This window comes from Ovis canadensis, chromosome 5, assembly GCF_042477335.2.
Source record: "Ovis canadensis isolate MfBH-ARS-UI-01 breed Bighorn chromosome 5, ARS-UI_OviCan_v2, whole genome shotgun sequence".
NCBI lineage: Eukaryota > Metazoa > Chordata > Mammalia > Artiodactyla > Bovidae > Ovis > Ovis canadensis.
Window position 1 is genome coordinate 29,147,503 of NC_091249.1, and position 66,371 is coordinate 29,213,873.

At 55.1% G+C, this 66,371-nt stretch overlaps 5 protein-coding genes and 2 long non-coding RNA genes across 18 annotated transcripts; 4 read left to right on the top strand and 3 right to left on the bottom strand.

Moving 5' to 3' along the window:
- Window positions 1-4,791: 4,791 nt before the first annotated feature.
- CAMSAP3 (calmodulin regulated spectrin associated protein family member 3) lies at window positions 4,792-21,319 on the top strand. Of its 6 annotated transcripts, none has more exons than XM_069589303.1 (19): window positions 4,816-5,102; window positions 11,825-12,078; window positions 12,435-12,557; window positions 12,646-12,741; window positions 12,925-12,957; window positions 13,842-13,889; window positions 14,156-14,294; window positions 15,106-15,245; window positions 15,321-15,414; window positions 15,508-15,562; window positions 15,720-15,793; window positions 16,121-16,190; window positions 16,287-17,760; window positions 19,071-19,210; window positions 19,293-19,600; window positions 19,925-20,024; window positions 20,349-20,461; window positions 20,542-20,660; window positions 20,748-21,319. In XM_069589303.1, exons 1-19 carry the CDS (start codon window positions 4,955-4,957, stop codon window positions 21,051-21,053), a joined length of 3,834 nt encoding a protein of 1,277 aa, XP_069445404.1. In that variant the 5' UTR covers window positions 4,816-4,954; the 3' UTR covers window positions 21,054-21,319. The 6 variants fall into 6 exon arrangements, with proteins under 6 accessions (XP_069445399.1, XP_069445403.1, XP_069445401.1 ...); XM_069589299.1 differs by having other exon boundaries at window positions 4,834-5,102; window positions 16,338-17,760; XM_069589298.1 differs by lacking the exon at window positions 12,925-12,957 and having other exon boundaries at window positions 4,792-5,102.
- On the bottom strand, window positions 20,653-22,465 carry LOC138440207 (uncharacterized). Its single transcript, XR_011256967.1, has 3 exons — window positions 22,259-22,465; window positions 21,889-21,970; window positions 20,653-20,816 (listed from the first exon to the last, which is right to left on the bottom strand). It is a non-coding gene; the product is annotated as an uncharacterized lncRNA (long non-coding RNA).
- Window positions 22,466-22,512: 47 nt separating this feature from the next.
- Window positions 22,513-31,351, bottom strand: XAB2 (XPA binding protein 2). Its single transcript, XM_069589304.1, has 19 exons — window positions 31,103-31,351; window positions 29,859-30,007; window positions 29,465-29,588; window positions 29,037-29,234; window positions 28,212-28,346; window positions 27,973-28,137; window positions 26,575-26,719; window positions 26,009-26,160; window positions 25,782-25,901; window positions 25,537-25,668; window positions 25,273-25,404; window positions 25,016-25,129; window positions 24,108-24,270; window positions 23,825-24,015; window positions 23,515-23,637; window positions 23,253-23,424; window positions 22,946-23,075; window positions 22,720-22,829; window positions 22,513-22,625 (listed from the first exon to the last, which is right to left on the bottom strand). The coding sequence occupies exons 1-19, from the start codon at window positions 31,151-31,153 to the stop codon at window positions 22,564-22,566; spliced, it is 2,568 nt and encodes an 855-aa protein (XP_069445405.1). The 5' UTR covers window positions 31,154-31,351; the 3' UTR covers window positions 22,513-22,563.
- A 9-nt stretch (window positions 31,352-31,360) lies between these two features.
- Window positions 31,361-33,202, top strand: PET100 (PET100 cytochrome c oxidase chaperone). Its single transcript, XM_069589315.1, has 4 exons — window positions 31,361-31,488; window positions 32,185-32,271; window positions 32,409-32,441; window positions 33,053-33,202. The coding sequence occupies exons 1-4, from the start codon at window positions 31,462-31,464 to the stop codon at window positions 33,134-33,136; spliced, it is 231 nt and encodes a 76-aa protein (XP_069445416.1). The 5' UTR covers window positions 31,361-31,461; the 3' UTR covers window positions 33,137-33,202.
- Window positions 33,189-43,884, bottom strand: PCP2 (Purkinje cell protein 2). 5 transcript variants are annotated; one of them, XM_069589312.1, is made up of 5 exons: window positions 43,203-43,884; window positions 35,084-35,174; window positions 34,415-34,529; window positions 34,038-34,162; window positions 33,189-33,381 (listed from the first exon to the last, which is right to left on the bottom strand). In XM_069589312.1, exons 2-5 carry the CDS (start codon window positions 35,123-35,125, stop codon window positions 33,262-33,264), a joined length of 402 nt encoding a protein of 133 aa, XP_069445413.1. In that variant the 5' UTR covers window positions 35,126-35,174; window positions 43,203-43,884; the 3' UTR covers window positions 33,189-33,261. The 5 variants fall into 5 exon arrangements, with proteins under 5 accessions (XP_069445413.1, XP_069445412.1, XP_069445414.1 ...); XM_069589311.1 differs by having other exon boundaries at window positions 34,397-34,529; window positions 43,203-43,283; XM_069589313.1 differs by lacking the exon at window positions 35,084-35,174 and having other exon boundaries at window positions 34,397-34,529; window positions 43,203-43,291.
- On the top strand, window positions 39,324-48,150 carry STXBP2 (syntaxin binding protein 2). 3 transcript variants are annotated; one of them, XM_069589306.1, is made up of 19 exons: window positions 39,324-39,474; window positions 40,754-40,803; window positions 41,063-41,144; window positions 41,631-41,707; window positions 41,862-41,940; window positions 42,038-42,141; window positions 42,529-42,677; window positions 42,877-42,961; window positions 43,050-43,180; window positions 43,278-43,385; window positions 43,662-43,719; window positions 43,858-43,923; window positions 44,023-44,103; window positions 45,119-45,257; window positions 45,732-45,841; window positions 46,553-46,648; window positions 47,346-47,431; window positions 47,529-47,686; window positions 48,008-48,150. In XM_069589306.1, the coding sequence occupies exons 1-19, from the start codon at window positions 39,438-39,440 to the stop codon at window positions 48,091-48,093; spliced, it is 1,782 nt and encodes a 593-aa protein (XP_069445407.1). In that variant the 5' UTR covers window positions 39,324-39,437; the 3' UTR covers window positions 48,094-48,150. The 3 variants fall into 3 exon arrangements, with proteins under 3 accessions (XP_069445407.1, XP_069445408.1, XP_069445409.1); XM_069589307.1 differs by lacking the exon at window positions 39,324-39,474 and adding an exon at window positions 39,497-39,852; XM_069589308.1 differs by lacking the exon at window positions 39,324-39,474 and adding an exon at window positions 39,515-39,688.
- A 5,163-nt stretch (window positions 48,151-53,313) lies between these two features.
- Window positions 53,314-56,820, top strand: LOC138440211 (uncharacterized). Its single transcript, XR_011256968.1, has 2 exons — window positions 53,314-53,406; window positions 55,717-56,820. It is a non-coding gene; the product is annotated as an uncharacterized lncRNA (long non-coding RNA).
- The last annotated feature ends 9,551 nt before the right edge of the window (window positions 56,821-66,371 follow it).

Consider the following 66,371-nt stretch of genomic DNA (forward strand, 5'->3'; position numbering starts at 1 on the left):
AGACCAGGGATCGGCAGGCGGATTCTTATCCGTTGCGCCACTAGGGAAATCGTCTTCCTAGGGTTATAATCCAACACTATACATATATATATTTTAATATTTATTTTATTTGGCTGTGCTGGGTCTTAGCTGTGGTATGTGGGATCTAGTTCTGTCACCAGGGATCAAACCCAGGCCCCTTGCATTGGGAGCTTGGAGTCTTAGCCACTGGACCACCACAGAAGTCCCCCAATACTTGATTAATTTTGTTGTCCAGATAGCTCTGGCTTTGTCCTCTGGAAACTTTTTTAGTTGACTCCTGTGGATGATACCCTCTCATCCTTGATCCTTGTCAGCTCTTCCTTGCTTTCTGGCTCTAAGCACCTTTTTCTTTCTTTCTGGCCATATGCCACATGGCTTGTGGGATCTTAGTTCCTGGATCAGGGATTGAACACATGCCCCTTGCAATGAAAGCTCGGAAGTCCTAACTGCCTGGGGATTCCCATGCATGTCTTTTTCAATCTCATTTTCAATCTTATTTTCCTAGAAATTAATTTCTATTGCATTTTAGGGATTGCAAAAAAAAAAAAGGTCTGCGTTTCAGAGAATTTAAGGAGCACTCCAAAACCTTCTAACATCTTCCTCTGCCTGCCTCACTCACACCAGCTCCAGGGACCTGTCCTGAGCACCAAGCTTTTACCTGCCTCCCCACCCCTCCTTGCCCTTTGCCCAGGCAACTCTCTCTGTCTGGAATGCTCTGGGTCATCAGTCCTGTCTCAGCTCCATCTTCCTCTCCTCAAAAAAGTCTCCCAGTCTCAAACTGAAGAAGCCCCCACCCTGGCTATTTCCAGGTCCCCCCCCTCCTTTGTTTCATTCCTGCCTCACTATTGTGTCCGTTGCTGAAATGATCTCTTTGATGGATTTGTTTATTGCCTCTGCATGGAAGTGTCATGAGGACAGGGACAACCCTGGGCAATGCACTATCGTGTTTTAGTTTTAAAAGACGTTAGTTTGAAATATTTTAGAAATGTCTCCTGGAGGCCCCTGGAGGTCTGATAATAATCTCCCTCTACTCTGGCCAAACTTCAGAGGTACCACCATGGGAATACTGTGGGGATGTGGAGGACAGAATCACTGACCATACCTGAATCCCATCACCACAACTTGCTATATAGGCTGCAGGTACAAAAAAGGGACCTCAAACTTCTTCCTCCACTCTGAGATCCCCAAAACTAGAGGCCTCACCCAACTCTATTTGAAGGTTCATAGGTATGTGGAGAATGTGCACCAGCCTTGGAATGGAAGGGCAGCATAATTGTTAGGCAGATGCAACTTGGATCCTGGTGGTTGGGCTCAAAGGCTCCTTACATTCTCCTTGCCACCTGACTTCATGGTGCTCTGCTTCAGTTTTCCTGTTTGTGAAATGGGTATGCTACTATGCTAGGGTGGTTGTGAGGATTAAATGAGACTGTGCTGGGCATATCGTTCTCTCAGAAATTGTTATCTGTTAGCACAATCCCCGAAAGTGCACTGCACATACATAATTTTGCAGATGGCTTTTTCGGGATTCATCAGTGTCCTAAACTTAGTTCGGAACCCTTGACCTACAAAGCCTCTAAGTCATCCCCACCCCACCCCCGTTTAATAACCAGGGCCCATCGAATGAGTTAAGAGGTTTGAGAGCCAGGCCTGCAGGTGAGCGAGGAGGCTGGCGGCAAAGAAGCCGGCAGGGCGGGAGGGGGCTGCTAAGATGGGGCGCCTGGTGCACACTGGAGAGTCAGTATGTCTGGAGCAGCCCGGGCCCCAGGAACAAGCCCCCAGGGGGGAAGGTGGGACGTGGTTTCCAGCAGGCGTGGGTGGGGCGGTCCAGCCCAGCCAGGCATTCCAGTCCGCCCAGTGTGGGGGCTGGGCGCCAGGAGGCCACTGGCTCCGGCTCACTACACCACCGGAAGCCCCCTGCCTTTCCCACCCCGGGCGGTTGAAGGCTAGCGGAGGCGCCTCCCAAGGCGGGAAAGCCTTTGGCTGCCTGGTCACAATGTGTCCCCCGGGAGAGTGCCCACAAGCGGGAGGCACCGGCTTCACCCGTGTTTGCCCTTGGGGTCCACAAAGGTCATGAGAACCTCCCCAAGGAAAGCACAGACACGTGTGCCCCGGCAGGACACGCCACGCTCCCAGGAGGGGCAGGGCACGCAGGCACGCCCGTCCCCGCCAGGTCACCTCCCTAGCCCCGGAGCCTGGGATCCCCTGACTGTGTTGCGGATGGGGACACCGAAGCCAAGGGAAAAAGGACTGAAGCCCAAGGGAAAAAGGACTCATCCATGTCTTTCAGGCGGGAGGAGCAGGGGGCTGGGATAGGGGCCAGGGCACGTGCGCCACACACATCCCACACGTGTGTTCAGACACATCCACACTGGCCCCTTTGTGAGTGCGCCCACACCCACTCCTGCACGGGCACATCCAGACAGGAGGGCCCACGCCCCAGCTCTCCTCCCTTGGGCACACCCACCTCCTGCCCCCCAACAGGCTCTGGACCAGGAGACCCACTCCTCAAGCACCCCTGTACCTTGTATGTTAAGCGGATGGGCAATTTCTACAAAGGATGGGGCTCAGGGACCCCTATGGGGGGCGGTTGTCAAGAGACTGACTTGCTGTAGTCAGTTTCATCTCACAGAATTTTACACAGTCAAGAAAACACTGTTCTGTGTGTGTGTTTATAGATTGAAACCCCTCTGTAGTTGCAAATGCACAGACTCACTTACGTTCCCTTACACGGAATTCACCCACCCAGTCTTATTTATATATGACACCCAAGTGCATCTAGATGCACAAATACTTACCCTTAGTCACCCACAAAGCCATTCAAAGTATGACTTCTTACACACATACACCTACACACACACTACAGCCATATGTTCACAACTAGGCACCCACAAAAGCACTTATACATAAAGAGATATGTTCAGGCACTCAGTTTACATTCAGAAACCAGATACACACACTCTTCCAGGTGCAATATCCACAAACCCACAGAGGTAAACACCAGCTCCACACACACAAATACACACACAATCCACTCAGTGATACAGGTCAATGCTCATATAAACAGATAATATAAACCCAAGCATATACGTACATTTACTATACACACAAAACTGCACTCTGATATACACATCTAGATCTACACAAATACCTAACATTCACAAACACGCCTGTGCTCACAATTACACACAGTTAAGAGGCCCACAGTTGACATTAAAAAAAAAGACACTATGGAACACACAAGCAAATATTAAACAAATATCCACCAATAGGCGCTCAGACATTTACAAGTACACCCAGTAACATCCACACAATTGCATCATGTACACAAATACCTGAGCTCACACACATATAGTCACACATACAGACACACCTCCATGCCAACATACACAATCAGGCTCATACCACACACAGATTTGCTCACACATATCTGCAGTTCCTACAGAAATAGGCACAAACACTCATAAAGGGCTTCCCAGGTGGCGCTAGCTAGTGGTAAAGAACCTGCCTGCCAATGCAGGAGACACAAGAGACATGGGTTCAATCCCTGGGTCAGGAAGATCCCCTAGAGGAGGGAATGGCAACCTATTCTCGCCTGGAGAACTCCATGAACAGAGGAGCCTGGTGTGCTATAGTCCATGGAGTCTCAAAGCATTAGACACAACTGAAAGGACTTAACATGCACGCACACTCATAAATGCATCCAAGAAATGGACATTCTTACACAATTACATCCCCTTCCACGGTTTACACACCCTGTCACACCACCTTGATTCACACCGTATACCCAAATGCAGTCACCCACAATACACTTACATGTCAATATACATGTATGCGCAAGGCACATTCTGCCATGTCTCCCCCCATAGACATCCACTGCACACAATCACACTCATAGACTCATATACAAATGCACTTGGATACAAATATATAATCCCCATCTACACACAGGTGAAGCCCCGCCCCCAACCAATACTGTTGACATCACAAATCCACACAGGAATGTAAATATATTTGCAGATATACCCAGTAACAGCCACTCAAACACACTCACAGCTACAAGCCGTCACACTCTATAAATACACAAACTCAATTTTTCACATATCCTCCTTCATTGACATTCATCACACTCTGATACATATACAAGTACATTTAAATGCTCACAAATAGGCACACTCGCAAGCACAATGACAAAACACAGATACTCCTGTATTCTAAGGACACGGGCACCTACACAATATAGATCCTTGAAAACACAACACTCATGAAAATCAAGGACATACACACGCGTTGTCACACACTCACACAGATACGCACATGCAGACACCCTCAAACACACTCGTGCACCACCCAAACTTGCAGAGACCACACACTGGTGCGGACACAGACACCCATTCTTGGACGCTCCCAAGACACAATGAGAAACAGGTGCACCCACGCGCGCGCTGCCTCCAGGGCCGGAATGACAAGCTCACATCCTCATCTAAGGGAACAACACTTGTGCCGGCTCCCACGCCGCAAGCCGAGGGTCCCTCATCCTCCCCAGGGCGCGCACACAGACAAGCGCGCGCGGGCGCGCACACACACAGACACTCCTCCGCAGCCTCCCCCGCCGCCACCGCAGTCTGGGCCCGCCCCACCCTGCGGCGGCGAGGGGCCGGGCGAGGCGAGGGGACCTGGCGAGGCGAGGGGACCGGGTCAGGCGAGGGGACCGGGTAGGGGGCCAGGGCCGGGGGCGGGGCGCACCTGGGCTCCGCCCCGGGGCGGGGCCGACGCAGCGTCGCGAGCGCGAGCGGCCGCACCTGGCTCGCCTGCGGTGGTGGTGGTGGTGGCGGCGGCGGCTGTGGTGGCGGCCGCGGGCCCGGCCCCGGGTGCGAGCGCGGCGAAGCCCAGCCCGAGCGAGCGCGGAGCCGGTGCCCGCAGCCCCCGCGCCGCCATGGTGGAGGCGGCGCCCCCGGGGCCCGGGCCGCTGCGGAGGACCTTCCTGGTGCCCGAGATCAAGTCGCTGGACCAGTACGATTTCTCGCGGGCCAAGGCGGCGGCCAGCCTGGCGTGGGTGCTGCGGGCCGCGTTCGGGGGCGCAGGTACCGGGGCCGGGGGAAGAGGGGGGCGGCAGGTGCGGGGGGCGGGGCGCCGCGCTGGGGAGGCCGGGGCCGTGGGAACAATAGCGCCGGCCGCCGGGGGCGGGGGGGTCCCCGGGCCTGGGCTCCTCGGCGCCGGGCCTCTGGGCTTCCTGCTCGGCCCGGGCGGTGGACTTTGCCCGCGCGGCTGCGGGAGCGCGGTGGGGGTGGGGCCGGCTGCCCAGCTCCGCGCCACGACCGGGGCGTCCGGGTCCCCAGGTGAGCCGGGCAGGGTCTGTGGGCCGAGTGGGGTCCCCAGGGCGAGCCTCGCTTCTGGCACGTCCTCCCCCCACCCTTTACACCCTCATATCACGCGCCCGCGAGGACCCCCGCCCCTGTCCAGGCCGGACACACACACCCCGCGTCGGCCCTGCCTGCGCTGCGGGCGGCGAAGGGAGCTCCAGGAAGCCCCTCTCTCGCCTCCATGGCCCCGGCCGGCGGCTGGCAGCTGTGACTTATTGCCCCATTTTACTCAGGAGGCGGGCGAGCCCGGCAGAAGGGAAATGGCTTATCCATGATCGCCGGGAGTGGGGGCCCAGGTGTGGGGCCTTGTCCCACTTCCTCCCCAAGACCCACATGGTGGAGACCTCGGGCCACCCCATGGGGGAGGAGGATGCGGGTGCATCCCTAGGATTTGAGGCCCAAGGCAGTTTCAGTCATGGCCTTATGCCAGAGCCAGGAGTCAGGGCCTGGCCATGGGGAAGAGGAGTTAATTAAGGTCTGGGCCTTCTGGGGGGACGCCCTGCCCGCCTACGGGTCCTGCCCACTGGTGTTGGCACCAGCTGAGCGCAGCCCATCCCCCCTTCAGTGGCCTTCCCAGATCAACCTGTTCTGGGTGTGGGTCTTGGTGACAGCTGTCCGTCTGTCTCCTGGTTCTGCCTGAGCCTGTCTTTTTCTCCCAGTCTCTTTCCCTGCAGTCTCCCAGGCAGGGCCCACTCGAGGGCCCACCCACCCCCAAATACCTGCTTGAGGAAGAGAGGAAGGATTGGCGGGGAGAGAGCCCAGCCTGCCCCAGTCCCCGGCATCCCAAGTTAGGAGGCCGCAGAGGACTCAGCTTTGGGAATCAGCTGGGTTGAGTGCCACGCTCCCCCAGAATGTGGCCGAATTAACCCAATTCTCTAAGCTTCTGTTGAGTCCTCTGTAAAAGAAAGCATGTATTCACTTTGTTATCCACTTCACAATTGTCCACTAAGCCCCAGGGCAGTGCTGGGGTGAGTGGGGTCCCAGTTCCATCTTTCACAAGGTGAGACAGACAGACCATGGGATTCTTCTGTGTCTGGCCCCACTGTACACACTAAGTGGATGTCGCTGTTTCTGCTGCCATGACTGGTGGTATTTTTATTAAAGATAATATTATTTGTCCTCTGGCCAGGGGACCAAAGAGAAATTACTATTCCATTTTGCAGAAAGAAAAGTCAGGTCTCTGGGAGGATGCCCTGACTCACCCGGTTCTGTTTTCACTGACTCAGCTCCCCCAAATTGTGTGATATGGTCCCGGAGGGTCAAGTTCAGTCTGTCCCCTCACCCATGTTCTCTGAACAGAGGGGGACTGAGGAAGGGGGGACCCCAGGCTCTAAGCAGGAAGTGGTGAGCAGAGCCCTGCTTGATCCATGAACTCTGGAACTCTTTACTGATGCCTGTTGGGTGCCAGGCCAGTGCTGGGCTCTCAGGACAGAAAAGATGGGGATGAACTCTGGAGAGAGGATGATGGGCCCTGAAACCAGACGGTTGCTTCTTCTGGTGATAAAGCCGGTGATGTCCAAGCAGTGTTGAAGAGGGCTGCCAGCCCTGCAGAGGGGCTGGGGGAGGAAATCCTAGAAGTCTTCCAGGGAAGGGGGTAGAAAGGACAGACAGCTCACTAGAGGGAGCATTTGGACCTTGAAGGGTGTGTAGGAGTTTTCTAGGGGGAGGAGACCCACAGGGAGTTCTCTGTGCTGTGCCCAGGAGTGGCTGGGGATGATGAGGGAGTCTGGTGCCATTGGAGAGGTCCTCTCAGGCCACATGTGGGGATCTAAGGGCCTTGGGGAGCCGGGGAAGGTGTTTGGGAACTGAGAAGATGAGATCAGCTATGCAGTTGCCCCTCTGGGGAAAAATGGCTAGGGGGAAGGGGTCTTTCTGGTGGCCCAGGGCACAGGCCTGAGGAGGTTGGGCAGGAATGCAGGCTAGTGGGCTCCACAGTGAGCTCAGAGATAAGATAAGGAAGGGTGCCATCTTTACACAAGTTTGGGAAACACTACGTGCAGTCCCTCAGGCCGCCAGAACTTCCCTGTGATGCTCTAGGGAGCTAGGGTCCTGTCGGCTCCACCCTCTACTAGCTCTTTGATCTTGGCCAAGTCTGGGTCTATGTTTTCCCACCTGTACCATGGATAAGTTTCATAAGAATTCCATGAGCAAGGGGGGCGGGAGGAGGCTCAAGAGGGAGGGGATATATGAATACTTATGGCTGATTCACGGTGTATGGGAGAAACCAATACATTGTAGAGCAGTTATCCTCCAGTTAAAAAAAGAAGAGGAATGCCATGAGCAGATGCACACGGGAGGGTGGCCCAAAGGCTACTTGTGCTGTCCAGTGTGTTTGCCATCAGCTTCAGCATCAGTCCTTCCCATAAATATTCAGGGTTGATTTCCTTTAGGACTGACTGGTTTGATCTCCTTGCAGTCCAAGGGAGTCTCAAGAGCAACATGTGGCTGATCTGACTTGTGAGAGAAAAAAAATGTGAACATCTCATTAATAATGTTTTTATGTTGACATGTTGAAATAATATTTTGGGTATATATATGTGAGATATGTTACTAAGATATATATTACTTATATATATATATATATATAGGGTGAGATATATTATAAGGTCTTGTTACTCCTTGCTGCTTTTTAAACGGTGCAATCGAAAAATTTAAACTTCTTGTGTGGCTCGTATTCTATTCCTGTTGGACAGTATTAAGTGCTCCGATAAACATAGCGTAGAGCCAATAAAAATAGCATAGAGCCGCAGTTCTCAACCGAGGATGAGTTTGTCACTTAGGGGCCGTGTTTGGGAATATCTTTGGTTGTCACTATTAGAGACGACAGTGCTCTTGTCAGCTCTCGAGGAGAGATCAGGAAGCCTGCTAAACATTTTACAATGCCCAGAACAGCATTCCCTGCCCCAATTCCCCACACCTAGAGCCCCACTAAACACACATCATCACAAATCCCAGTTGTGCCTCGGCAAAGACACACTAGTATAACCTAAGTACTTGATAAACATTAAGAGTGCTTGGTTGTGTCTGACTCTTTGCAGCCCTATGGACTGTTGCCCACCAGGCTCTTCTATCCCTGGGATTTCCCAGACAAGAATACTGGAGTGGGTTGCCATGCCCTCCTCCAGGGGATTTTCCCCTCCCAGGGATCAAACCCACATCTCTTGTGTCTTCTGCATTGGCACGTGAATTCTTTACCACCGCACCACCTGGGAAGCCCCTGACCTCGGAAGCCCCTTAGTAAACAGTAGCCATCAGTAGCTCTAGCTCAAGTTGTCATCTTCAAGGCCCTGACATGTCCTGCAGGAAAGAAACTTGTTTCATTTTGTTGATGAGAGCAGGAAAGAAACCTGGAGCTAGAGAGGGAGGGAGGAGGGTTTGGCTTCAGGGGATGCCAGGAGCTGCAGCCCAGTGAGTCGAAGCTGGATGCTGGAGGTGGGGAGAGAGAAGGAGGGATGGTGTTCTCTCACTGTGATGGGAAGAGAGAAGGAGAAAGATGCTAAGGATTAGGGGCAATGCCTGGGCTGCAGCAGGGGGCAGTGCTCAGATGACTATGGAAGCCATCATTGCGGTGGGAAGGAGGTGGGGAGAGCGTGTCCATTGACAGGGCTGCTCAGACAGAGCTATCAGGAGCCCAGCAATGAAAAGGCATGGAGGCAGGCAGCCAGGCTTGAGTGGTGGGAGAAAGAGAAAAGAGATAGGATGTTGGGAGACACCAGAGGGAGGAAGACTTCCCAAAGAAGGAGGTGCTCGGCAGAGAGCCCAGGCAAGATAGTGGGTGTTGGAAGGCCACTGCTGGCCTTGGGAAGGCTGGGAGCTACAAGGGAAGGAACGGATGGGGAGGATGGGGAGGGGTTGGATCGGGAGTAGGGTGGAAGGAAAGAGAACCTGGAGAACTCTTTTTTCTTTTTTTTTAATTGGAGTATAGTTACAATGTTGTGTTTAGTTTCACGTGAACAACAAAGTGACTCAGTTATACATACATATATAGGCTTCCCAGGTGGCAAAATGGTAAAGACTCCACCTGTCAGTGAGGGATATGCAAGAGACATGAGTTCATCCCTGGGTCGGAAAGATCCCCTGGAGTAGGAAATGGCAACCTGCTCCAGGATTCTTGCCTTGAAAATTCCATGGACAAAGGAGCTGACGAGCTACAGTCCATGGGGTTGCAAAGAGCCGGACATGACTGAACACACACACACACATTCATTTTCAGATTCTTTTTCAGTATAGCTTGTTACAAGATACTGAGTATAGTTTTCTGTGCTCTGCATTGGTCCTAGTTGGTTATCTAGTTCATAGTACTACGTATATGTTAATCCTAAACTCCTAATTAATCGCTCCCCACTTCCCCTTTAGTAACCCTAAGTTTGTTTTCTGTGTCTGTAAGTCTTGTTTTGTAAATAAGCCCCTTTGTATCATTTTTTTAGATTCCACATATGGAATATTCCACATATTCCAAGTGATGGGGTTTGATATTTGTGTTTCTCTGTCTGACTTCACATAATATAATCTCTCGCTCTGGGGAACTTTCCCTTCAAGGGTCAGGGAGATGGCCCAACTCTTTGCAAGGTTTAGGTATTAAGTGGGAAGAAGGTCAAGTGTGAGTTTAAGGGGTGGGGAAAGATCAGGGGGGCCAGGGAGGGGTTGAAGGCAAGGGTGCCTGGGTCCTTGAAGCTGAGGGTAGCTGAGGGCCAGGACCCCGGGGGAGCACTGCTGTGAATTCAGGCACCTGAGGAAGGCCTGGTATATCACGTTCAAATGTTTCTAAACAAATGTTTCTAAACAGTACAATCCCGCCTCCTCACATTCTTCCAACACAGGCAGAACCCAAGTGTACAGAGCAGCAGCTCTGACTGGGATAAGACTTGGGGCTCCCTGGAAGGCCCAGGAGGGCAGGCCCAGGAGGGTTGGATCCTCCTTCTCTACCTCCCAAGTCCTTCCTAGTGGCTCTGATTTTTCTCCTCCTCACCCTTGGGTTCTACTTGGTTGGGGTTCTGCTACTGCCCCCCTCCCCCAGGGCTTCCTCAAGCCTCCTCGTCTTACCTTGTCCCTCTCTTTCAGAGTTTCCCTGGCTGCCTCTAAGTCCCAGGCCCTCCTGTACCCCCATCTCAGCCAACACCCTCTTTCTCCCGCCTGTCTTCCCCATCCAGATAGGGCTCTGGGTGCCTCTCTTCCCCCCACCCCCTCCCTTCAGTCACCAAGTTCAGGCCGTTTACCCCTCTCAATGTATTTGCAGTCTGTCCCCTCCTCCATTCTATGCCCCTCCAGCCAGCCCCCTGCTCCACAGCTCATCCCACCTCCAGCCTCCACTCTAAGGGTGTAGTCTCCTTGAGACTTGGGTTTGAATCCCAGTCCCAACCTTTTTTTTGTTTTCCTAAATATTTATTTGTTTGGATATTGTTGCGGCATGTGGGATCTAGTTCCCTAACCAGGGGAGTGCAGAGTCTTAGCTACTGGCCCACCAGCGAAGTCCCAGCCTTGATGAGCTGTGGGGCCTTGGTGCCTAGGTTTCCTCATCTATAAAGCGGAGTTACCACTCGTGTCCAGGCTGCCTCTTCCTAGGGTTGCTGTAAGGGGAAGCACCGGGAATGTCCATTAACCCTTCTAGTCACTGCTGTTCTTAGGTGAGGATGAGAGGCGTGGCTTCAAGACCCCGCCTATCTGACCTCCATTTCCACTCTGGGTCCAAGTGCCCGCCACTTCCTCTAGGCACGGTGCTCCGTCCCACCGTCTCCCCTTTGTATGCAGATCCCCCTGCCAGAAACACCAGCATCTCTTCCTCTGGGAAACTCCTCCACATTTGCGCCTCTCGTCTTAGCCTAGCTCCCCTATTCTCCCATCTTGGTGCCATCCTCCTTGGCACAGACCTGCCCCAACCCACATCCCACCGACCCCCTGCTTTAATTGGGGCCATGTAATTGTATGTAATGGAGAAGGCACCCCACTCCAGTACTCTTGCCTGGAAAATCCCATGGACGGAGGAGCCTGGAAGGCTGCAGTCCATGGCATCGCTGAGGGTCAGACACGACAGAGCGACTTCACTTCCGCTTTTCACTTTCATACATTGGAGAAGGCAATGGCAACCCACTCCAGCGTTCTTGCCTTGAGAATCCCAGGGACGGGGGAGCCTGGTGGGGTGCCGTCTATGGGGTCGCACAGAGTCGGACACGACTGAAGAGACTTGGCAGTAGTAATTGTATGTAAGGGCTTCCCTGGTGGCTCAGACGGGAAAGAATCGGCCTGCAATGCTGGAGTTCCGGGTTCGATCCCTGGGTTGATCCCTGGGTCCTGGAGAAGGGAATGGCTACTCACTTCAGTATTCTTACCTGGATAATTCCATGGACAGAGGCGCCTGGTAGGCTACATAGTCCATGGGGTTGCAAGTATGGGGGTTTGTGCCCCGTGGCCCTGACCCTGCCATTACCTCCACTCCGCCCCCGCAGAGCATGTGCCCTCGGAGCTGTGGGAGCCCTTCTACACGGATCAGTACGCCCAGGAGCATGTGAAGCCCCCGGTGACAAGGCTGCTGCTCTCGGCCGAGCTGTACTGCCGGGCCTGGCGCCAGGCGCTGCCTCAGCTAGAAGCACCCCCTAACCCCTCTGCGCTTCTGGCACTGCTGGCCCGGAGGGGCACAGTGCCAGCGCTGCCCGAGCGCCCGGTGCAGGAGGCCGACCTGAGGCACCAGCCTATCCTCATGGTAGGCCCCGCCCCACCAAACAAGGTCCCTCACCCACCAAGGCTCCGCCCATCATGCCTGGCTCCTCCTACCAAGTCAGGCACCTCCCCAAAAGGCGCTACTCGGGGTGCCAGATCGCTAAGGCCTACTTTGTGACCTCCAAGTATTCTGGCCTGGAGAATTCCATGGGCTGTATAGTCCATGAGGTCGCAAAGAGTTAGACACTGAGCGACTTTAACTTTCCTGTTCAAGCTTGGCCTGCTTCCCAAGCCCGTCCCACTGTAAGCCCCTCCCACCTCCAGGCTTTTCCTGTTTCTTTTCCCTTGGAGGCCTCCAACCTGCGCTCTGGGCTCACCCTTCAGCCCTTGCCCCCACAGGGAGCCCACCTAGCTGTCATTGATGCCCTCATGGTTGCCTTCGCCTTCGAGTGGACAAAGACACTGCCTGGTCCCTTGGCCCTAGCCAGCTTGGAGCACAAGCTCCTTTTCTGGGTAGACACGGTAGGTGGGGGCTGGGCCGAGATGGGGGTGCGGGAGGTGGCCAGGACTGGTCCAGTGACTGGAGTGCTAACCTCTCCCTGCTCCGCAGACCATCCGGCGGCTGCAGGAGAAGACGGAGCAGGAAGCTGCCCAGAGAGCATCTCCGGCGGCCCCTGCAGATGGGGTGGCCCCAGCGCAGCCTTCGGTGAGGCTGGGGTGATGGATGGAAGGATGGAGGGGCGGATCTTTGAGGGCTGGATGGGTAGGTTGGGGCTGCCTCGAGGCCATTCCTGCTCTTGGGGGGGCCGGAAGTGACTCTCTCTTTCTCTCTGCCCCCTTGCCTCTGCCCACTCCTGCCACACTCTCCTCTCTGCCTCTCTGGCATCAGTGCCCCACACGCTGGTACTGGAAGCTGGTTCCTGTAAGTGGGGCTGTCTCTCTGCCCTGTCTGCCTGCCCTGCTTGTCGCTGTCTGTGTGTCTCTTTCTGCCTGCCTGTCCCGCTCCCTCTCCTATTCTCCCCTGCTCCCAGTTATGAGCAAAGGAAGTGGGACCCAGCCCTGGGGGACAGAGGGAAGCCCTTTGGGGAACCAAGGCAAGAGGGTCATCTCTGCTCTTACTTGTCCCCTGGTACATGACTCCCCTCCCAGTAATCCAGAGGCTTGTCCACCTGAGCCGAGGTGGGGAGACCTCTGGGGCTTCTGAAGGGAGGACCCCAACCCATCAGACCCATGGATCCTGACCCCAGCAGGCAGGGCACAGGGAGAAGACCCCTCTGGCCAAGAGGAAGATCATCAGACCCAAAAGAGGGGAGAGGAACCTTCCTAACTGAGCCTCCAGCTTCCCTAAGGACAGCTCCCTGCTCCCAGCTCTGGAGGCACTGGGGTGTCCATCCCTGAAGTGCAACAAGGGGAAACTGACCACTGCAAGTGGGGTGAGGGTGGGGGTGCTTTGGGCTGAAGCCCCTGCCTTTGCTCACTTCAGGGCCTCCTCCTTCCCCCCACCCTAGGGCCTGGGTCGGGGGCTCCTCTCCTGCCTACCTGCTTCCTCTGCATCCCCTCCCCAGCCGGGGCCTGCGTCTTTTGAGTGGGTGGGGGAGGACTTCCTGCATGAGAGGCTGCTCTGTTGGGTCCCTCCATGCTGGGAGGTGCTGGGGTCCCCAAAGCCGGCCAGAGCACAGCCAGGGAGTTGGACGGCCAGGGCTCAGGACAGGGGTCAGGGCCGTCCCCCATCCCAGAGGTGTGCTTGGGGGCCCAGCAAGTCAGCACCCCTCCCGCCCTGCTGACGGCTGCTCCTCTCCCCCCCAGCACGCAATTGCCTTCTGTTTGAAGGAGTCGGGGAGCAAACCCCCCATGGTAATGTATCCCCCACCCCAGGGTCTCAGGAGTCCCTGCCCCCAGCCCCCGCTGCTGGCCTGGCTGCTCTCAGACACCTCCTCTGCCTCTTGCTGCTGCCCTTCCCCACCCTGCTCTAGGCTGGCCCCCCTCCCACTCTGGCTCTGGGACGCCCCCTGGCTTCACGCCCCTTCGTGGTAGAAACCCCAGGCCTCCCCACACAGCTTGCATGACCGCTGACTTGGAGGCCAGCCCGACCTCTGACCTGACACGGCTCCCACCCGCAGATTCGATACCGCAAGGACCGCGCGGTGGCCCGGCGTGCCCCCTGCTTTCCGACGGTGACCAGCCTCCAGGACCTGGCAAGCGGGGCTGCGCTGGCTGCCACAATCCACTGCTACTGCCCCCAGCTCTTGCGACTTGAGGGTGAGTGAGCGGCTCTGAGCCAGATCCTGTCCCAACGAGCCTGGCGCCCAGGCCTTGGCTCCTGTCTCCAGGTATCGCAGAGATTTTGTGTAGCTCCCAGGATTGGCAGACCCGAGTTTGAACCTCTCTCTTCTATTAATGAGCTGTGTGACCTTGCCCAAGTGTCTAAACCTCTCTGTGCTGCCTGTAATTCAGTGTGTGTTAGTTGCTCAGTCGTGTTTGACACTTTGTAACCCCACTGTAGCCCGCCAGGCTCCTCTGCCCATGGGATTCTCCAGGCAAGAATACTGGAGTGAGTTGTCATGCCCTCCTCCTGGGGATCTTGCCAACCCAGGGATCGAACCCAGGTCTCCTGCGTTGCAAGAAGATTCTTTCCCATCTGAGCCATACTGTTTGATTCCATAATTCAGTCCTGCAGCAAATATGAGTAGAGTACAAACTGTGTGCCAGATCCTATTGTAGGCACCAAGAGATCCAACCAAACCAATATGGACCTGCCCCTGGCCTCAGGCGGCTCACATCGTAGTTGAGAGAGAATGAACCATAAGTTCATCTCGAGGAATGTTCTGGATGTTAGGTACTTTGTTAGGTGCTGGGTAGTCAGAAGCCATTTGAGTTCTAGGGGGACTAGCATTCCAGGCGGTGAGGACAGTAGATGCAAAGACCTGAGGGACAGACAGCCTGTCATGACACCCACCTTATGAAGGGGGCCCGGCTCAGCTCATCAGTCGAAGGTGTCCGTGTATATTGTGTGCTGGGACCCTGTCCTCCTTCCCGGAGAGCCAGGGACCCAGGCATCCTGTCCCTACAGAGGTATGCCTCAAGGACCCCATGTCTGTGGCAGACAGCCTGTACAACCTCCAGCTGGTGCAGGATTTTTGTGCCTCCCGCCTCCCTCGGGGCTGCCCGCTGTCCTTGGAGGACCTTCTCTATGTTCCACCGCCCCTCAAGGTAAGGCTACCTCGTGGGCCTCATGGGCATCCGGGGCTGTGGGTCCAGGTGGCTGACCCTGCCTCTCGCCTCCAGGTCAACCTGATGGTGCTGCTGGCTGAGTTGTTCATGTGCTTCGAGGTGCTGAAACCCGACTTTGTGCAGGTCAAGGATCTGCCTGATGGTCACGGTAAGGCCTGGCCCTGGGCCTGGGGTGGGGTGGGGTTGAGGGGGATGGTGGGGAGAAGACCAAGCCCTGCCTGACCCTCTACTCTGTGTGCAGCCGCCTCCCCCCAGGCCACAGAGGCCTCTACTCCCCAGAACAACAGCGGCAGCAGGTACATCCCCTGGCAGGTGGAGACTTCCCAGCCACGACAGGTTCCTCCTCTGACTGGGTCAGCTAGAGGGGAGGTGTGGGGGGGCACTCTGGTCTCCACTCCCGGGGGGGATGGGGAGGGAGGGGGGGGACCTTGGCTGACACACCTGTCTTGGCAGCTCTCCTGTCTTCAATTTCCGCCATCCACTCCTGTCACCTGGGGGCCCCCAGTCCCCACTCCGAGGATCCACAGGTGAGGGCAGGGGAGGGCTTGTCACTGGAGATCCGCCCCCCCCACACCCCCACCCCCACCCCAAGACTGCCCCTGCTGACCTCATGTGGGCACCTTGTGACCCCTCCATTGGGTCTGTCTGGTACCTGAATGACTTCCTTGGTGACATTCACTGGCCCCCACAATGACCTCCCCAGGGGCTCACAAGGACCCCCTAGTGACACCACGTGGCCCCCAGCTATCCATCCACATAATGCCCCATCAGTGACTCACCCACTGACACTCCATGGCTCACCCCACCCAGGGTCCCCAGTGACCCCAGAATGACCACTCATCACCCCTCCCCAGGCTCGCTGAAGTCCTCCCCGACCATGTCCCACATGGAGGCCCTCGGCAAAGCCTGGAACCGTCAGCTCAGGTGAGCACATCGAAAGGGCCCGGGCAGTGGAGTCAGAGGGGCCAGAGTGGGGCCTGGACCTGTCCCAGGGGCTGACCCTTCCCTCCGGCCGCCCAGCCGTCCCCTTTCCCAGGCCGTGTCGTTCAGCACCCCCTTTGGCCTGGACAGCGACGTGGATGTTGTCATGGGAGACCCCGTCCTACTGCGCTCCGTCAGCTCAGACAGCCTGGGTCCCCAGCGCCCTGTGCCAGCCCGGACCCCCGCGCAGCCACCCCCGGAGACTAGCGACCTGCCTACCATCGAGGAGGCCCTGCAGATCATCCACAGTGCCGAGCCCCGGCTGCTGCCAGACGGGGCTGCCGATGGCAGCTTCTACCTCCACTCCCCCGAGGGGTCCTCCAAACTGCCGCTGGCTTCCCCCTACCCACCGGAGGGCACCTCGAAACCACTGCCTGAGGGGCCCACCAAAGTACCTGCCTACTTGCCCCACCCCGAGGGCCCCTCAAAACCGGCTCCCTGCCCAGCTGGGGAGGTATCAAAACCACCAGCCCTGCCTGAGGGCTCCCCAAAGGTGGCAACTTCGTCCCCAGCAGCCAGCAACTCTGAAGTGAAGATGACCAGCTTTGCTGAACGCAAGAAGCAGCTGGTGAAGGCTGAGGTCGAGGCCGGGTCCCCGGTGGCTACCCCAGGGGCACCAGAGGCCCTGAGCTCGGAGATGAGTGAGCTTGGAGCCCGGCTAGAGGAGAAACGCCGGGCCATTGAGGCCCAGAAGCGACGGATTGAGGCCATCTTTGCCAAGCACCGCCAGCGACTGGGCAAGAATGCTTTCCTGCAGGTGCAGCCCCGGGAGGCCGGTGGGGAAGCGGAGGCAGAGCTAGGCCCGGCCCCTGGCGGGGAGCGGCCAGCGGGTGAGGGCCAGGGTGAGCCGTCCCCACGGCCAAAGGCGGTGACCTTCTCACCAGAACTGGGCCCGGTGCCCCCCGAAGGACTGGGGGACTATAACCGGGCAGTGAGCAAGCTGAGCGCAGCGCTGAACTCTCTGCAACGGGACATGCAGAGGCTCACAGACCAGCAGCAGCGGCTCCTGGCCCCACCCGAGCCCTCCACGGCTGCCCCTACTCCTGCGGCCGCCGCGTGGGTCATCCCTGGTCCCACAGCGGGCCCCAAAGCTGCATCCCCCAGCCCCGCCCGGCGCACCCCAGCTGCCCGGCGCAGCCACGGGCCGGGCCCCAGCCCCGGCCCCAGCCCCACACCCCGCAGCCCCAAACACGCGCGGCCAGCAGAGCTGCGGCTGGCACCCCTGACCAGGGTGCTCACTCCCCCACACGACGTGGACAGCCTTCCCCACCTGCGCAAGTTCTCGCCAAGCCAGGTGCCGGTGCAGACGCGCTCCTCCATCCTCCTGGCTGAGGGGCCGCCCCCTGAGGAGCCTGCAGCACGGCCTGGCCTCATCGAGATCCCACTGAGCAGCTTGGAGGAGCCAGCGGCTGAGGACGAGGGAGATGGGAGCCCCCCTGGGGCTGAGGACTCCTTAGAGGAGGAAGCGTCTTCAGAGGGAGAGCCCCGCACCGGACTGGGCTTCTTCTATAAGGTAAGCACCTGAGCGGGGGTGGGGGGGGTGGGGGGGTGGGGGTGGGGTGGGGGGGTGGGGGTGGGGTGGGGGTGGGGTGGGGTGGGCGGGGCAGGTGGGCGAATGGATGGATGACCAGACAGGCAGGTGGACAGGTGGTCACATGGATGGGGCTTTCTCAGTGTATGATCAAACAGAGCTGGTAGGGGAACAGAGACAGATAGATGGTTAGCCAGGTGGGAGCAGGCAGACCTACAAGCTGCGGTCAGATGGACATGTAGATGGGGTGGGTAGTGGGTGAACAGAAAGTAAGTGGTAGACAGATGGACAGGGGTGGCCCAGTAGATGGATGGGTGGGTGGGTTATGGACAGATGAACAGGAACAGGTAGACAGACAGATGAGGCTGGCGTCTTCCACAGCATCCCCTCCCTCCTGTTCTCTCCTCCCCACTCCCAGCATGGCCCTACTAATTCTTTTGATTCTTCCACATCCAATCACTGTTCTTCCTGTTGGCATCCCCAGCCTGGGCCCGCACCTCTTACTTGGACACCAGCAGTCTTGTCCTGATTGGTCTCCACTGCCCACCCCTCACCACACACCAATCCCTGGCCACTGTGAAGTGAGCAGTTAGCATTTATTTAAAATGTAAATTGGACCTTGTCACTCCCCTGTCTGTGGTCTTCCCCAGTGGCTCAGACAGTAAAGAATCTGCCTGCAACGCAGGAGACTGGAGTTCGATCCCTGGGTCGGGAAGATCCCTTGGAGAAGGGAATGGCAACCCATTACAATATTCTTGTCTGGAGAATTCCACGGACAGAAGAGCCTGGCAGGCTATAGTCCATGGGGTCGCAGAGTCGGGCACAGCTGAGTGACTAACACACATTCCCCTATTTAAAACCCTCCTGTGGCTCCCCTTTGCTCCTAGAATAAACTGGCCTCCCTGCTCCACACCTGCTCAACCTTCTCTGGTCTCAGGGCCTTTGCGCTTCCTGTTCCCTCCCCAGAATGCACTCCTCACCACTCAACCCCACCCAGTTCAATCCACCTCATTCTCCTAGGCTGCTTCCTCCAGGAAGCCTCTCCTGCTATCTCCAGACTAGGATAGATCCTGCCCTACCAGTGTGCTCACCAGTGTTGTGTCCTAGCTGGGTTGAGGCCTTTGTGTGTCCAAAACCCAGCATGGGGTCACACACACAGCAGGCACCCACCAAATGCCTTCAGACCAATGACAAAAACTCAAGGACATTCGAGTGGCTGGCAGGCTGGGTCAAAACAGACTCCAGCCGAACCAGGGGAGAGACAGCCAGCTACACTCGGTGCCTGCCCCCAGGATGAAGACAAGCCCGAGGATGAGATGGCCCAGAAGCGGGCCAGCCTGCTGGAGCGGCAGCAGCGGCGAGCAGAGGAGGCGAGGCGGAGAAAACAGTGGCAGGAGGCCGAGAAGGAGCAGCGGAGGGAGGAGGCCTCGAGGTGAGGCTGAGCTCAGCCCCAGGACCTCTGCCCCCGGCAACCCAGCCACCTGTCTGACTGTGTTCATCTCCTCTGTGTGTAGGCTGGCCCAGGAGGAGGTGGCCCCCAGCCCCCCTGCACCCACAGCTCCTACGGCCTCTGCTGCAACCCCAGCCCCAGCTGCCCGGGCCCCCCCTGAGGAGGAGGTGGGCCCCCGGCGGGGGGAGTTCACACGGCTGGAGTATGAACGCCGGGCCCAGCTGAAGTTGATGGACGATCTTGATAAGGTGCTGCGGCCCCGGGCATCGGGGAGTGGGGGGCCGGGCCGCGGCGGTCGGAGGGCCCCTCGGCCACGCTCCGGTTGCTGTGATGACTCGGCCCTGGCTCGGAGCCCAGCCCGTGGACTGCTGGGTGAGGCCCCCCGGGGGCAAGCGGGGCGGCTTGGGGTATACACACAGGGCTGCGGTGTGGGGGATCAAGGCTTCCAGAAGGATGTGGGGGCCACAGCAGGGTAAAGGGTACTGGCCCAGAGTTCTCTCCGCAGCTTAACAGGTCAGGTACTGCTTCCCTACAGCCTGGCTTACGGGGGACGGGGGGCGGTCAGTGTAGGGTGAGGGTCTTAGGCAGGGTTGACCCCCATATGCCTTCTCCCACTGGCCAGGTCGGGCCCCCAGGCATACGTGGAGTTAAGGGGGCTTGGCAGGGGGTGCCTGACCTGGCACCCTCTGCTCCCAGGCTCTCGGCTCAGCAAAATCTACTCTCAGTCCACCCTGTCTCTGTCCACGGTGGCCAACGAGGCCCCCGGTAGCCTTGGCGTGAAGAGGCCCACGTCTCGGTGAGTTTGGCCTGGACGTGCAGGTGCTTATGTGGCAGGTGGCCTCTTGGAGTGTGCGTGTGTGTGTGTGCACCTAGGAGTGTGATATGGCGCCAGAGATGAAAGGTCACATACCTGAGACAGAACCCAAGGATGAGCCTTTCTGCTCTCATGTTCAGCATGCCCAGGGCTGGCCCTGGCCCTGTAGGGACTTAGGAGCATAGACAGAATCTGTGGATACATCCTGCTTTGCCGTGTCCTGGGCGCACCCCTGCTGGGTCTCACTGCATACTGATTTCATCCACCACTGACTGCACCCCCACCCCATCCCACCTCCCCCTGCAGGGCTCCATCTCCATCTGGCCTCATGTCCCCGAGCCGCCTGCCCGGCAGCCGTGAACGTGAGTGGGACAATGGCAGCAACGCATCTTCCCCGGCCTCAGTGCCTGAGTATACGGGTAGGTGGTGGGACTTTTGGGGGTGGCGGGGTGGTGAGCACCGGCCCCCACCAGTCCCTGCTCACTGCCCTGCCCCCTAGGTCCGCGGCTGTACAAGGAGCCGAGTGCCAAGTCCAACAAGTTCATCATCCACAATGCCCTGTCACACTGCTGCCTGGCAGGCAAGGTGAATGAGCCACAGAAGAACCGCATTCTTGAGGTAGGCCCTCACCAGGGCTTTATGGGCGGGGTCGGGGGCAGGTGGGGTTCTCTGGTGGCCTGGCTAACTGTGTCTGCCGCCCACCAGGAGATCGAGAAGAGCAAGGCCAACCACTTCCTGATCCTCTTCCGCGACTCGAGCTGCCAGTTCCGGGCCCTGTACACGTTGTCCGCAGAAACAGAGGAGCTGTCACGGCTGGCGGGCTACGGCCCCCGCACAGTCACACCAGCCATGGTCGAGGGCATCTACAAGTACAACTCAGACCGCAAGCGCTTCACGCAGATCCCCGCCAAGACCATGTCCATGAGCGTGGATGCCTTCACCATCCAGGGACACCTCTGGCAGAGCAAGAAGCCCACCACCCCCAAGAAGGGCAGCAGCACCCCCAAATAGCCCCGTCCTGGGTGGTCCGCAGGCCGGGCCCTGTGTACTCCGACTGCCGCCCCCTCCAGGGACCAGCCCGGAGGACAGACAGTCGGTGTTCCTGGGTCCTGTCTGTCCCCGACCTTGTCTGGGTGGGGCTGGAGTCCCCACCCCCTAATTTTTGTCCCGTCCTGCTGTGGGGGGCTGAGCTGGGAGGTTCAGGGACTCAGGGCTCAGCTCAGTCCCCCCCAACTGTCTGTCCTCCCCACCTTCTTGAATAAAGTAATTTAAAGAGAGTGAGACTACTGGAGACTACTGGCATCTCCCCGAGGCTGGCTGGGGGGCTGGGGACATCTCTGCAGGAGAGGGTTTCCCACACTCGCCAACCATTTCCTGTCTCCCAGTTCTCTCTTGATCCTGCTCCAGCCTCTTGTCTGCCCCCTTCGATGGCTCTGGTGTAGCTCCTGCCAAGGTCTGGTATGACTCCCCTGCCAGGGCCCCGTGGCCGCTTCCCAGCTGCCTCTTCGCTGAACTCCTGGGCACCTGGGGCTTCCGGCCAGCCCTCCCCACCCCCACTGGCTTCATTTTCCTCCTCAGCCTGGCTGTTATTATCGGCCCCTCCTGCCATTTGGTCTTTGGCCAACTGCTAAATTTGATCTTCTCTCCCCAAGCCGCCTGGCTACGTTTCTAGACTGCCTCTGGGCCAGGGGGTCCTGTTTCTCTCATCGGAGCTCCAGGTCTGAGGTTGCACCTGGGCATGGCCCCCGGATGTCTCAGGTGGAGGAGCTATGTCACAAGCTCAAGTGGGGAACCTCAGCCTCCCCAGGGTCACCTGATCCTGCACAGTCGCCTCCTGAAGGCCTACCTGCTCACTCGCTTCTCTGTCCCCATGACTGCATCCCCAGTCACCTCCTGCCACCAGCCGGTCCCACAGCAGTCTGCCTGGCCTGTTAAGGGCACAAATCTGATTAAGTCCCTGAATGCTTCAAATCCTTTAATAGCTTAGAGCCCGATAATGGCTTCCCAGAGCTTAGGACTAAGGACCACGCCCTGGCTGTGGCCCAGGGCCGAGGCCTGGCTCCTGGCTGCTGTCCAGGTAGAGAATAGCCTTGCTAAGATCACAGAGGTGGTCAGGGCCTGCCTGCCTCCAAAGCTCTCAGACTAGTCACCTCCCAAGGGTGGGGGGGTGCCGCCCTCGCCCAGGGAGGAAGGGTTCGAGGTGGGGTGCTGTCTACCTGCTGATGGGAAGCAGGGCAGGGCCCTCCAGGATCAGGCCCTCAGGCCGCAGAGAGACTGGCCTCTCAGAGTCCAGAACTGGCTTGGTGGGGTGAGGGTGGGGCAGGTGCCTGCCCTGGCCTGGAGCCCAGCTGCCCCACCTCCCACACGAGCCAATTCAGGGGTGGAGGGGGGCGGAGCGCTGAGTTGGCAAACCCCTCAGGCACCTGGGCAGCAGGAGAGGGCAAGCAGGAAGGAGGCTCAGACCAGGATGTACAAACACAAGCTTCATTGAGGGGAGAGGCAGAGTGGGCAGGGGCAGGAGTCAATCTTCCTTCAGGCTCCCGAACACAGCGGCTGGCACGCTCTGCTGCTCCAGGCGCACCTCTGGATGGGGGTGGGGTGTGAGGAGGACTTGGTCACTCTCTGGGAGCGGTTCCCGCCCCCACCCTCTACCCTACCTGGCCCACTGGCCCCTCACCGTTGGGCTCCAGGTCCATCTCATCCTCATCCTCGTCCTCGCCCAGCTCAATCTCCTCTGGGTTGGCCTGCTGGGCCAGCTCAGCCAGCTCCTCCCGGGAGGCGTCACTCCTGGGGCAGGCAGGGGCCACACTGCTCAGCCAGGCCCGGCGGCCCCCCACCTCCCGGTGCCTCCCCTCCTGAGAGCTGGCTGGCTCCGAGCCCCAGCCTCAGGGCGACCCCCTCACCTCACAAACAGGATCTTGCTCTGGGCCCTTGAGGGCTGGTCCCGCTCCGCCTCTGCCGCCAACTGCTCGGCACGCTGCTCCAGCAGTTTCATGTCATCCATACCGCTCTGCCCCGGGGCCAGGTCGGACACTGGGGGTGGGGGCAGGGAATGGGAGGTCAGACCATGCCTGGTTTGCTCTGGGTGCTGCTGGGCGCCCCCAACGTGAGCCTGAGGCCCCGGTCCCCCCAGGGAGTTCCCAGCCTGAAGCATGAACCTTGACGCTCTCAGACCTGGGAGGCCAGCGCCCACGGCAAGGGCTTGCTCACCAGTGCCCGTGGCGCTGCCCGACACCTTGAGCATCTGCGAGGCCATGAAGTTGACCTGTGTGTTGTACGTGGCCTGCACGCTGCGGCGGATCCGCAACATCTCCCGGATGGTGTCCTCATTGCCATGCCGGACCTCAAAGTCCTTCCACGTTTGCCAGAAGGCCCCGGTTGTCTGCAGAGAGGGTAGCAGGAACGTGAGCTGATCAGCTTGGCCACAACCTCCCACCCCTCAATCCCTCCCCAGGCTCAGGACCGTCCCTACCCGGGGGTCGCAGATCTGCGAGCAGAAGCTGTATATGGCCCGGGCGCGGTCGATCTCCCCGAGCTTGCACTCCATGTCAGCAAACCGCAGGCACATCTCCCGGGCATGCTCATCAGACAGCACCTGGTGGGGTTGGGACGGGTCAGGGAGGCTGGGATGGGGGCGGGGGTGCACACACCCCTCTTTGCACACTAGGCTGGCCCCTGGGCAGTGAGCCGGCCCTCTGCCACACACACACAGGCTCACTCAGATTCCCTGCCTGCAAGACCCTCTTCTTCCCCCCTCGCTCTCCACCCCACCACGCGGGCACCTCAATGGCCTTCTGATAGATACTGCGGGTGTGGGTGACCCCGTAGATCTCAGCCGCCCGCTTGATGTAGATGTTGAACATGTCATACTGCTGCGCGGGCTCCACAGCCCTGGTGGCACGCTCATACACTGCCATGGCGTGTCGCGCCAGGCCCCACTCTTCTTCCAGCTGCGCGTACAGCAGGTACAGCGCTGCGGCAGAACGAAGCGGGAGGTGGAGTCAGAGGTCAGCGGCTGGGCCCGGGATGTGTCCCCACCCCCCAAGACCATTTGGCCCCCCTTACTCTTGGCATATTTGGGAGGGCAGCCATCCAGCGCCTGCTCAAAGAGGTCACGTGCCCGCTCCAGCTTGCGGCCCCCGTAGCGGGCAATGAACTTTGTCAGGTAGGTACTCCAGATGTCCGACACGTTGGGCCACTTGAACAACGAGATGCCGCGCTCGTATGCCTGCCCAAGGGAGTGCCGTGTGTGAGCCCTCAGCAGGAGGACCCCTCACGCCCATGTCCCCTTCTGGCTCATTCAGCGGGCCCCTGGCCTGCCTGCCTCTCCCTCCTGCTCCTCCCCGTGATCACACAATCAAAACCCAGCCTGGCGGCTAGTGCGTGGCCTGTCTCCCTCTATAGGCTGCCAGGACCCTAGACAGAGCTGGACTAGGACTCACTAAGGTAACTCAGCAACTTTACGGCTGAAAATGGGAGTAGATCCTCAGCTCCACAGACACTGAAGCCTGAGGAGAAAGGTCACACAGGCAGGGGGCAGGCCTGACACTCAGAGGCGGCACTCGTGTGTACAACAGCCCCCCGTGTCCCCGTGCCCTCCCCAAATTCAAGTCGAAACCCTAGCTCCCAGTACCTCAGAGCAAGACTGTTTGGAAAAAAATTTTACAAGATGTAACACAAGTTAAAATGAGATGACTAAGGTGACCTCACTCCAACACAACTGACATCCTCATGAGAGCAGAGGTAGCCACGCCAGAACACCACGGAGAGGCGAGCTCTGCAAGCCAGAGGGAGGGGGCTCTCGGAGGGAAACAGCCCTGCCCACACCTTGATCTCAGACTTCAGGCCTCCACGACGAAAAAAACGCACCTCTGTGGGTTAAGCCGCCCAGTGGGTGGTTAAGCCCCCACCTTGTGGGGTGGCCTGAGCACACGAACACAGTGTCCCTGACACCTGGGTGGGGACCCCCGTACCTTGAAGCTCTCCTCAAAGTACTTGTGCTCCTCCAGGAACATAGCGTAGTTAATGACGATCTGAGGCGTGGCGATGCGCAGGTCCAGGATGCGGTCATACACTGCCTTGGTGGACTGCGGAGCGGGGACAGGGCAGCATACCCCGGGGGTGGAGTCAGCCCCCTTCCTCTCCCCAGGGAACGCTTCCCATTCCCCCACCCCATCCCAGGGACTCCGCTGCAAGGTGCAATCCCACCCACCCCGTTCCAGGGACTCACCTGGAAGGTGCCGAGGCTCTCCTCCAGGTCGGCCAGCATGGACCACACCTTCAGAGACTTGTACACACGGTTCTGCACAGGCTCTGAGCCATCAAAGTACTCAGCGCGCCGGGCAGGCAGCGCTGTCGCCTTCTGCAGGAGCAAGGACAGCAGGGGTAGGTGCTCAGGGGGCGTCCGGAACCCTGACTGCACACCCTGCAGCACCCAAGCCCTCCTATCCCACCCCTCACCTGCCCATCCCACCCCTCACGGGCCTATGCTCACCCGCAGAAGTCGCAAGGCCTGGTCATAGTTCTCATGCCGGAGCTCCAGCTCGCCACACTCACACCACACACTGGCCAGGTCGTCCACCTGCTTGAAACTCACCTTGGTGGCTTTCTCCAAGATGACTCGGGCCTGCGGGGCAGGCAGAGGCCAGGCTGAGACCCCGCCCACCAAGAGGGGTGGGGCAGAGGACTCGTAAGACGTCCATACGCGACACCCACACTCACATTGACACCCACACTCACATCGTCCAGCTGCCCGTTGTCCTCGTAAAACTTGGCAAACGCGACCCACAGCGTGTGGGGCTTGCCGGTGGCCTTGAAGGGGTCCACCGTCTGCACAGCCTCCGTGTACGTATTGATGATCTGTGCGGGAAGGGCTGGGTCAGGCTGGGCGGGGACCTGGTGGGGAGGGGCGGGCCTTGGAGGAGGGCGGGGCGAAGACAGGCGCTGGGGGCGGGGCCGTCACACACCTCCCGGGGGCGGCCCTGGTGCAGGGCCACACGCTTGTGCCACTCGTGCACGTGGTGCGGGTTCTGGCGCAGCAGGACACTGTTGAGGAGCAGGGGCCGCCGGCTGATGAGCTGTTCGAAGCGGGCCAGGCGTAGCTCCAGGTCTACGTCGTCTGGGAAGTCGGGGCAGGGTGGAGGGCGTCAGTTCACTTACCCAGGGCACCTCCTGCTCGCAGCCGGTCCCTAGCCCCACCCGCCCCCACTGTCCATCTGAGCACTCCCTCACCGAGCTGCCCCAGGGCCACCCTGAACTCACACTTGCGCAGGGTCCAGGCTACCATGGAAACCCTTCAATCCCACCCCCCCACACACCAGCCCTCCTTCCCTGCCAAGCTCTGGCCCAGGCCCCCTCTCCACCTCGCTGTCTACCCTGCTCTCCCTTCCCACCAGCGTTCAACCCAAGCCCCACTTAAAAGTGTCCCCAGTCCTAGCAACCCACCCACTCACACTCCCCTGCTGCTGTCCTCTGACCCCAAGACTCACTCACTCCCAAGCAAGTCACTAGGGACTCCTCTCCCCCAGCTCACCCTCCTCCTCCCTCCCCAGCTCCGAGGCGGTCTCCATCTTCGCTGCGATCATACTCTCTTCGAATTGGGCGTAGCTGTCGAACACCTGGGTGAAGTCCCGCACGGTCATCACAGTCCGGATGGCCTCCTCGTACACGTCCCGAGCCTGCAGGGAAGGGAAGTGGGGGAGGAGGGTGTAAGGAAAGTGCAGGGGAGAGGCGTGTGTGCCCACCACAGAGAGCCTAGGCATCTGACAGAACCGGCCTCTGAGCACCCGTCCCAAATCAGAATCCCCGCAGGGTACTCCCTGGGGCCTGCCCAGCCCTGCCAGCACCCAACAATGGTTGGAGCTCTCCCTTCCCCTCTTCTGCCAGATGATCTGGGGACCTCGGCTCCTCATCAGTAAACAGCGTGACAGCTCCTCGTGTAGTAACCATGGGGCTCAAGTGAGATACATGGCGGCCCAGCCCCCATGGGACCCAAGGGGGGACCAACCACCCTGCCTGGACCTGAACCTCAGCAGGCCACGGAGGGCTCACCTGTTGCTACAAAGTGCCCCTCACACCAGTCTGACCCCTCTTTCCAGCACACATTCTCCCAGTCATCCCCCAAACCCTGAGGGGACGGGTAGTATGAAAGGAAAGTGGTGGGAGGCCCCATCACTCTGCCCCTGCCTGGCCCATCTCTTGCTGCTGGCCCCGGCCTATGCGGTCCACTCAGTGTCAACCTGAAGGGTCTTTGTATTTTTGTAAAACGCACAGCTGGTCAGGCCTGTGTCCTGCTCACGGCTGGCTAACTGGCAGCTCCCTGTAGCGGGACACAGTCGGCCCCTTCTTGGCCTGCAGGGCTCCCTCTTCCCCCAGGCCTGCACAGCCCCCTCTGGGCCCCAATCCACCCTCTTGCTCTGATGGCCCCTGGCCCACCCCCTCCCCACCCTCGCAACCTCAGCCAGCTCCTCCAGGGACCTCTCAGAGCCCCCCCACATGGCCCCCATCCCCAAGCTTGCCACTCCACTGTCACAAGGAGAGCAGCAACGTGAACAGATGGCAACACCAGCACCTCAGCAGGGACCCTCACACCAAACCCCGACTCCAGCCTGAGTCCCAATAGGTGGGAAGGCAACTGTCACTCTCAAAAGTTCATTCTCAGGAAACTTCAGCAAACGAGGACACCCAAGCTAAAACAGGTCCAAGGCTACCACCAAGGAAAACTAGGTCTCGCTGGTTCAAGGTGGGTGCGCTCGCTGGCAGGGCCAGGCAGTCTGCCTCGCCCCACCTTAAGGAAAGCATGTGCAAAAGTGTGCACTAGCAATACACTGGCACGTGTTTCCTGCCCATATGCACGTCCACAGGTGTCCCCAAAGGCTGAGTGCTGGAGGGAGGTCCCGCCCTGCTCCCAGACCCCTGCCTGCCCAGGCACCTTCTCGAAGTGACCGCTACGGATGTAGTAGTCGGCCAGTGAGCACCAGAGCTTGCCCAGCTGGTCGGTGAAGCGGGTGAGGCCCCCGCGGATGATGGCGTCCACATTGAGAGACTGCACCTTGTCAGGGTTCTGGGAGATGAGGTCACAGAGCTCGTGCCACAGCTGCGGGGCGAGGGAAAGTCAGCCGCGGCCCCAAGGGGCTGGCCCTCCCGCCCGGCCAGCACCCCAGGGCCCACCTGGTAGTTAGACTTGCCGGCCTTCGACACGAAGCGCTCGTCGTTCACCACGGTGGCCAGGCGCTGCGCCGCCTCGTCCAGCCGGTCGCTTGACTTGAGGTACTCGATATACTCCTCAGCGCTTTCGGGGCTCAGCTGGGCACCCACACACCACCGGCCGTCAGTGGGGCCACAGGGCCACCCCACCTCGGGTCAGCCCCCCACCACTGTCCTGGGCAGGAGCCAGTGCTGCACTTCCAGTCTCAGCCCCAGCCCTCTCCAGTCCAGGTCCAGCCCTCGCTGGTCTGGGTTAGACACCAGCAGTCCAGCCTGCACAGACCAGGCCTTGCTTTCATCATAAGCCCCCTACCTAAAACAGCACTGCACCAAGGACTTCACGATGCATTAGAGACTATAAATCTGGGGAAACCGCAGGAGGCCTCCATACCATCTGCCCCTCGACTCTCAGCCCTGCCTGTTATGTGTTTATCTCCTGTTCCCTGCCCTCTCACGGTTGCAGATTTACTCTGGTTTATGCAGTCAGGTCACAAGCATTTGTCTGCCAGGTGAGACTGAAAACTCCATGCAAGCAGGGACTGTCTTAGCCACGCTATCCTCAGAACCTGTATCCCAATGCCTGACGTAGAGCGGTTGCTCACAAACTCTCTGGAAATTGAACACAGAACTCACAAATAAAACCCTGTGTGTCTCCACGAGCCATGTTCCCACTTCCTATCTGTCAGGGCAGACGGTGCCCCCAGTGAGCGCGTTTTTGGAAAGTCCTGACCTAGGGTACTGGCCCACCTGCCTGAACCTGGCCCCATCTTGCCCTTTTAGGGGGCTCACCTTGAGGAAGCGCCGGTAGCCCCGCACGGCAGTCTCAGGCAGGGGGTGTGAGCGCAGGAAGCGCAGGTACAGGGGCCAAATACGAGAGTGCTGGGTGATGGGCAATGCCCGGAGGGCCCGGTCAAAAGTTCGGCGTGTGTGCGTGACACGTCCCTGGTCCATTAGGAACTGGCAGTAATCCAGCCACAGCCGGGGCATCTGGAGGGGTAGGGAGAGGAGGGGCTGAGCTGCCAGCCTCACCACTGGGCCCCAGGATGCTGGATGTCCCCTGCAGCAGGACCCAGAACCACAGTGGCCCTGGAACTAAATCTCACTCAGCCCGGCATGCACAAAGGTCACAGAATTCCCACCCCTGCTCTGTCCACCTCCATGGACTCTGAGCCCCACCTCCCTACTCATTCCCTGGCCCAGCCATGCCCCCTCCCCACCTTGTGCATGAACACAAAGGCCCTCTCATGGCAGTTGTTGACATCTTCATAGGCGGGGTCGGTCACACAGCGATGCTTCACCTGCGCCCGGCGGGCCTTCAGGTAGCGGTACCAGAGTTTGTAGCTGGGAGTTGGAGGGAGGGGCAGTGACTGGTCAGCTTTTATGGACTCCCAGGACCCTTCCCTCTGCCCTATGAGACAAGTGCTAGGAGCAGGGGCCTGGGGAGAATGGCCAGGACATCAGGGAAGGTGTGCTCGGCAATTCCTGGGATGTCTACTCGCTGACACAACACCTAAGAGGGACCTGGGACCTACTAGCCAGTTCTGGTGTGATGGGATAAGATAGGGTGGGGCAGGGGGCGGGGGCAGGCAGGGCAGCTGCTGCCAATCTCACCTGCAGGGCAGCAGCTTGAGCGCCCGCTCATACAGCTGATTGAGCCTGGGCTTGGGGGCCCCCTGCTTGAACTCGATGTAGCGGAGCCAGCACTTGACGGAGAACTGGTTCCGCATGATCTCCTCCTCATAGGGGAGGTCCTCTTCCTCCTGCCAGGGCCGGGGTGTGGAGAAGGGACAGACCTGCTCTCAGAGCCTGCGCACAGCACCACTCCTACTGGGACCCCGACCCAGGTCCCAAATGCCACTGCTCACCCCTGGAGCCCAGTCACCTGGATACCAGGACTATGGACCAGATTTCTACCTCTCAGAATCTGATGACCTACAACGTGACCCAGACTATCAGACTCCTCGGTCACCGGGTTCCAGGCCAGGCATGAAACTATCACCCAGATATCACTCTCTTGGCCTTCCGAATCAAGCTATCCACTTTCTGGCCCAGGTCACCAGACTCTACAGACACCAAGGTTCTGGTCCAACGCTAGGCCTCCGCCCTAGTCACCAAGTCTTACCTCCTCAGAGCGTGACTCCCCAGACACCAGACCTTTGGCATCTCAGGCTCCCACCAGCCAGTTTAGCTCAACTCTCCCCCAGAAGTTGGAAGCTAGATCCTTATCTCAGGAAGAAAGGTATGGCCAAGTTCCCTAGCCTTTAACTCGAGACATCAAGAATAAATCTAGTGAAAATGCCACGCCTCTACTCCAAACACCAAGACGGACTCTCCAGGATTCTACTGGCCGTCGCCCACTCAGCTCCACATAACCAGGTCTTTACTTCTTTTCCCAAGACTCTCCCGGTCCAGACACCATGCCTTTATCCCAGAAACTACAACGCTCAGGACCAGACCTGGACCGTTACCCGGAACATTTAGATTTTACCAATGAAACCTGGACTAGTCACCATACTTTTACTTCAAACACCAGGCCTCTCAAAGTTTAGCTACAGGAATTTCCGTTCCCGCCCACACCCCGCGCGCTCCCATTTCCGCCCCAGATCCGGGATGCCAGCCCCTTAACTTCGACCATTTGCTCTTTACTGAGGTCACCTGGGCTCCGGCACCAGATCTTTGCTCCTGACCAGCCTGGTCCAGACATCACGAGCCGGTCTTCGGCCCGTAAGGGTCCTCCTGCTCTCAGACCGGCACAGTTTTAGCCTAAATACCCCAAGTGGCCAAGCCCCAATCCCCTGAGGTATCTAACCCCCGGTGCCCCTATGAATGCCACCCCCGGCCCGCCGCGGACTCACGAAGACAAGGTCCGGTCGCTCGGGCCTCGAGAGCCGCGCCATCACCACCATTTTCCAGGCTCTCCAGGTACCGACAGGAGTCGCGGTATGATGACGTCTAGGCCTAAAGGCCTGCTCTCTCGACCCAAACTAATTTCCCATTGGCTGAACTCTTCCCGATCATGCGCCAGGTGTTGTTGACTTTCCGTTCGACCACCCCAGCTACCGGAAGCAGAGGCGAGCGCTCTAAGATGACGTCATCACGAAGCTACTTGGACCAATCAACTTTAGCAGTGGAGCCCGCCGACTCCCAATGACCTACTGTCTTGTTGGGCTGTTGGCTTTGGGCGGAAGCGGCTGTGAAGCCTAAGAGGAGGAACATGGGGGTGAAGCTTGAGGTGTTTCGGGTCAGTGAGCAATGGAGCGGTCGGAAGGCTGGGCGCGGGGTTCTTCCTGGATGAGGAGAAGGCTCAAAAGGGAGGCCTCCGAGAGAGGGGCTCTGGGGCGAAAGCTCCATTGATTTGAAAGGGACCTTTACAGTTGGAGACGTAGAGGAGGGGGCTCTGGGTTGGGGGCTCTGGGTTGGGGGCTCTGGGAGGGCAGGTGTGAGGAAAGCCCTCTGAGAGATGTGACCTGGGAAGGAGGCTCTAAGAAGGAAGACTTCAGGCTCTGGCGGAGCTCTCTGGTTTACAGTGGGTGTGCGTCTTTCTCCTAGACCGACTCCTAGACTCCGAAGAATTAGTTCTGGGTCTGAGGGCGCTCTGGAATCTCGCTGGGGGTGGTTTGAGGTCTCAGAGAGATGCCTTTATTGTACGAGTTCTTCTGCCCCGGGGCCAATATGTCTGTCTTTCTTTGAGAAAGAGTCTTTTAGACTCGGAGGGGGCTTTCGAGGTGGGGGGTGACTCTTGGATTCTGGGGACTAGACTTCAAGGTGTGTGACTTCTGCACCCTTGCTGGGAGTTTTGGGGTTCTGGAGGGTCCTGAGGAAACACCTCTGGTCTCGGCCAGAGGATGGTTTTCCCGACTCTGAGCAGCCGCTGTACAGTAGGGGTGGAGGCGGGGATGGTAATTCCTGACTACTCATCCCTCCCCTTCCCTTCCAGATGACCATCTACCTCACCTTCCCTGTGGCTATGTTCTGGATTGCCAATCAGGCCGAGTGGTTTGAGGACTATGTCATACAGCGCAAGGTGGGCATCAGTTCATTCCAGGGGGTGGGGAAGGGTATGAGGGAGCAGGGTCAGCCTCCCCTGAGCCGACCCCGCCCTGGATGCGGGGCTCTGGAGGCTTTTGGCTTGTGACTCCATCTATGACTTTGTCCCTACAGAGGGAGCTGTGGCCCCCTGAGAAGGAGGACCAGGTAAGCATGTAATTTTCCTCCCACCGGAGGGGGGAGGGGCCTGGATTCCTGTGGCCCTGATGGGACCCTCAGTCGTGGGCAGGGAACCTAGAGTGGAGGGACATATGATTTCCTTAACTGCCCTCTCCCTGAAAGTGAAAGTGAAAGTCGCTCAGTCGTGTCTGACTCTTTGCGGACCCCATGGACTCTACAATCCATGGAATTCGCTGAGCCAGAATACTGGAGTAGGTAGCCTTTCCCTTCTCCAGGGGATCTTCGCAACCCAGGGATCAAACCCAGGTCTCCTGTATTGCAGACGGATTCTTTACCACCTGAGCCACAAGGGAAGCCCAAGAATACTGGAGTGGGTAGCCTATCCCCTCTCCAGCAGATCTTCCCAACCCAGGAATTGAACTGGGGTATCCTGCATTGCAGGTGGATTCTTTACCAACTGAGCTATCAGGGAACTCCCTGAAGGTCGAAGCTAATCTGGGGTTGTAATTGGCACAGGCTTCATTGTAGACAGGAACTCTGAAGCCACGGTCTGGGGGGTTAAGGGGAGGTGGGCTGGGAACAAGATCCAGGCCCTGAGGTGCATTTGCCTCTCCTTCCTTCCCATCTCACCTCCCCAGCGCCGGGAGCTAGAAGAATTCAAAGAGAGGATACGGAAGCAGCGGGAGGAGAAACTCCTTCGTGCTGCCCAGCAGAGTCCCTGAGGCCTCTACGTGCCTGATTTCCAGCCTGCTTCGCAGAATAACACACACACGGTTCTTTGTTGCTCATGGAAGTGCTTTATTGTCGGTTCTCAGGGGCCAAGTGGGGCCTAGGACACCTCAGGCCCTCAGGGGGCTTGTGTCTGGGGCTGGGGGCTGCTGTTCCGACGGAAGCTGAGAGCAGCTGGGTCCTGGGGGGTGAGGAGGGGTTGGGGACTGAGGGTCCCAGCTCGTTTCTGCACTCCATCCTGTTGATACAAAGGGGTCAACCAGAGAGAGGGGCCGAGGGTAGTGCCAACCAGAGGGGGACGCAGACACTGGAGGGAGGCGGCAGATGGCAACTGGGTCACACCTCCCCCTCCCGTTACCTGCTGCCACCGTCCCTGAGCCTCTGTGCTCCTCGGTTACTCAACATTAAGGGTGGTATTTGGGGGCTGGTGGGTTTTGGGGGCCTCACTGGAGTGCTGATCAGAACCCAAGCTGTGGGCAAGTATGTGTGATGTGGACATGTGGGGGTCTGGATGCATCCTGTGCACAAGCTCACCTGTCTTCCACCCTCGGGGTGCCTTCCCAGGAAGGGGTCTATGCTCTGTCACCTCCTCAGCTCTCAGACACTCGGGCTCAGGAGCTGTGAGTTCCCGCCATGTCTCTGACTTGAACATGCCCCAGACATGACCTCGATCCCTTTTCAGCCCTGTCTGGGCCTCTGCCCTCCCTCTGAACTGGGGTATTGGATCCACCGGGGTCTTGTGACTGGCAGGGACTCAGGATGAGTGCACCGACCAGACAATGGATGGACAGAGGTGGGGGTGGGGCCCCTTGCGCTCCTGGCTGGGGGTGGAAGGCAGGGTTAAAGACCTCAGCCTGGTCGGTCTCTCCTCAGCCCAGACAGAACATCACCTACCTTGGGGCCCAAAGGCTGGAAGCCAGGCAGGGCGCTGACCGTCACTCGCTGGTCATCCATGCGGCGGCCCTGGGTATTGGCCAGCATGTCCATGAGGCTGTCCATCTCGGGTGCAGGGGCGCTCTCTGCGTGGAGCCAAGGCCGTGGGGAGCTCAGACAGCCCAGCTGGAGCCCCCCAGCCCACCCTGCCACCCCCCACTCACATCCTCCAAGAAGCATGCTGGTATCTGCCCCCAACCCGTGGGCATCTCTGTCCCCAGTCACCAGCTCACTTTCTCAGACTCTTGCCCGCAGGCCCCCCAGGTGGCCACTTGCCCCCTTCATGCCCGGCCACCCACATCACAGCCACTTCTGCACACCCTGCTGCCCACTCTCACGGCTGTCAGAGGCTGGGCCCGGCCCCGCCTGCAGCGAGCAGCGCTGCTCCTCCATCCGGCCGCCCTGCACGTGGCTCAGCAGGTTGAAGAAGCCCTCCTGGTCTGGGGAGCCAGCCTGGGGAACAGATATGCTCAGTCCAGCCGGCCTCAGCCAGGAGACCCGTCAACGCAGCCAGCCAGCTTCCACTTGGCTCCCAGGCCCGCCCTGAGCTTCTCCGTGGTTCTCACCATGGTCCTCGCCGATGTGCTGCTTTGCAGAGCTGCTCCAAATGAGACATGAGTCTCCTTCTCAATCTCACCCTGGCCCCTGCCCCAGGGGCCCCACCAGCAGTGTCACGTGACTGCAGCACTGCCCCGAGAGAGGGCTGACGTCCTACATAGGGGCCTGACTGCAGGGCGGCCCGGGACTGGGACACTAGCCAGGGGACCGTCCCGGGGGCTGCTCCCTTATCCCAACCTCCTTCCCCCATAGGGTCATCACTGAGAGCCCTGACCTCACTGGGGGCTGGACTAGGCACTCAGAGCCTCAAGTGCCCTCCTGCACCTTCTTAGGTGGCAACTGGGTCAGGGGTCCCAGAAGACTCCTTGCTAATTAGGTGCCCTACAAATGAATTAGTCTTGTCATTCACAGGCCCTTGAGTGGGGGGTGGGAGGGTGGGGCCTGCTCACCTTGTTGCAGGCAGAGCCCACATTCTCCTCTTCCTGGTCCATCGTTGTCCCTGCTGCCCTCCCCTGGATCCCGTCCACCTTCTGCTGGCCTCTGCCCCGGTCCCAGGCCAGAGAAGGCTTTTTAAGAGACTGGGATATTGGGGGGGGGGTGTGTGTAGTGGATACCCAGCCCCAAATCCCCAGCTCATGCCCCATCTGCTCCCACCCAAGCTTAAGCCCCATAAAGATGATCCAGATAATTGTTTTTGCAGCGTGAGGCTGGGGCTGCTGTGGGGGCAGGAGGCAGGGTGACCTGGGTTTAGGACCTGCTGGGCCTCAAGGACTCAGGTGGAGTGCAGGGTCTCCGCAGTGGAGAGCTTGAGCTGACTGGACCCCCTTGGGAGAGGACTGGACCATGGGACAGCTCAGGTGAGATCTGCATCCACCTTGCCCACCCGTATTTGCTGGAAAGGCAGTTGCCATCCACAGGTGGTGGGAGGAGAGGAAGCTCAAGGACACCTGAGCCACCACCAGCTAGCCTGGCTCCACCTCTGTCTCCTGGCCATCCCTTCTACTACTGTCCGCAGGCCTGGTTGTCCCCAGCCCATGCCCCCCAAAACTGGAATTTATGGGAGCACTTGTCTCCCCATCACCAATGCCAAATTGGCCTGTCTCCTCCCATTTGACCCCCCCTCCCCCAGTCCCAATTAGGGATGAGAGGCTAGAGTCCTGGCGAGGGAGGCAAGAAGGAAACCCCCTCCCCTCCCCTGAGCAGCTCCCCATCAGTGCCCCGGGAGAGGGGTTGGGAGGACTCCATGTGCACCCCACCCCCTCCCCAGGATGTCTTTCTGGAAACCAGTTAAAGTTTCTTCGCAGGATAAAGGGGCTGCACCATGACCACTTCTGCCAGATTGTAAAGCTTGGTCCTCCTCCCCCAGACAGCCCACTGCCCTCTGGAGCCCCTGTCCACATCCTCCCCGTGGCCCCATGACCCCAAATGCCAAAGTGCTGTCCTCCTCCTCCCCAGACGTATTAGTTCCCAGGCGCCTTAATGAAGTGTGCCAAACGAGGCAGCTTAGAGCAGCAGACATTTATTGTCATACAGTTCTGGAGGCCAGAAGTCCAAAATCCAGGTGTTGGCAGGGCCATGCAGAGGAGAGAATCTTTCCTTGCCTCTCCGTGGGTTCGAGTGGCTGCCGGCAGTCCTTAGTGTCCTGTGGCTTGTCGCTGCAGGACTTCAGTCCCTGCCTTTGTCATCACAGACATCCCCGTCATGTACTTGTTTTCACGCGGCTATCCTAACACATGGACGCTAGCTACACTGCTTTGGGGACTCACCCTACAACTTCATCTTTTACTAACTGCACCTGCAAAAACCATATATCCAAAACAGCACATTCTAAGGTGCTGGGAGTAAGGGCTGTAACGTACTTTTTTTTTTTTTTTCTTCAAGGGGGTGGTTAGCACACCCTTGAGCCCATAGCAGCAGTAGACAATTATCCTCACCTGATAGAGTGAAGCCAGACCCTACAGAGTCTCACCAACAGAGGACAGACAGACGCTAGAGGTGGTCCCAGCTTCTTCCGGGTTTTCCAGCTCCCTCTCCCCTCCCCATTGCCCCTACAATCCATCCTTCCTCCCAGGAACCACAGGGGTCTCCTCCCTCCCCCACTCAGAACTCTCCCTTGGCCCCCATTGTCCTCAGGAGAAAACCTGAATACCATGAGATCGTGGAGATGTTCTAAACTTGACTGGTGATGCCGGTCAGGATGGCCATCATTTTAAAATCTTATAAATGCTGGAGAGGATGTGGAGGAAAGGGAACCATCCTACACTGTGGGTGGGTATGTAAGAGAGTGCAGTCACTATGGAGAACAGTATTGGAGGTTCCTCAAAAAACTAAAAATGGAGCTACCATATGATCCAGCAATCCCACTTTTAGGCATACATCTGCACAAAACTGTAATTTGTAAAGATACATGCACCCTAGTGTTCACTGCAGCACTATTCACAAGAGCTAAGACACAGAAGCAACAGATGAATGGATAACAGATGGAGAATCAACAGATGGATGGATAAAGATGTGGCGCGCATACACAGTGGAATATTACTCAACCATTAAAAAGAATGAAATAATGCCATCTGCAGCAACATGGACCCAGAGATTATTATACTAGGTGAAGTAAGTTAGAAAGAGAAAGAGAAACAGCACCTGATTTCAGTCATGTACGGAATCTAAAATACAACACAAATTATTTACATAGCAGAAACAGACTAACAGACATAGAAAAGAGACTTGTGGTGGTCACATGCAAGGAGGGGTGGAGGAGGGGTGGGCTAAGAGTTTGGGGTTAGCAAATGCAAACTTCTATATAGAGTATAGCACAAAACTGTATTTAATATCCTGTGATAAACCATAATGGAAAAGAATATGAAAAAGAACGTGCATGTATATCTGAATCATTTGCTGTAAAGTAGAAACTGACATTGTAAATCAACTCTACTTCAGTAAACTAAATTGACAGGTAATGAATACACAACCGTGAATATGGCAAAAGCCATTGATTGTCCCTTCTCTGTGGTTAAATTGTATGTTAATTATATTGTAATAAAGCTAAGAAACAAAAAGGGGGGAAAAAAGGATGGTAGAGAGGGGGAGAGAGAGAAGATGAGAGAGAAACAAAAGAAAAAAGAAAAACCCAAGCTCCTTTGTAGACAGGCCAGCCCTCCTGGTTTGGCCAGGACTGTTCCAGTTTTATCACTGAAAGCCCTGGGTCCCGAAAACCTCTCAATCCCATGCAGATTGGGCTAGGTTAGTCCTGCCATGTCCCACTGGGGTCTGGTCTCTGTGGCCCCTCCAACCTCAGCTTCTGTCGGGGAGGGGGGCATCCCCACCCTCATCTCACTCCAGCTACTCCTCCAATCTCACCTCCTGCTTCTCTATGCACGGCTGCTCCCTAATATCACTCGGTTAAAAGATCACCCCCTCAGGATACCCCTCTGGCACCACCCCCAATAGAGTGCCCCCACTCCACCCCCAAATTTGCTATCATATCACTTTCTTTCCTTAAAGCATGATTGATCATTTTCTCTCCCCTCCTCCTCCATTCAACTTTAAGTGTGCCTGGCAGGCTTTCTGGTCTTACTCATTATGGTCGGTCCCATGCCTGTCCTGTGAAAGTAGCAGAGGGCTTGGCACTCGGCTAAACTCTTTAAAAAAACATGGCCAGATAAAAGCATGCGTTCAGGACTGAGCCAGCTCAGGAGTCTGCATCCACACATGAGTGTCACACACCTTAAATCCTCATCGAAAGGAGAAGGTGATGCTGGACTATGCCTGCTGCGTGATAAGGTGTCAGCCCTTGGCTGGCACACAGCCAGGGCAGGCCCTGATACTTTAAGTCGATTGTAAATTGAGATGTGTGTGTATGTATGTGTGCAAGCGGCTGAACATGCCACTGAGTTCAAGTGTGCATCAGCAAGTCTGTGACTAGCATACCTCCTGGGACCGACTCGTGCTTCAGACTGCAATAGGCCTATTCATCACCGGGCCTTGGACAAGGGTCAGTCCGAGCTAGTTTCATTGTCCAACCTGCACTGCCCGTCAGGGCCTCTGCAGGGTAGACTGAGAACCTGTGTATGCGTGTTAGCTGCTCAGTCGTGTCAGACTCTGTGATCCCATGGACTGTAGCCCGCCAGGCTCCTCTGTCTGTGGAATTCTCCAGGCAAGAATGCTGGAGTGGGTTTGCTATTTCCTTCTTCAGGAGATCTTCCCGACCCAGGGAAGATCTTCATACCCCTGCATTGCAGGCAGATTCTTTATCATCTGAGCCACCAGAGAAGCCCCGACTGAGAACCTAGCACCCAATAATTGCTGGCTTAGCTCCAACCTTCCCCCCAGGCCTCCTTATTAAGTGTTGCCCAAGCCCATTGCTGCTACTAAACTCGGGAACAGAAGGTAACTGGATCACGGGTTTGTGGTCCCGTAGCTCCAGGTAGGCATACACAGTATCCTCTAGACACAGGGGAGAAATTTCTTCCAGGGTGGAACTATGCCTGGGGAAGATAAAGGGGTTATTATTGCCTTGCGATCCCGCTTTCTCGCTGCCCACAAGCTAAGGAAGTGTGTCTGAGCTCACGTCTATGAACGTGTCGTCGGGCCGTGCTCCTCCGGCGACTTTAAAGATCTCTGCTGGGACACTTTCGCCTGTCATTTCAGCAGGGAACACAACTTCTCTGAGAACCGGTGGAGGGGCGGGGCCAGGTGGGCAGGGGGCGTGTCCCGGACCCGCGGGGCGGGGTCCACGTGGATGACGCGCGGAGCCACGCCCCCACCTTGGGACAGACCCGGAAGCGGCGGCGCCCCTAGGGAAAGATGGCGCCCTCAGGGCTGAAGGCGGTGGTAGGAGAAAGTGAGTGCCGCCCCCTGGGGGCGGGGGGCCGGGGGCGCACGGACTCTGGGAGTCTAGCGGCGGGGAGTTGGGGACCTGGCAGGGCGTCGAGCACCTGACCCTCGAGGGGGTGGGCGGGGACTTGGCTCTACCTTGAGGGAGCGGAACAAAGTTGGGAGACTAAACTGCGGGGACCCAAAGGAATCAGACTAAGGGTGGCGTAGACAGGCGCTGGGTATGGACTTCTGGACCCCCTAGAGAATGAGCCTGGGGAGGGCACCGCTGGACAGCCAGGCTCCCGGGTCTCTGAACCTGGCAAAGTTCGGCGGGCTGGACTCTTGGGGCCCCATGGTGCGGACCGCGGCCGGGCCTGGGTGCGCTGGTCAGCGACCCCAGCTGGTGAGAGTGCTCAGGATGCGCGTCCAGGCTCCGATGCAGATCCAAGGGCGGGGGACGCCTTACTCTTTGCCCGGCCCCCAAGAGTCCCTTGTAGCCTGGGGACCCTGGCATCCAGGCCTCCCGGGCCGGGTTCTTGGGCGGTGGGGGGATGGCGCGGGGGTGCTGGAGGTCGTCCCCTCCCCCACCTCCGGTAGTTCCGGCCTCAGAGTCTCCTTCCGCCCTGGCAGTGCTGATAACAGTGGACAAGACACTCTCGCTGGGCGGGGTCGCCCTGGCACTTTTGCCCACTCCCTCAGCTAGGCAGAGCCGAGTGTGGGTCAAACTCCCCAGACCCCAACTGAAAAAGGGGCCTCCTCCTATGAAGGGGTTGATGGAGACACAGGAGAGTCACTGATTCCATTTTACAAATGAGGAAACTGAGGCTGGATATTGGGTAATGGGATAACCACAGCCACGCATGTTTCAGACAGGGATCCAGGGGTCCTGCGTTCTGGTTCAGGGTAAACGATGGAGGTGGAATGAGGGTGTGGCTGAAATCTACATGCCAGGAGTACTCCAGTAGATAGGGGGATGGAAAGCCCAGTTCTGGAGGCAGGTAGACCTGTTATGTGAGTCGTGGCTTTCCAGTTATTCGTTTATCTAAAGCATATTTATCTACTACTTATGCTCCAGGCACTTGCCACTTAGGTGCTGAGGGTCCTTAGGCAACTTACTTCTCCTCTCTGAACCTCAGTGGCCCTGACTATAATCTGGGGGTGACCAGGAGCTACCTCAAAGGACTGAGGGGGAGGAGGAGTAAATGGGAGTTCCAATGGAAGTCCAGCCCAGGACCCAGAATGTTGGGGGGCACCGTGGGGCCAGAGGACCCCACATTCTGAGCCCGCCCCTCATTTCCCTGCAGAAATTTTGAGTGGAGTCATTCGGAGCGTCAAGAAAGATGGGGAGTGGAAGGTAGGGGCGAGATAGAATGCCTTGTCTAAACCCATGTCAGGGCCCTGAATGTGGGACAGCCCCCCTCCAGCTCCCTGAGGAGGCTGCTGGTCCACAGAGGTCACGTGGGTGGGTCTGGGATGGGCTTGGGTGGGGTCCTGGGTCCTCTTGTTCAATCAGCTCATGAAGCTGAGAGACTTGCCCGTGGCTCTAGCCCCTCCTCAGGGACAGCTTCAGCCTCTCCCACCCTCTTTTCTGTCCATTCCATCCATCTGGACAGGTGCTCATCATGGACCACCCGAGCATGCGCATCTTGTCGTCCTGCTGCAAGATGTCAGACATCTTGGCCGAGGGCATCACCAGTGAGTGGCTGCCCCAACCCCAGGCTTACCAGCTGGGACCAGAGTGTGGGATCCCCTGAAATTGTCCAGGACTTCCAAGAATGCAGTTTCCTGTACAGACAGCCCTGATATGGCAACCCCTAGATAGGCAGGCTTCCCACGCAAGGGGCTCCCCAGCTGCAACCCCTAAGGGGTCAGCCTCCCCAGCTGTGCAACCCCTTTGTGTGGAACTGCATGTGGGGCTCTCAGCATGTGACCCCGAGAATGTGTAACTTTCTAAGGTCGATCCCCAGGAGGCGATGACTGTGTGATCCTGCATGTGCAGAGCCCTGCCCATGTAGCTCTTGTGATCCATGGATGTGTCCCCTGAAGCTCAGGACCCTCAGGGAGTGTGCATATCCCCTGCTGCCTCTGCACCCCAAGTGTCCAGCTCCCTGAGTGTGCGACTCTGCATGTGCCCTGGCCCCAGTGCCATCCACACGTGTCCCCTTTCTCTGTTCCTACTAGTTGTGGAGGACATCAACAAAAGGCGAGAACCCATCCCCAGCCTGGAGGCTATTTATCTGCTGAGCCCCACGGAGAAGGTGCCTATGATAGTGGGTGTGTGGGCGCATGCGTGTGTGCCGGCATGCATGTCTGTATGTGTCTGAGGAGCAGGCAGTGGCTGGGAGGTTGGGTCAGGGGATGGTCTGTCTAAGGGTACTGGGCCAAGCCTGGAGAGTGATCCGCCTTCCCCAGTCGGTACAGGCCCTGATCGCAGATTTCCGAGGGACCCCGACCTTCACCTACAAAGCAGCACACGTCTTCTTCACCGACAGTGAGTGAGGAGAGCCGGGTAGGGGTGCGGTGTGGGGGTCAGGGTAAGGGGGTGTGAGGGCTGCCCTGGCCTGATGCCCCATCTTGCCCATTCCCAGCCTGCCCTGAGCCCCTGTTCAGCGAGCTGGGTCGTTCCCGTCTGGCAAAGGTGGTGAAGACGCTGAAAGAGATCCACCTTGCTTTCCTCCCCTACGAAGCTCAGGTATAGCCCAGCCTAGTTCTGGGTAGGAAGTGGGGCTTCGTCACCAAATATTCCAGGTTCCCTCAGAAATAGGCAAGGCGATAAGTAAAGGGGGTGCTGAATCAGAAAGGAAAGCAGCTAACAACCGGTGGAATGAGCTCTTAGTGGGAGTCACCTGGAGTTCTGTCTCCCTGGGCAATAGCAGGGGGCAGCATACAGCTCACCGCTCTGTCTTCCCACCCAAGGCGGAGGGGGCTGCGGTATTCCAGAAAACAGTAGTTAGGGGGCTCCCCCAGGCCTGCAAAGCAGGCTCCAGAGACCAGAGGAAGCCCCGGGGAGTGGCACATGGCCGCGGCTGGAGTTGGGCAGGGGCGCACCTCCAGTGGTGGCGGCTCTGTGCTCTCACAGGTGTTCTCCCTGGATGCCCCCCACAGCACCTACAACCTCTACTGCCCCTTCCGGGCGGGCGAGCGAGCGCGGCAGCTGGAGGTGCTGGCCCAGCAGATCGCCACCCTGTGCGCCACACTGCAAGAGTACCCGGCCATCCGCTACCGCAGGTGGGTCCCCAGCCAGATGCCGCCCTGACCTTGACCCCATCCTGCTTCCAACCTTGCACCTCTCTCCCAGCTCCAGACTTCACCCTGACCCCTGACTCCCATCCCTAACCCCATCCCTGACTCCCAGTCTGTGCTGACTGGCCCTCCCCAACCCCACACCCTGAGGCACCCACCCCGTGTCTGCCCACCCCACCTGCAGGGGCCCAGAGGACACGGCACAGCTGGCCCACGCCGTCCTAGCCAAGCTGAACGCCTTTAAGGCAGACACTCCCAACCTGGGCGAGGTGAGGGGCTTTCTGGGGAGGTGGAGGGAGGCCCCAGCCAGGGTCAGGGTCAAGGGCTTCATCCCCCTGCCCACCCCTTGCACCCCAGGGCCCTGAGAAGACTCGCTCACAGCTGCTCATCATGGACCGGGCGGCCGACCCCGTGTCCCCACTGCTGCATGAGCTCACCTTCCAGGCCATGGCCTACGACCTGCTGGACATCGAGCAGGACACCTACAGGTGGGCAGACCCTGGAACTCACCCCTGCCATCGCTGCAGGCCCGGGTCCCTGGTCTTCAGCGAGTGCTTGCGACCTTCATGTCTCTGGTTTTCCCAGGTACGAGACCACCGGGCTCAGTGAGGCCCGGGAGAAGGCGGTGCTGCTGGACGAGGATGATGACCTGTGGGTGGAGCTTCGGCACATGCACATCGCGGACGTGTCCAAGTACGTGTGCGCGTGTGTGTGCTCGCGGTGGGCACTGGGGTTGTGGGCCCTCTGGCACGCGGTCCCCACTCCTTCATCCCATTGTGGACCTGTACTCCATGAATGCCTGTCAACAAGCCACACCCCTCTGCTGGCCTCCCCACGCCTCTCCAGTGTGGGCCTGTGTCCCCTGGCTGGCATCCCCGGGCCATGTGACTCCCCCACCCCCCAGCTCTGCCCTCAAATGACCATCTTGGCACCAGTCCCCAACCTACCGCTGCCCACTCTCACCGCCAGGAAGGTCACGGAGCTCCTAAAGAATTTCTGTGAGAGCAAGAGGCTGACCACAGACAAGGTAGGCTGTAGGGTGTAGGGTGCAGGCCCGGGGCAGGGTGGGCCACTTGGGAGGGGTGGGGCCTCAGTCTGGAGCCCTAACCTGGATTGGGGGCCTCGGATAGGCAGGGCCTGGCCTCACGCTCAGCCTTGTTCCCAGGCCGACATCAAAGACCTGTCCCATATCCTGAAAAAGATGCCACAGTACCAGAAGGAGCTGAACAAGGTGAGCGGTAAGCGGGGACCAGGAACCTGCCGCCTCCAACTGTCACCCCGTCTGCACCCTAACTGAGTGTTACTCCCGATTCCCACACCTACCCTGCAGTACTCGACGCACCTGCATTTAGCCGATGACTGCATGAAGCATTTCAAGGGCTGCGTGGAGAAGCTGTGCAGCGTGGAGCAGGTGGGTGGGCCCTGGGCAGGGGTGGGGTCTGTATGGGCTGGGCTGGGAGTCGTGGGGCAGGGCCTGTGGAGAGGCATTTCTGGGGCAGTCTGTGGCTTGTGGGTGGTGGCCCGGCCTGGAAAAAGGCAGGACCTGGGTAAGGGCTGGGGCCTCTGGAGAGGTATGGCCTGTGTGAGGGGTGGGATCTGTGGAGAGGAGACTTGGAGTGTGGGCGTGGGGCCTGTGGGGGCCAGCCCCTTGGAGAGGCAGTTTCTTGTGGGGAAGGCAGGCCTAAGGAGCTCAGACGGTAATCTGCCTGCAATGAGGGAGACCCAGGTTTGATCCCTGGGTCAGGAAGATCCCCTGGAGAAGGAAATGGCAACCCACTCCAGTATTCTTGCCTGGAGAATTCTATGGACAGAGGAGCCTGGTGGTCTACAGACTATGGGGTTACAAAGAGTCCGACACCACTGAGCAATTAACACGCTGCTGCTGCTGCTAAGTCACGTCAGTCGTGTCTGACTCTGTGCGACCCCATAGATGGCAGCCCACCAGGCTCCCCCATCCCTGGGATTCTCCAGGCAAGAACACTGGAGTGGGTTGCCATTTCCTTCTCCAATGCATGAAAGTGAAAAGTGAAAGTGAAGTCGCTCAGTCGTGTCCAACTCTTAGTGACCCCATGGACTGTAGCCTACGAGGCTCCTCCATTCATGGGATTCTCCAGGCAAGAGTACTGGAGTGAGCTGCCATTACCTTTTCTGAATTAACACACAGACCATTGGAAATGTGGGGCCTATAGAGAGGTGTGGCCTGTGCGAGGGATGTGGCCTGAAGGGGAAGAGGCTGAACCTCGGAGAGGGTGAAGCCTATGGCTAGGAGGGGCCTGTGTGAGGGGTGGGGCCTCATGGCGAACAGGTGTAGAACCTTCAGAGACTGGTAGAGCAAAATGAAGCCCAGAGGTCTTGCCGAGGCCCATGGGGACGTCCCTCCCCTGCCCCGTCCCCCAACGTGGTGGCTAACCCCCATGTTGCCCCAGGACTTAGCCATGGGCTCAGACGCAGAGGGCGAGAAGATCAAGGACGCCATGAAGCTGATTGTACCGGTGCTGCTGGACGCCGCCGTGCCAGCCTACGACAAGATCCGGGTTCTGTTGCTCTACATCCTGCTACGGAATGGTAGGTAGGGGGCCTGGAGTTGAAGGGGGGAGGAGGTTGGTATACCATCATTCACTCCGGTCTCCGGTGACTGTGGGAGGCTTTCACTCCCACAGATGCCCCCACACACCAGCTATGCCAAACCCCACAGATACCCCTCTGGACCTTGGGCCACCCTCCATTGGCCTCCATTGGCATGGAGACCCTCTGAATCTATTTTTAGGACTCCTCCATATTTGGCCCCCTCAGCTGATTCCAGAGGCTCCCCCAATCTATCACCGCCTCTGGGATTCCCATCCAGAGTTCTAACATGAGGAATCCGCCCTCTCTGTGAGCGTAGGTGGTTCCCCCGGTCCCTAGGGTGTCTCGACTGCTGGATGCCCCCACCCCAAGCCCCTCAACCCAGAAGCCTGCGTGGCCACCTCTGTACCCTCCCCCTTGCTCACCACCACCCTGTGAGCCTCCACAAAAGCCCCGCCCTCTGGCCGCCTCCAGGTGTGAGCGAGGAGAACCTGGCCAAGCTGATTCAGCACGCCAATGTGCAGGCGTACAGCAACCTCATCAGGAACCTGGAGCAGCTGGGGGGCACTGTCACCAACCCCGGGGTACGCTGGGCGGGGAGAGGACACTGAGTCAGAGGGGAGTGACTGGGGTCAGAGGGCACATTACCAGGGCGGGGACACACCAGGCGTGCTGTGGTTCTTGGAGCACAGGGAGCCCTGAGTAGGGTCTGGGGGTGGAGGGGAGCAGGGCTGTTCCCAGTCTGAGAGTCACAGGAGAAGTGGGGCCTACGAGGCATGGAGCCCGAGTCCTAGTGGTGCTGCCGTGTGGGGCATGCAGTCCAAGTCCCACAGGCCGATAGCTGGGTCCCCAGCATGGGGCACGTGGGTGACCCTGGGCTCCCGGAGGCCTCAGGGCCACCAGTCCAGCCGGAACACACACAGCAGCTTCCTGGGCTCGGCTCTCGGCACGTGCCTCCGCCTTCGACCTTGCCCTCTGCTGCTGCTCGACTGCGGGTACCTCTCATGTTCTCCCAGTGCCTGTCCTCTGCCCCTCTCCCAGGCCCCCGCCTGTTGCCCTGTCCACCGCCTCTCAGCTCCCCTGTTTCTACGTCCTCCGTCGTCCGTCCCCGTCTCTCTCTCAGTCCTGATCTTTTTTGTCTCATCTCGGTTTCATCACCTGTGTATTTCTTCCTTCCTCTCTCTTGTTTTCCCTTCCTCGCTCTGTCTGCAACCTCCCCCAGTCCGACAGGCCCCATCTGTGACCTGCCTCCTTCTCCCTAATTCCCCCACCGACCCCACCCGCCCCACCTGTAGAGCTCTGGGACCACCAGCCGACTGGAGCGGAGGGAGCGCTCAGAGCCCACCTATCAGCTGTCTCGCTGGACCCCCATCATCAAGGACGTGATGGAGGTACTGCTGGTAGGGGTGGGATCTGACCTCCCCCATCCAGGCCACGCTCAGCCCCCTCCCTGCTCACTGTCCTAAGCCCCAGGGCTTAAGAGAAAATCCCTCATTATGGGCATCTCCGTGGCTCTGCCTGGGTTCTAGGGGCAACCCCATCCCACACTGGAGGAACTGGGGAGCAGAGAGAGAGAAGAGCTTCATCTTCTCTCCACTTGCTGGTCCCCTCCTCTGTCCCTCTCTATTCACTCCTGCCCCCCAGGACGCCACCTGGGTCCCCCTTTGCCCTGCCCATACCAGCCCCCGCCCCACTGGGGGAGCCAAAAGCAGTGGCAGCCTAAAAGACCTGGCTTCCTGCTTCTTGCCATCTGTATGGAGTCCTGGCATCTCTGCCTGCTTAGAGGCCCCCTTATCCCTATGGATCCTGGATGCCTAGACCTCTGGGTTCCTGAGGGGTGGGGGGCTCAGAATCTTGGCTTCTCCAGGGGCTGGAGGTCCACACTCCTGGGTCACTGAGGAGCTGAGCAGGAGCAGGGTCCTTAAGAAGCTAAGAGCCCGGGTCCCTGGGTCATTAAGGGGCCGGAGGTACAGGTGGCAGCCCCTTTCTGCCAGGATCTTGGCCTGTGAACATACCCGATGGAGGACGCTCCAGACCTTGGGCCTCATTGCCTGGGCCCCTCTCCTCAGCCTCCCTCTCCGGCCCTAGGATGCTGTGGAAGACCGGCTGGACCGAAAGCTGTGGCCCTTTGTATCTGACCCTGCCCCCACACCCAGCTCCCAGGCTGCCGTCAGGTGAGGCCAGGGACATGCCCAGACCCACAGGAAGTGAGGCTTGGGTGGGGGGGTGATCTGCTATCCAGTCTGACCTCTGCCTGCCTTCCTCGCACAGTGCCCGCTTCGGCCACTGGCACAAGAACAAGGCGGGCGTGGAGGCCCGGGCAGGGCCCCGGCTTATTGTCTACGTCGTGGGTGGCGTGGCCATGTCAGAGATGCGGGCCGCCTATGAAGTGACCAGGGCCGCTGAGGGCAAGTGGGAGGTGCTCATCGGTGAGTGGCCCAGGCTGGGGTCTCCTGGGCTGGGCAGGGGCTGGGAGCCCGACTCTCCCGCCTGTGGGTTCCTAGGGAGCTGATAGCTGTGTGCCTTCTGGGTCCCCAAACCCTGGAGCCTCTGCAGGGCTGGCATCTGAGAGCCCTAGGTGAGAGGGGTTAGGGCTTGGCTTCCCAGGGATGGGGTCCCCTGGGAGTGAACCCTTCCCTTTCCAAGAGGTGAGACTCCTAAGTCCTGAGAGCCAGGGTTTTCCTGAACAACCCTCTGGGTGGAAGGGTCAGGGGCCAAGGCCACTCCCACACCCCCTCCCTCCCGCCCAGGCTCTTCACACATCCTCACCCCAACCCGCTTCCTGGATGATCTGAAGACTCTGGACCAGAAACTAGAGGATGTCTCCCTGCCCTGACCCCTGCCTGACCTGCTGCGTCCCTTTCCAGAGAAATAAACTCCCATCTTTCTGCCAGCTGGCACCCACCTTGCTTGCTTTTCAAAGGAGCCATATGGGGCCCCCCTCTCTTGGGTCCCGTCCCCTGACTTTGTGCCTCAGGCCCCACCCAACCCTGTTCTTCCAGAGGGCATTCCACACTGTAAGGTGAACACGGACTCCAAGATCTACTAGTTTCCAGGTTCCAGCCAGCGTCTTGGGTTGGCCTTTCCAGAACCTGGGAACCAGTGATGGTTCTCCTGACCACTCTGATGGGACTGTCTGTAGTAGGGCATCAGCAGACCAGACAGACTTCCCCAGCCCTTCTGGCACTGTCTCCTTGGGACTTGCAGCCGCACAGATCAGGAGTCTTTTCCTTTTCCTGTAGGAGCATGGCACACGATGCCCGCCCAGCTCCCATCCCAGAGAGCTGGAGCTCCTCCTGCTGCTTCCTCTCCATTTCTGGCAGGGTATTCACAGGGCTTCCTAACTGCAGGACTTATCAGGGCCTTTACTGGGTGGATTAGTATGCCGGGGCTGCCATAACCCAGTCCCACGTTCCAGGTGACCTACACAACAGAAATTGTTTTCTCCCATTTGTGGAAAGCAGGAGTCCAAGATGAAGGTGTCAGCAGGGTTGATTTCTTCAAAGGCCCCTCTCCTTGGCCCATAGATGGCTGTCTTCTCTTTGTGTCCTCGCGTGCTCTTGCCTCTGTGCGTGTCTGTATCCTAGTCTCCTCTTAAGGACACCAGTCACATTGGCTTAGAGTCTACACTACTGACCTCATTTGGACTTAATTATCTTTTTTTTTAATCACTTCTCTCCAATCTGGATCATCCCTTTGATTTATTCTCCCCGACTGACACTGTCAAAGAAAAACTTTTTTGAACTGTACCGACTCTTAATTCGGAGAAGGCAATGGCACCCCACTCCAGTACTCTTGCCTGGAAACTCCCATGGACAGAGGAGCCTGGAAGGCTGCAGTCCATGGGGTTGCTGAGGGTCGGACATGACTGAGCGACTTCACTTTCACTTTTCACTTTCATGCATTGGAGAAGGAAATGGCAACCCACTCCATTGTTCTTGCCTGGAGAATCCCAGGGATGGGGGAGTCTGGTGGGCTGCTGTCTATGGGGTCGCACAGAGTTGAACACGACTGAAGTGACTTAGCAGCAGCGCCTGTTAGTTGCAGCACACAGGATCTTTTGTTGCAGTATGTGGGATCTAGTTCCCCAGCCAGGGATGGAACGTCTGCCCCCTGCATTGAGAGCATGGAGTCTTAGCCACTGAACCACCAGGGAACTCCCAACTTAATGATCTTTCTGAAAGTCTCATCTCCAAATAGAGTCACATTCTGAGACATAGGGCTTAGGACTCCAGCATATTAATTTTCTGGGGACACAGTTCAGTCCGTAACCCTCAGCTAAAATGAGATGTGAATTTTACAGCCTGAATGAGAGCTATGAAGGCCCTTTCCTCTGGGGGCACAGACACATAGCCTGGTCAGAAGTCTGTACCACATGGGGCTAAGGGAGCCCTGAGAACACCATAATCCACTCAGCCTGGGGCAGTCAGGGAAGGCTTCCTGGAGGAGGGGGCACTTAATGTGAAGAGAAAGGGGTCAAGGTCTAATAGCCACCTGGGGCCTGAGTGAGAATATGACCCCTGGATATGACCCCTGCTGGAGTGATGGGAAATTGCAGAAGGTATCTCAGCAGGGTCAGGTGGGGTCCAAGTGTAATGTGGTGGATGGGGCTCAGCTGGGATGGGTGCCTGGGAAGGGGACCCTGATGGGGGGATAAGCTGAATCTCGTGACCACCCCCCTCCAGGTAGAGCACTACCCCACCTGTAATCAGAGTTGTGGCCCATCTAAGGTTGGGACCAAGAGAGTGTGGGCAGAAACGGGACACCTAGGCCCCTCCTTTCCCACCCACTGAAGACTTGGTCCTGATTTTGAGGTCACCTATTCTTTTTGTTTTTTTGGTGGGGGCAGGCTGTGCAGCATACGGGATCCCAGTTTCCCCAACCGGGAGTCACAGTCCTGCCCCCTGCATAGGGGCATGGAATCCTAACCACTGGACCACTAGGGAAGTCCTGAGGTCACCTCTCCTTTTGAGAATCTGGAGAAATCTAAAGACACCCTAACCAGAAAAATCACACACACAGTTCTGCAGCTGGGGCCTTGGAGAAGCAAAAGCCCCTCCAATTCAGCATTTCTTCTGAGGTTTACAGGGCTTCTCTGGTGGCTTAAGTGGGAAAGAATCTGCCTGCCAATGCAGGAGATGCAGGAGGGCATGGCAACCCACCCCAGTATTCTTGTCTGGAGAATCCCATGGACAGAGAGCCTGGCAGCCTTATAGTCCATGGGGTCGCAAAAGAGTCGGACATGACTGAGTGACTAAGCAACAACAATAGCAACAACTAAGACTTACATGAAACTCCTGACGGCAGAAAGATGGACATGCAAGTAGATAGGATGCAGGGAAGAAAGTGGGTCATCTCGGACCCCTGAGACATCCCGCCCTAGATGCGAGGCTCCCTTCACAGACTCAGCAGGCAGGCCTTTCAACTGGTGGGAGATGCAATGGGAGGGAGATGGTTTTAAAAGTTTAACTTAGAAAAAAATTGTTTATTTTTGGCCGCGGGGCACCTTAGTTCCCCGACCAGCGATGGAACCCGCGTCTCCCTGCAGTGGAAGAGTGGGTTCTAACTACTTCACCAGGGAAGATAGACCTAAAAATTTAACATTTAAACCTTGCTCTGAGAAGCCAGAGAAATATCAGTAACCTCAGATATGCAGATGACACCAACTTTATGGCAGAAAGTGAAGAACTAAAGAGCCTCTTGAAAAGTGAAAGAGGAGAGTGAAAAGTTGGCTTAAAACTCAACATTCAGAAAACGAAGATCATGGCATCCATTCCAATCACTTCATGGCAAATAGATGGGGAAATAATGGAAACAGTGAGAGGCTTTATTTTGGGGGGCTCCAAAATCACTGCAGATGGTGACTGCAGTCATGAAATTTAAAAGACGCCTGCTCCTTGGAAGAAAGGCTATGATCAACCTAGACAGCATATTAAACAAAAGTCCATCTAGTCAAAGCTATGGTTTTTCCAGTAGTCATATATGGATGTGAGAGTTGGACTATAAAAAAAGCTGAGCTCAGAAGAACTGATGCTTTTGAACTGTGGTGTTGGAGAAGACTCTTGAGAGTCCCATGGACTGCAAGGAGATCCAACCAATCAATCCTAAAGGAAATCAGTCCTGAATATTCATTGGAAGGACCGATGCTGAAGCTGAAACTCCAATACTTTGGCCACCTAATGCAAAGAACTGACTCATTGAAAAGACCCTGATACTGGGAAAGTTTGAAGAGGGGAGAAGGGGACGACAGAGGATGAGATGTTTGGATGACATCACTGACTAGATGGACATGAGTTTGAGTAAACTCTGGGAGTTGGTGATGGACACGGAAGCCTGGTGTGCTGCAGTTCATGGAGTCTCAAAGAGTCGGACACAACTGAGTGACTGAACTGAACTGGCCAAACCAGGCTTCAGCAATACGAGAACTGTGAACTTCCAGATGTTCAAGATGGTTTTAGAAAAGGCAAAGTAACCAGAGATCAAATTGCCAGCATCCTCTGGATCATGGAAAAAGCAAGAGAGTTCCAAAAAACATCTATTTCTGCTTTATAGACTATGCCAAAGCCTTTGACTATGTAGATCACAATAAGCTGGAAAATTCTGAAAGAGAATGGAATACCAGACCACCTGACCTGCCTCTTGAGAAACCTGTATGCAGGTCAGGAAGCAACAGAGCTGGACATGGAACAACAGACTGGTTCCAAATAGGAAAAGGAGTACATCAAGGCTGTATATTGTCACCCTGCTTATTTAACTTCTATGCAGAGTACATCATGAGAAACACTGGGCTGGAGGAAGCACAAGCTGGAATCAAGATTGCCAGGAGAAATATCAATAACCTTAGATATGCAGATGACACCACCCTTATGGCAGAAAGTGAAGAGGAACTAAAAAGCCTCCTGATGAAAGTGAAAGAGGAGAGTGGAAAAGTTGGCTTGAAGGTCAACATTCAGAAAACTAAGATCATGGCATCTGGTCCCATCACTTCATGGCAAATAGATGGGGAAACAATGGAAACCGTGTTGGACTTTATTTTTTGGGGCTCCAAAATCAGTGCAGATGGTGATTGCAGCCATGAAATCAAAAGACACTTACTCCTTGGAAGGAAAGTTATCACCAACCTAGACAGCATATTAAAAAGCAGAGACACTACTTTGCCAACAAAGGTCCATCTAGTCAAGGCTATGGTTTTCCCAGTGGTCATGTATGGATGTGAGAGTTGGACTATAAAGAAAGCTGAGCGCAGAAGAATTGATGCTTTTGAGCTGTGGTGTTGGAGAAGACTCTTGAGAGTCCCTTGTATTGCAAGGAAATCCAACCAGTCCATCCTAAAGGAGATCAGTCCTGGGTGTTCATTGGAAGGACTGATGTTGAAGCTGAAACTCCAATACTTTGGCCACCTCATGCGAAGAGTTGACTCATTGGAGAAGACCCTGATGCTGGGAGGGCTTGGGGGCAAGAGAAGAGGACGACAGAGGATGAGATGGCTGGATGGCATCACCGACTCGATGGACATGGGTTTGGGTAGACTCCGGGAGTTGGTGATGGACAGGGAGGCCTGGCGTGCTGCTATTCATGGGGTCGCAAAGAGTTGGGCCCGACTAAGCTACTGAATTTAACTGAACTGAACTGGGAAGTCACGGTGTTCCCTCCGGGGCCCGCTTAGGCAGGTAAGCGCTCTGAGCGCAAGGGGACGCTGTGGCTCAACTTGCCGGTGGCTTTGATAGAAAGATCAAAAAGCGTCTGTAACCGGGAATTTGGGTGACCCTAATTAGAGACCTCGGCAGTGGCAGGGCGGGAGGAGGGGGGCTGGAGGAGGGAGAGTAGGTCATGAGTTACTCCGTAGTTCTCAGCCCCAACGAAACTCTGTTTAAATCGCCTCGGCCTTGGCCACTTATTTGTACGTAAATGATGTTGTAAAATCTCCCACCTAAGGGCATTTTATTCTAAGAATATTCACGGACCCCACCCACCATGGACCAGAGCAGCCAGCCAGTAGTGTCAGTCCTGACCACGCCCCCAGGTATTACTCCAAGTGCCCCACACGCGTTGCACAGACTTCTCCAAACCCTCTCAGGAGCGTGAACTCCAACTTCTCTGCGTTCCATGATGCATTACGTCAGGGGCTCCATGATGTCACGTCCCTACGGTTAGTCGGTGGCTGGGGTGAGGGCAAGGGTGGAGGTCTCTGATTCCCAACAACTCTCCGCATAAAGGTTTTTTAGCAGTCGTGGATTCCTGCCAGTTTACACCTTAAAAAAAATTTTTTTTTTCTCTGCCTGGGGACGTTCAGGATCCTAGTTCCCCTACTAGGGATTGAAACTTGCCGCCTGCACCTTGGACCCGCAGGGAATTCCTTCCATCTCCCTTTTTTAATTTTTTTTTTTTTTTTTTTTGCCATGTCTGGAGGTTTGCAGGATCTTAGTTCCTGTACCAGAGAGTGAACCCAGGCCGCAGGGAAAGCAAGGAGTCCTAACCACTGGATAGCCAGGGAATTCCTAAATCTTTTCCCCCCCAGTATTGAAACTTCCCTGGTGGCTCAGACCGTCACGAATCTGGCTGCAATGCAGGAGACCTGGGTTTGATTTCTGGGTCGGGAAGATCCCCTGGAGGAGAAAATGGCAGCCGTCTCCAGTATTCTTGCCTGGAGAATCCCATGGACAGAGGAGTCTGGTGGGCTATGGTCCATTGGGTCACAAAAGAGTTGGACACAACCGAGCGACTAACACTTTGATGTAACTGTGTGTATGCATGCTCAGTCATGTCAGACTCTGCAACCACATGGACTGTAGCCCGCCAGCTTCCTCTGTCCATGGAATTTTCCAGGCAAGAATACTGGAGTGAGTTGCCAGTTCCTACTCCAATCTATATACCTATCTATTGCCAATAACTCTTGAGGATTATTTTCCTCCCTGTCATTCCTCACACTGGAATCAGCTAGAATCCTTCTTTTTAATTTTTTAATATGTATTTATTTGGCCACACCAGGTCTTTAGGTGCAGCTTATGAGATCTGGTTCCCTGATCAGGGATTGAACCCAGATCCCCTGCGCTGGGAGCACGGAGTATTAGCCACTGGACCACCAGGGAAGTCCCTCAGAAGGACTGTCCCTCAGAAACAACTGTAGTTGGTTTGTAGGGAAAGTAGCAACCTAAGGCTTTTTACCTATTACTTGTGGGTGTGGCTTAGGTCCCCAGGATCCCCAGGAGACAACTGAACATGTGAGCTCATCAGGGAGGCCTGGGGTGCAAACAGACGCCAGAGTCACTGTTGGGTCACAGTATAACCTTAGAGGCAACACTTAGGAACCCCTGGCTGCCACAGTGATAATAATATACGGATATAATATTAATATACACTATAATAATGTAGTCTTGATGTAATAATACATTATTATTATTGAATACCCAAAAGGGGTCTGGCTCTGGGCTGGGTGGTGTAGTTCCCAGGATGTACTAAGAAGGAGAGCCCCACAAAGTGAGAAGGGAATTCCTCAGGTGAGCAGCAGGGCTTGGGAAGGTCAGGAGGGCACCCCTGGGGTGGTGAGCACTGATGTTCCGGAGGGGAGGTTGGGAACCCATCACAGCAGGGGTTGGTTCTCAGTTCATGCTATGCAGGGCAGGGGGCTTTTCTAAAGTATTATCTTCCCCAAGTGACAGGAGGGAAAGGTTTGTGGTCTTGAATTTGCTCTACTTAAAAAAAAAAAAGTGTGCTCAATTGCTAAGTCGTGTCTGACTCTGTGACCCCATGGACTGCAGCATGCCAGGCTCCTCTGTCCATGGAATTCTCCAGGCAAGAAGACTGGAGTGGGTGGCCATTTCCTTCTCCAGGGGATCTTCCCAACCCAGGGATCAAACTCAGGTCTCCAGCATTGCAGGCAGATTCTTTACCATCTGAGCCACCAGAGAAGCCCAAAATACTCGTTATAACATGAATAAACCTCAAACACACTTTGCTAAGTGAAAGAAGCTTGATGCAAAATAACACATACTGGGGGGCTTGCCTGGTGGTCCAGCGGTTAAGAGTTTGCTTTCTAACACAGAGGTGACAGTTCCATCCCTGGTCAGGAAGCTAAGATCCCATTTGCCTCGGAGTCAAAAAACCAAAGACATGAAAAACAGAAGTAATATTGCAACAAATTCAATAAACACTTTCAAAAATGGTCCACATCAAAAAATCTTAAAAAAAAAAACACCGCATACTGTATGATTCTATTTATATGGAATGTCCAGAATAAGCAAATTCACAGACAGAAAGTGGTTGCCTAGGGATGGGAGTAGGAATAGACAGGGACCAAAAAGTAGCACAGGATTCCTTTTAAGGGCAATGAAAATGTTCCAGAATTGGATTGCAGTGATGGCTGCACAACCCTGTGAAATTTTACTGCAGATCATCGAATGTTGTAGCATGTAAATTATACTTCAATAAAGCTGCTTCTCAAAGCTATGTTTTTTTCCAGTAGTCATGTAGGGATGTAAGAGTTCGACCATAAAGAAGGCTGAGTGTTGAAGAATTGATGCTTTCCAACTGTGGTATTGGGAGAAGACTCTTGAGAATCCCTTGGACAGCAAGGCGATCAAACTAGTCAATCCTAAAGGAAATCAATCCTGAATATTCATTGGAAGGACTGATGCTGAAGCTGAAGCTCCCATACTTTGGCCACCTGATGTGAAGAGCCGACTCACTGGAAAAGACCCTTACGCTGGGAAAGATTGAGGGCAGGAGAAGGGAGCAGCAGAGTGTGAGATGGTTGGATGGCATCACCGACTCAATGGACAAGAGTTTGTGCAAACTCTGGGAGATAGTGAAGGACGAGGGAGCCTCGTGGGCTGCAATCCATGGTGTGGCAAAGAGTCAGACATGACTTAGTGACTGAATAACAAAAGCTGCTTTTAAAAAGAACAAAAAAAGTGAGGGTCTGGGACACACTGGACCTGCCAGCTGAGCCAGGATGGTGGAGCTGGGATGGTGACCCTCCGCCCCCTGCCAGGGACCCTGGCAGAACAAGAAGTGCCCAAGGCCTCCAGGGGAGGAGCTGAGGGTTTCTGAGGAACCCAGTAGACATCAAGAAAGCAAAGCAAGCTTCCTTATTTTCTTTTCTGTAAAGTTGCTCAAAATCTGAAAACAGAAATTAACCAACAGCTCCTGCTAAGAATATTGTGAAAAGGCTCCTGGCGGTGTGGAAATAGCCCCAAGAGTGGGAAAGTTCCATTCCTGTGGGGCCAGGATGGAGTCCCCAGGGCTGAGGAGGTTGAGGGGTTGGGACAGGAAGAGGAAGTCTGGGTTGGGGGCCCCTCCACCTTCAGTGACCACTTGGAGCTTTGATCCCTGCCAGCAATTGGGAAAATTCTGGGGAAATAATGAACAAAAAAGACATTTATAAAACATTCATCATGCATTGTCTATGTCAGTTCAGTTCAGTCGCTCAGTCGTGTCTGACTCTTTGCGACCCCATGAATTGTAGCACGCCAGGCCTCCCTGTCCATCACCAACTCCCGGAGTTCACTCAGACTCGCGTCCATCGAGTCATTCACATAAATTACACACTGGATGAAATAAGTCACAGGGAGACAGACAAATACTGTCTGATCTCACTTAACTGTGGAATCTACTTACTTTTTTCTCCTAGCTGTGTGGAGGTAAGCTTACAATGTACAAAGTAGTGATTTAATACATATATACGGATAAAGGAAATCTTCCCATTATTGAGGTTTGGGGAAGTCATTCTGGCTTCTACGTGTGTGCTCAGTCGTGTGCAACTCTTTGCGACCCCATGGACTGTAGCCTGCCAGGCTCCTCTATCCATGAAAATTTCCAGGCAAAGAATACTGGAGCAGGTTGCCATTTCCTTCTCCAGGGCATCTTCCTGACCCAGGGATCAAACTTGTGTCTCCTGTATTGGCCGGCGGAATTCTTTACCATTGGGCCACCTGGGTTAACTTGAACTTGATGCTAACTAGAACAGCCTGTTGTTAGCCTACCAAAGCTACATTGTACTTCTGCTTTAATTATTAAAGAAAAGGGCACATTGACCAGAAGTCAAGAATGTCCATGTTCAAAATAAGAATTAAATGCCGCCCTTCCTGGGACAGCAGCGCCGGTCCTCCTTCAGTAATGAGACGCCCTTCCCAGGCGCCAAGGTCACTGACTTGCTGTGCAGGTGCCAGTGTGTTTCTTTGAAACTTTGAAGGAGTGTCTCCCTGACTTGTTTGATGTTCTTTGTTTTAACAAGACATACAACAGAGCTAAAATCATGCTTCTCTGAGGCAGTTCCTCGGAGTCATCAGAGAGGCTCCCTTCTGGGCTATATTCCTCAGTTTGGCACAAATAAAACTCTTCTCTTGGACTTCCGTACCGGTCAAGTAGTGAGGAGTCTGAGCTCTCACAGCTGTGGGCCCAGTTTCGATTCCTGGTCAGGGAACTAAGATGCCACAAGCTGGGTGGCCTCAGCCAAAAAAGAAAAAAGAAAAAAACTCTTTTCTATTAGAGATGGTTTGGGCTTCCCAGGTGGCACTAGTGGTTAAAGAACCTGCCTTCCAATGCAGGAGATGTAAGAGATGGAGGTTGGATCCCTGGGTGAAGAAGAGCCCAGGAGTAGGAAACCCACCCAGTATTCTTTCTGGAGAATCTCATGGAGAGAGGAACCCAGCAGATTATAGTCCACAGAGTTGCAAAGAATCAGGTACAACTGAAGTGATTTGGCATGCACACAGACAATTTATTGATTATTTGTGTTGACAATACTTTGCAAAATGATAACTACAATAAGGTTAGGTAGTATATCCAACTCCTCACATAGTTGTCCTGTGTGTTCTGAGAAATTTTTAGCTTTATTTCTTCTTTTGGCCACACTGCCCAGCTCATGGGCTCTTAGTTCCCGGATCAGGGATTGAATCAGCACCTTTGGCAGTGAAAAGGTGGAGCCCTAACCACTGGACTGCCAGGGAATTTCCAAGAACTTTTCAATTCTCCTTTCTTAGCAACCTTTCAATACACAATATGCAGTATTGTTAACCATCATCCGTATGTCGTACATTACACCCCCAGACAGAACTTGTTCCCCTCATAACTGGAAGTTCGTACCTTTCGACAAGCCTTAACCCATTTCTCTTACTTCCCAGGCCCTGGCAAACGCCAGTCTCTTTCTATGAGTTTGATTTTGTTTTTAAAGATTTATTTCTTAGTGAAATCTAAGACAGCTGAGCCAGAGCAACAGAGAACAGAGTAGTGGTGACCAAGGGCTGGGTGGACGGGGACATGGGGAGATGTTTCTCGAAGGGGACAGACTTTCAGTTAGAAGATGGATAAATTCTGGGGACCTAACATACAGCACGGTGATTACAACTGACACTGTACTGTGTGCTGGGAAGTTGCTAAGAGAGAAGGTCTTAAGTGTTCTCACCACACACACGAAAAGATAATCATGGGAGATGATGGGGGTGATCACCAGCCTTATGTGGCAGCCATTTTGCAACACAGACATGTCACATCCTCACGTTACATACCTTACACCCACACAACGCTACACGTCAGCTTTATCTTGGTAAAGCTGCGGGAGGAGCACTCAGTCGTCACCCCAGCCGTGTGAGGTAGTCACTGAGAATACTCCCATTTTACGAATGGGAAAACAGAGGCCCAGAGGTGTTTTAGCCACTTTCTCAAAGCCATGCAGCTAGTTAATGGCTGAGCTGGGATTCCCAGGAAGGAAGCTGGACATCACCCCCCCAGCATCCTTAAAACTCCTTAGCATCTGCTCCTGTTGTTTGGATATGCTGGGCAGGGTGGGTGCGGGGGTGGAGAGCGCAGCAGAAAGGGGCTGGAGAGAGAGCTCATCCTGGGCCAGCAGGGCCCCAAGAGCTGGGCTGCCCCTTACTTTGTCCTCCATGTGTTCCCCCCCACCTCATGGTATGGGGGGAAAATGCCTTGGTTAAAAGTAAGGACTTTGAGGGTTCTCCCTGGTGGTTCAGTGGTTAAGACGCTGTGCTTCCACTGCAGGGGGCATGAGTTCAATCCTTGGTCCGGGAACTAAGATCCCTCAAGACCCACACCGCAGCCGAAAAACAGACTAAGCACCTTGGCACCTAACAAATCTGCATCTGAAACCTTCCCTTTGAAAGTGACTCAGTCTCACCACCTAACACCAGTTTTCCCATCTGTGAAATGGGGCACATAGTGGAGGCTCTCAGGAAGCTTTGGCCAGGCTTTCCGTTCTGCCCCCACACCATTATCTTTTATTCTTTTAAAATTATATTATTTTTTATTATTCAAGTATAGTTGATTTACAATGTTGTGTTAGTTTCAGGTGTGCAGAACAGTGATTCAGTTAGATATATAACATATGTACATGCCACTGCTGCTGCTAAGTCGCTGCAGTCGTGTCCGACTCTGTGCGACCCCATAGACGGCAGCCCACCAGGCTCCCCCATCCCTGGGATTCTCTGGGCAAGAACACTGGAGTGGGTTGCTATTTCCTTCTCCAATGCAGGAAAGTGAAAAGTGAAAGTGAAGTCGCTCAGTTGTGTCCGACTCTTCGCGACCCCATGGACTGCAGCCTACCAGGCTCCTCCATCCATGGGATTTTCCACAGTGAGGTGCCATTGGCTTCTCCAAACATATGTATATACACACGTATATATTTCAGATTCATTTATCTTATAACTTCTTATAAATTATTGAGTACAGTTCCCTGTGCTATACAGGAGGTCCTTGTTGCTCATCTAGTTTATAATAGTACTGTGTGTATATTAGGGAGAAGGCAATGGCACCCCACTCCAGTACTCTTGCCTGGAGAATCCCATGGATGGAGGAGCCTGGTAGGCTGCAGTCCATGGGGTCGCGAAGAGTCGGATACAACTGAGCGACTTCATTTTCACTTTTCACTTTCTTGCATTGGAGAAGGAAATGGCAACCCACTCCAGTGTTCTTGCCCAGAGAATCCCAGGGATGGGGGAGCCTGGTGGGCTGCCGTCTGTGGGGTCACACAGAGTTGGACACGACTGAAGTGACTTAGCAGCAGCAGCAGCAGGGTGTATATTAAGTCTAACCTCCTAATTCATCCTTCCCCGATTTCCCCTTTGGTAGCCATAATTTTGTCTTCTGTGTCTGTGGATCTGTTTCTGTTTTGTAAACAAGTTCACTTGTATCTTTTTTTAGATTCCATGTATAAGCCATATCATATAGTATTTGTCTTGCTTTGTCTGACTTACTTCATCTAGTATGAGAATCTCTAGGTCCATCCCTGTTGCCGCAAATGGCATTATTTCATCCTTTTTTATCGCTGAGTAATATTCAACTGACATATATGTGTCAACAGAATATATATTCCACATCTTCTTTACCCATCATCTGTTGATGGACAGACACTGAGATTCTTTCTGGAGTATTGTGAATAGTGCTTCTATGAACATAGGGGTGCATGTGTCCTTCTGAATTCTAGTTTTCTCCAGATATACGCCCAGGACTGGGATTTCTGGATTGTTATGGCAACTTTATTTGTAGTTTTTTGAGGAAGCTCCACCCTGTTCTCCATAGGAACTGCACCAGCTTACATTCCCACCAACAGTGTAGGAGGGCTCCCTTTTCTCCACACTCGCTCCAACATTTATTGTTTGTAGACTTTTGGATGATGGCCATTCTGACCAGCATGAGGTGTCGCACTATGCTTTTGATTTGCATTTCTCTTGTAATTATCAAGACTTTTACTTTTATCTCCTGTCATTCATGTGGGGCAGGAAGCAAGTGTCAATGATTCTTTTCTGATTGGCAGGGCTACCTGTCATTGCTACATAGGCATTAGCCAAGTTATGAAGCAAGGGAGTAACCAGTCAGAATTGCGGGTTGCCTCTGCAGGAAGGCAGGAAGTGGCAACAGTTTCCCGTCTTCCAAGTGATACTGGCCTCTTTGTTCAAAACTACTTCAAGGGCAGATGTATATTAACAGAGGCAAGAACAAGCTAGTAACACTTACAAATATTCAAGGGATCTGCAGAGCACAAAAAAACAGTTGTTTGGGCAGAAAAGTCCTTCTTTTCTGTGACTTCAGGACATACATTACCTTCAGCTCTTTGGGAGACTCCTTGTTTTCCAATTATAATTTGAATTATAAATATTTGGTGGTGATGGTTACACAACTGTACACATTTGTCGAAACTCATCAGTTCAGTTCAGTTCAGTTCAGTCGCTCAGTCGTGTCCGATTCTTTGCGACCCCATGAATCACAGCACGCCAGGCCTCCCTGTCCATCACCAACTCCCGGAGTTCAGTCAGACTCACATCCATCGAGTCAGTGATGCCATCCAGCCATTTCATCCTCTGTCACTCAGTAAAAAGAGTGAATTTTGCTGTATGTCAATTATACACAATTAAAAATAAAACCCAATACTTGGGAAAAACAAAACATTGATGCAGTATGCAGGTATATAGACTTGTCAAAATGCATCCCGCTGAACACTTAACATAGACATATTTTAGTTTATGAAATTACACACAAAATCTATCTTTAAAAATTATAGGTGGGTGATTGTCCTATTGTACTTTTAAAAGACCTGGTTCTAGAATTCTATTAGGTAGTATAAGATGTAAAATTACAGCCACTAGAGCTCACTTTTGTTGGCAGAAATCAGGGAGAATGAAAGGATTTTTTTAAAAGAGAATTAAGTGGGACTTCCCTGGTGGTCCAGCGGCTTAAACCCCCTGTGAATTTAGGGGGCCGGGCTTTGATCACTGGTCAGGGAATTAGATCCCATATGCCATAACTAAGAGTTGCTGCTGCTGCTAAGTCACTTCAGTCGTGTCTGACTCTGTGTGACCCCATAGATGGCAGCCCACCAGGCTCCCCCATCCCTGGGATTCTCCAGGCAAGAACACTGGAGTGGGTTGCCATTTCCTTCTCCAGTGCATGAAAGTGAAAAGTGAAAGGGAAGTTGCTCAGTCGTGTCCGACTCTGCGACCCCATGGACCGCAGCCTACCAGGCTCCTCTATCCATGGGATTTTCCAGGCAAGAGTACTGGAGTGGGGTGCCATCGCCTTCTCCGAACTAAGAGTTAGCGTGCCCTAACTAAAGATCCTGCACTCTGCAACTAAGACCCAGTGCAGCCAAATAAAATAAATAAATAAAATATATTTTTTAAAAGAAGATAATTAAGGGACTGTTGATGACAATAATCAATAAACATCTATAATAGGAATAGAATAGGGTTTTATTGGAGCCAAACTGAGGACTATAACTTAGAATACAGCCTCTCAGATTACTCTGAGGAAGTGCTCCGGAGAGGTATGGCTTTTCAGTGCAGTTTTATGTCTTGTCAGGGCTTCTCTCATAGCTCAGTTGGTAAAGAATCCACCTGCAATGCAGGAGACCCCCGTTCAATTCCTGGGTCGGGAAGATGTACTGGAGAAGGGATGGGCTACCCACTCCAGGATTCTTGGGCTTCCCTTGTGACTCAGCTGGTAAAGAATCCACCTGCAATGAGGGAGACCTGGGCTTGGTTCCTGGGTTGGGAAGATCCCCTGGAGAAGGGAAAGGATACTCACTCCAGTATTCTGGCCTGGAGAATTCCATGAAGTTGAAGAAAGTGGAGAAAACCACTAGACCATTCAGGTATGACCTAAATCAAATCCTTTGTGACTATACAGTGGAAGTGAGAAATAGATTTAAGGAACTAGATCCGACAGACAGAGTGCCTGATGAATGATGGACGGAGGTTCGTGACATTGCACAGGAGACAGGAATCAAGACCATCCCCAAGAAAAAGAAATGCAAAAAAGCAAAATGGCTGTCTGAGGAGGCCTTACAATTAGCTGTGAAATGAAGGGAAGTGAGAAGCAAAGGAGAAAAGGAAAGATATACCCATTTGAATGCAGAATCCCAAAGAACAGCAAGGAGAGATAAGAAAGCCTTCCTCCGAGATCAATGCAAAGAAATAGAGGAAAACAATAGAATGGAAAAGACTAGAGATCTCTTCAAGAATATTAGAGACACCAAGGGAACATTTCATGCAAAGATGGGCTCAATAAAGGACAGAAATGGTAGGGACCTAACAGAAGCAGAAGATATTAAGAAGGGGTGGCAAGAATACACAGAAGAACTGTACAAAAAAGATCTTCATGACCCAGATAATCACGATGGTGTGATCATTCACCTAGAGCCAGACATCCTGGAATTCAGAGTCAGACATGACTGAGTGACTGAACTGTACTGAACTGATACAGTCCATGGGGTTGCAGAGTCAGACACGACTGGATGACTTTCACTTTATGTCTTGTCAGAGCAAAGAGTGTCAGACAAGACAGAGAGACACTCCTTCAAAGTTTCAAAGAAGCAAGACCAGCATGTGCGTAGTCAGCCAGCATGGCCTTGGAGCTTGGGAAGGGAGTCTTATCACTAAAGGAGGACCAGCATTGATGTCCCAGGAAGGGAGGCATTTAATCTTTATTTTGAACATGGACATTCTTGACTCTGGTCAATGTGCCCTTTTCTTTAATAATTAAATCAAGTATACAATGTAGGTTTGATAGGTCACAAGCAGGCTATTTTAGCTACCATAAAATTCAAGCTAACTCAGGTAGAAGCCAGAATGACTTCTCCAGACCTCAGTATGTGAACCTTTCTTTTATCAGGGCATGTATACCTCTTTCCTGCTGCTGAACTAGGGGTTTTCAAACTGAGTCCCCAGGGAATCCCAGGGGGTTCCACCCACTGTCCTTGTTTTTCGCCTCTCCTGTAGTTAGAGCTGCCCACTTCTTTTGCTTCCTTCAAAAGCTCTTATCTGAAAAGTTCCGAGACTAAAGGGTTTTGAGAAAATCAGACCACTCAAAAAATGACTTTTGCCTTAGTTTCAGGTGTACAACATAGTTGTAAATTGTAAATTTGTAAAATTTGTAAAATTGTAAATAAAAATTTTAAATTGTAAAATTTCAAAAAATTGAAATTTTTTTAGATTACATTCCTTTATAATTATTGTAAAGTCACCTTTATTCCCTTGCTGTACAATATGTATCTTTGTAGCTTATTTATTTTATACTTTGTAGTTTGTACCTCTTAATCTCCTACCCCTCTTTCCCCCCCCTCCTCCTTCCCTCTTCCCACTGGCAACCACTAGCTTGTTCTCTTTATTTCCTGTTATACTTACTACTATGTTGTATTTTTTAGATTCTACGTGTGTCCTGATAACATACAGTATCTGTCCTTCTCTGTCTTAGTTCACTAAGCATAATATTTTCTAGGCTGAGTAATATACCATCATACGTATATATGATGTCTGACTTCAGTCGTGTCTGACTCTGTGCGACCCCATAGATGGCAGCCCACCAGGCTCCCCCATCCCTGGGATTCTCCAGGCAAGAACACTGGAGTGGGTTGCCATTTCCTTCTCCAATGCATGAAGGTGAAACGTGAAAGCAAAGTCGCTCAGTCGTGTCTGACTCTTCGCAAACCCACGGACTGCAGCCCACCAGGCTCCTCCGCCCATGGGATTCTCCAGGCAAAAGCAGCGGAGTGGGCGCCATCGCCATATATGTGTGTGTGTATATATGTATATATATACCACATCTTTACTTATCTGTTGATGGGCACTTATGTTGCTTCCATATCTGGGCTATCATAAATACTGCCGCAATGAACAGCACTGGAGCGCATGTATCCTTTCAAACCAGTGTTTTCCTTGTCTTCTGATATGTGCCCGGGAGTGGAATTGCTGGATCACGTAGTGGTTCCACTTTTAGTTTTTTGAGGCACCTTTGCACTGTTCTCCATTGTGACTGCACCAATGTGTACACGGGGTTTTTTTTCTCTACATCCTCATCAACAAGTTTTATCTGCAGTCTTTTTGAAGATGGCCATCCTGACAGGTGTGAGTTGATATCTCACTGTAGTTCTGATTTGTGTTTCTCTAACAGCGATGTTGAGCATCTTTTCATGTACCTATTGGCCATCTGTATGTCTTCTTTGGAGGAATGTCTATTCAGGTTTTCTAGGGGCCTCTATTCTTGGATCATCAAAAAGGCAAGAGAGTTCCAGAAAAACATCTATTTCTGCTTTATTGACTATGCCAAAGCCTTTGACTGTGTGGATCACAATAAACTGTGGAAAATTCTGAAAGAGATGGGAATACCAGACCACCTGACCTGCCTCTTGAGAAACCTGTATGCAGGTCGGGAAGCAACAGTTAGAGCTCGACATGGAACAACAGACTGGTTCCAAATAGGAAAAGGAGTATGTCAAGGCTGTATATTGTCACCCTGCTTATTTAACTTATATGCAGAGTACATCATGAGAAACGCTGGGCTGGAAGAAAGAAGCACAAGCTGGAATCAAGATTGCCGGGAGAAATATCAATAACCTCAGATATGCAGATGATACCACCCTTATGGCAGAAAGTGAAGAGGAACTAAAAAGCCTCTTGATGAAAGTGAAAGAGGAGAGTGAAAAAGTTGGCTTAAAGCTCAACATTCAGAAAACGAAGATCATGGCATCTGGTCCCATCACTTCATGGGAAATAGATGGGGAAGCAGTGGAAACAGTGTCAGACTTTATTTTGGGGGGCTTGAAAATCACTGCAGATGGTGACTGCAGCCATGAAATTAAAAGACGCTTACTCCTTGGAAGAAAAGTTATGACCAACCTAGATAGCATATTCAAAAGCAGAGACATTACTTTGCCAACAAAGGTCTGTCTAGTCAAGGCTATGGTTTTTCCAGTGGTCATGTGTGGATGTGAGAGTTGGACTGTGAAGAAAGCTGAGCACCGAAGAATTGATGCTTTTGAACTGTGGTGTTAGAGAAGACTCTTGAGATTCCCTTGGACTGCAAGGAGATCCAACCAGTCCATTCTGAAGGAGATCAGCCCTGGGATTTCTTTGGAGGGAATGATGCTGAAGCTGAAACTCCAGTACTTTGGCCACCTGATGCAAAGAGTTGACTCATTGGAAAAGACTATGATGCTGGGAGGGATTGGGGGCAGGAGGAGAAGGGGAGGACAGAGGATGAAATGGCTGGATGGCATTACTGACTCGATGGATGCAAGTCTGAGTGAACTCCGGGAGTTGGTGATGGACAGGGAGGCCTGGCGTGCTGTGATTCATGGGGTCGCAAAGAGTAGGACGCGACTGAACTGAC

Excerpts from the sequence above, each read along its gene's own strand:
- PET100 (XM_069589315.1), top strand. The coding sequence starts at position 31,462 with ATGGGGGTGAAGCTTGAGGTGTTTCGG. Across the intron at positions 31,489-32,184 it reads TGAAGCTTGAGGTGTTTCGG|ATGACCATCTACCTCACCTT; the intron begins GTCAGTGAGCAA and ends CTTCCCTTCCAG. Across the intron at positions 32,442-33,052 it reads CCCCTGAGAAGGAGGACCAG|CGCCGGGAGCTAGAAGAATT; the intron begins GTAAGCATGTAA and ends TCACCTCCCCAG.
- XAB2 (XM_069589304.1), bottom strand. The coding sequence starts at position 31,153 with ATGGTGGTGATGGCGCGGCTCTCGAGGCCCGAGCGACCGGACCTTGTC. Across the intron at positions 24,016-24,107 it reads CCCTCCCAAATATGCCAAGA|CGCTGTACCTGCTGTACGCG; the intron begins GTAAGGGGGGCC and ends GTTCTGCCGCAG. Across the intron at positions 23,638-23,824 it reads TCTATCAGAAGGCCATTGAG|GTGCTGTCTGATGAGCATGC; the intron begins GTGCCCGCGTGG and ends CAACCCCACCAG.
- STXBP2 (XM_069589306.1), top strand. The coding sequence starts at position 39,438 with ATGGCGCCCTCAGGGCTGAAGGCGGTGGTAGGAGAAA. Across the intron at positions 41,941-42,037 it reads ACACGTCTTCTTCACCGACA|CCTGCCCTGAGCCCCTGTTC; the intron begins GTGAGTGAGGAG and ends GCCCATTCCCAG. Across the intron at positions 45,842-46,552 it reads GCACTGTCACCAACCCCGGG|AGCTCTGGGACCACCAGCCG; the intron begins GTACGCTGGGCG and ends CCCCACCTGTAG.
- CAMSAP3 (XM_069589303.1), top strand. The coding sequence starts at position 4,955 with ATGGTGGAGGCGGCGCCCCCGGGGCCCGGGCCGCTGCGGAGGACCTTC. Across the intron at positions 5,103-11,824 it reads GGCCGCGTTCGGGGGCGCAG|AGCATGTGCCCTCGGAGCTG; the intron begins GTACCGGGGCCG and ends CCGCCCCCGCAG. Across the intron at positions 19,601-19,924 it reads CCCAGCCCGTGGACTGCTGG|GCTCTCGGCTCAGCAAAATC; the intron begins GTGAGGCCCCCC and ends CTCTGCTCCCAG.
- PCP2 (XM_069589309.1), bottom strand. The coding sequence starts at position 35,305 with ATGGGGCTTAAGCTTGGGTGGGAGCAGATGGGGCATGAGCTGGGGATT. Across the intron at positions 34,530-35,083 it reads TGGGCTCTGCCTGCAACAAG|GCTGGCTCCCCAGACCAGGA; the intron begins GTGAGCAGGCCC and ends TCTGTTCCCCAG. Across the intron at positions 34,163-34,396 it reads CCGTGAGAGTGGGCAGCAGG|AGAGCGCCCCTGCACCCGAG; the intron begins GTGTGCAGAAGT and ends GGCTCCACGCAG.